The sequence below is a fragment of the Thermobia domestica genome, chromosome 7, assembly GCF_964235325.1.
Source record: "Thermobia domestica chromosome 7, izTheDome1.hap1.1, whole genome shotgun sequence".
NCBI lineage: Eukaryota > Metazoa > Arthropoda > Insecta > Zygentoma > Lepismatidae > Thermobia > Thermobia domestica.
This window is the reverse complement of record NC_137460.1, coordinates 244,055,132-244,127,220: the sequence shown is the minus strand read 5'-3', so window position 1 is coordinate 244,127,220 and position 72,089 is coordinate 244,055,132. Positions and strand designations below refer to the sequence as shown.

At 35.9% G+C, this 72,089-nt stretch overlaps 1 protein-coding gene across 1 annotated transcript; it reads right to left on the bottom strand.

The window, feature by feature from the left end:
• Window positions 1-37,172: 37,172 nt before the first annotated feature.
• Window positions 37,173-67,439, bottom strand: LOC145689033 (nanos homolog 1-like). Its single transcript, XM_081763169.1, has 2 exons — window positions 67,334-67,439; window positions 37,173-37,826 (listed from the first exon to the last, which is right to left on the bottom strand). Exons 1-2 carry the CDS (start codon window positions 67,386-67,388, stop codon window positions 37,369-37,371), a joined length of 513 nt encoding a protein of 170 aa, XP_081619295.1. The 5' UTR covers window positions 67,389-67,439; the 3' UTR covers window positions 37,173-37,368.
• Between the last annotated feature and the right edge of the window lie 4,650 nt (window positions 67,440-72,089).

Sequence of the window (72,089 nt, the reverse complement as noted above, 5' to 3'; positions counted from 1 at the left end):
TTTCCTCTGTTACGAAAATGCAGCTAAGTAGGAAAAAAAAAGCAAAAACACATTCTTCATTGCAGTGACTAATGCAAGACACTCCAAAAAGAAAACCAAGTTGTTTGGTAGGGACTAATCTGAGAGAGAAAGCTATCTGGTTAAGAAATATCGTTTATGGCGTCATCAAAACGTAATTTATAATCTGTATTTGTTCCAGTTTAATATCATCAGACTATAAAATATTGATTCTGTATTTATTGCAGGTTGTCTAAAGAGTATTGACCCTTTGAACGTCGAAATTGAGAATACGTTTACTATTATTTGAAAATAGCATTGCGAATCACATACACCATTTTGTTCGATGCCTTTCTGCCATATTACAGATATAATATAATTTCGTTGTTATAGAAATTATTGGCAAGTGATTTTGCAAAAGACCTCTTTTGAAACTAACAACACCATAAAGGAGTACTGCGAGACCAAAATAAATGATAGCCTAACGGTGTTTGATACGGGTTATGCCGTGGATGAATTAAATTCTGCGAGCCTAGTTTCTGCACTATCTCTGAGGGTCGTTGTAGATATATGCAATATGGTGTTGCCAACGTGACGTACGACACCTTTTATGTTGACTAATACTGGCCGTATCTTTTATATTGTCAGCTTCACTTGCGCTACTTAGCGACAGTATTTGTCCGAATTTATCGTTCTGCCCGGTGACTGTAGCTCGTGATGATAATACCCTGTCAATCCCACCACATGCATAACAATGGAACTTCTCACTTCGACCACGAACTTTTTCACACATCGTTGTAGTAGCTTATTCGCTTTTTACCACTCGTGGTCAACAACTTTTGGAATGACACGAGTTCGTTACATTTCAGTATATATTCGCAGATTGGAATTTGATCGAGTAAATGCTTTTGAGTCAGATCAGGTAGCACCCACACGTCGGAGCTTCTCTTTGTAGCCAACAATCTCCAAATCCCATTGTTATGGTGTTGTACTGTTTCAAGATGATGTTTAGATTCTTCGTGATGTCATAACTACTCACATGCTAGTCTTGCTTCACTTTTGTTATAATATAATCCACATTTGGTGTGGTTGTCGCTTACTACTTCATCTTGGGCATCGAAATTTCCAGATCGTCAAAAACTGAACCATATTTTGACTCTTGCTTTTGGTAACATAACTTGTCTATAAATAGTAAAATTTCTTTATGTGCATGCGCAGTTCTTGCGCTGTTATCGAAACAAAATTGTAAAATGTAGTAGAATTTTGCAGAAAATTCATTTATCTTCACGGTACAATACTTTACGCCAGATCTATGAGAATTCCACTATTTTTTGCCAAGCTACTAGCTTCAACTGTCGGTTGTCAAATGACGTTAGGTTTGACCCGCTGCGACTCATATACCCTGAGATTGGGACATCTTCTATCTTGTATCCAAAACGCTCAACATTCTCTAGACAACACAATAGAACAAGAATACAATTGAAGAAAAGAAGTCGATGTTTATTATTTCTTTTCCTTAACACAAAGTTTGTATTTACTAAATTTAAAATGTGTAATTTAATGAAGAAAACATAGAAATGCAGCTACGAAAATTCCTGATGACTTTTCTTTTCGACGCACTTTTCTATATTTGTTCATTGAAAATTATATAATATTTTTTACTTGAAATTGGTTTAAATAACTTTCCACTGAAATTTAATTATTTTCTATTAAATTTTTAGCACTTTTCGAGTAAGATTAGTTTTCAGTGAAAAGAAGTTATGTAGAAAATCTAGTACATTCTCCAACGAAACTTTTAAAAATGTTTTTTATGATTCATTCGAAACTTTGCACTGAGGTATAATTTGTTAAATTAATAAAATGTTCTGATGATACTGAACATACATAAGTAAATATATAAACAGTATTAATTTATTCGACTGTCTTTATAAATAAATCATAGGAAATAAAGATATGTGGAAAAAGTAGGTTTTCCCATTTTCGGCTAAGAAACCAGAGTTGATTCTATTTCCGTTTACAGGTTCTGGAATTTGTCGAATTCTATACATTGTAAAATTGTTTTCTTCCGGTGCTTTACTGAATTTGACTTTGAAAAACTCCTGAAACTTGCATTTACTATTGAAGACAATAAGAAGTAAGCGATTAAGTCATATTGCATCGTATTTAACTAATCCGATGCAGTATTTTGCCGTTTTATTTTGAAACTATTTATTTATTTATTTATTTATGACTTCTTTTACGTGGCGAAGTTAAGGGTCTGCAGCCTTCTCCGAGCACTTAACCACGTGCATACATTCTTTTTTTTTTTTTTTTTTTTTTTTTAAAAAAAAGCACCAATATATAGAAAATATTAACAATTGTTTCCTTCGTTAGCAGTTAGCAGAGCAGTTACGAAGAGCATATATGAAAGTTTGTAAGTTCGCAAACTCGACCCGGGAGAATGTTTCTTAAGGCCATCGGGAAGGTTGGGCTCGTACGCAGTACCGATAAAAATATCTTCGGTAACTGAACGTGCCGGTGAAAAACTTCAGAGCTTGTTAAAGATTTGATTATTAGAAGGCGATAGAGACGTCAGCAGCGAGGCTGTCTGTCCCGTTTCTATTAACGTGACCATTCACACACGAACTACAAAAAAAGAAAATTGTTATAACAAAGTCAAATTGAAATAAAAATAAAAAGTAGGATATACAAGAATAAATATATATAATAAATTACGAGAATAATAATAAAAAGTGAAATGAAAATGTAGCAGCAGTAAATGGAATTTTAAAGTACTAAAAAATCTTAGAGAGCGTGAGCTTTTCGAAGCGTGCACAAATGCCAGAACATACCGAACAAAATCAACATCATTTCCCAGTGCACGGTCAAGTGTAGCTGGCAGTCTGTTACGCTCTCGGAAACCTGAGTATTCGGGATATTCGAGAAGGATGTGTCGAATACTCAGTGGGACAATACACTCTTCACAATAGGAATGGCTCAAATCACGCAGAAAATAACTATACGTCAGATGAAAGTGTCACTTATTAAAGAGTACTGCAAATAAATAAATTAAACATTTACTGTTTAAAACACTCTCATGCTCATGGGTTACTCTCAGCCAAACACAAGACATGTAAAGAAATTAGTTTCTAAACCACTGTTGTGCATGCAACAGTTCATATTTCATTTGAAATTCGACCCACAGTAAGCATCTTCAGGATACCAAGATGATTTGTAAGCTATGTTTGTTGTCATTGCTACAATATGCCTCTCAAGTACCTTATTTACGTTCAGGCTCTTAATTTCAATCATGTTGCCATGTGGATGATACGCTATTCACAGAACCAGCTAATACGAGAGTGTCATGTGGCATATACAGCCGTGCATGTACTACCACTCGACGATAGTGTTGACGAAGCTAGTGCAGGGGCTACACGGATCTGCTACCTAAATAATGCTAAAGTACCGAAACTCTACATTGAAAAAAATAATAGTCATCAAATTTGATTAGTAGTTTCATAAGAATAATTGGTTTCGGAAATTTGGATTTTTAATGTCATGTTCGAAAATGTTTTAAAAGAAATCCATTTTACAGCAGAGCCATTGACAACTTCTACAGTATGATGACTGTTAAGGTAGAAGGGAGGTCTCATCAAGTTATGTGGTTGAAAATGGACTAAAACAAACTTTCGTTGTATATCTTCATAGGTTTAATTAGACCTATGAATATCACCAAATAAAGAATTCCGCTTATATGTGTATATTCATAGTCATCAGTACTTTTATGAACTGTAATGATTTCTACCTCAATCTGTGAGAAAGTTTCAAAGGTCTGTGGAAAACAGATGTGCAACGTTCCAATGAATTTATGGAGCTCTTCCGGCAAAGTTTCTGTAAATTGTTAAGTAAAATTAATACAATATTTTCGGTGAAATATCCAGAATTTCAGGTTTAATATTTATAATTATTCCGGTAAAATTACTACAAAACTTGGGCAAAATATTTTCTTTTGGTGAAATTATTGAAATTGTTTCAGTGAAGTATATGAAAGTCAGGTGAAATGGATGGAATTATTTCGGTGAAATATCTAAAGATGAAGTGAAATATATGAAAATACTAAAATTACTAAAAATTTCCGGCAGAGTATCCACATTCTGGGAATTCATTAAAAGTCAGGGAGGTAAAAATGTATCAGGGAAATAGTACATTGGTCAGGGAAAGATCGATTTAGGTCCATTGTTCAATTATTGAATTTATGAAGTAGTAACTGTTAATTACTTTAGTGTTACTGGATGCAAAAAGTGATAATGATATTGAGGGAGACAGTGTTCTCTGAAATATTGTTGAAACTAATTTTCTCAGGAAACACTAACTGCGTCCTAGCATATTTCCTTTATATATCCAGCACATTAAAAGTGTATCATGTATAGAATATCGCGGTACATGCATTGTTAATTTAAGAATAGGTAGTAGTGAGAAGGTAGGTTTTGAAATTGAGAGGGTCTTGTTTTAAGGTTCTTCCAACATGTCTTTTGTAACGCCGAATAATTAAAAGTACCAGATTAAATTAACTAACTTCTGTTAATTCTAAAATTCGTTATTTTATTTTCCAGATTTCAAGAGCAACCAAGGACTGGTATGGCTAAGCACTATACATTCAGTAAACAGTGGTTAGGTGCTCAACTGTATCCAAAATTTGCTAGATGGTTGGATGTGGTTCCAGGAGACCCATCTTGTGCATATTGTAAAGTATGCTGTAAGTACTTTAAAATAATGTGGGGAAAACTTCTGTTGAGTTTCATGCAAAGGGAACAAAACACCAAAGGAATGTGTCACTTAAGTCTTCACAGCCAAGCATTTCATTTTAAAGCAAACAAGAAAGTAACGTGTGTTCTGTCCCTTCACCATCAACTAGTTTATGTACTGTGAGCGCAGTGACTTTGGTATCATAGTTTTAAACCTATTCCAATATTACAGCGGACACATATACAGGCATTCACCGTGAATAATGATTATGTCACATCAATAGAGATCATATAAGGAATGCAGGTTGTCCTTGGTAATATATCCTTAAGCTCATGTGATGGAAGTTTTTCAGCTTTTAGGAGGTTGTTTGCTTACAGCAAAATTGCTCAGAATTTCATTTAATAAAACTAAAGCATCTTATGTCATGAATCCTGGATTAGCCCCTTACTTTCGAAAGTGCTTGGAAGAAGACTTGAAGAATTGTTGTGACTATGTGGTGTGCTTCGATGAATCTTTAAACAAGTTTGTGCAACATGGTCTGATGGATATGGTAATTCGTTTCTGGAATGTAAAGCAACAAAGGTTCTCTACCCGTTATTGAAACAGCATTTTCTCAGATCGATTAACTGCAGCCCATCTGCTGGAAGCATTTACTGAAGGCCTTTCGGTGTCATTAGAAAACATGTTGCAGGTTTCAATGGACGGCCCCAATGTAAACCTAAGTTTTTTTTAAGGAAACTTCAGAACAGACTGAAAGTTGATAATCCAGATGGAAAGTTACTTCAAGATATTGGTGTTTGTGGACTACATATCGCTAACGGTGCCATAAAAATAGGTCGTCGAAAAGCAAATTGGGATATTATTCAAGTACTGAAAGCCATGTATATTTTTTTAAAAAGACAGTCCAGCACGCTGGGCAAAATACACGAAAGTTACTGGTAGTTTAGATTTTCCTTTCAAGTTCACTTGTGTCTGATGGCTTGGAAATTGACTTTGTATTGATCAAGCATTGAAAATATGGAATTATATTGAAAAGTTCATTACTGAAGTAAGTGTACCAAGTAATAGAAAGTATCAATACAAGTATATCTGGGAAGTGGTAAAGGATTCTCTTTGAGAAGTAAGATTAGCTGCACTTAGGGGTGTGATTACAGAGGTTGAACCCTTTTTGAAGAGATTCCAAAGTCAGAAACCTCTAGTGCCTTTCCTATCCACATAGCTTGAGGAAGTTGTGAGAAATCTTATGATGAGTTTTGTGAAGCTACAAAAGTACACTGAAGCAAGTACTCCTTATAAACTTTTGACTTTAAACATTACAGATATCAGTAACCTAATTCTAGTCCAGTAATTAGACATTAGGTATAGTACCAGGAAGTTATTAAAGAAAGCCCGTTGTTGTGAAAAGGACAAGTTGCAATTTAAAAGTGAATTTCGGAAATTTCTTGTGAGTACGATAGAGAAGGTGAAAGAAAGAAACTCTTTGAAATCGCATCTTACTCGAGGATTATCATGCTTTGGTCCTAAAATCATTTTATAGCCTAGCCTGAGACTCAAAAGATTAGACGCTGTTCTAGAAGAATTGCATGGAACCAAGAGGATATCTCGAGAAGTTGTTGAGAACGCGAAGAAACAGTATCTCCAGCTCACAGTGAAAACTCAGACTGAAGGTTTTAAGGAACACTTCAATGATTTCATAACCAAGGAGAGAGATAGTATTGGACTTGATTTTTTTATTTTTTATTTTTTAAGGAAATGAGAAGGACTTCCTGGTCTGTTATGAAACTGTGTTTTATCTTCTCTCACGGAAATGCATTTGTTCAAAGTAGCTTTTCAATAAACAAAAATCTCACTGCTGAGAAGTTACAAAGAGAATCTCTGGTGGCTTGACGGATTATATATGATTCTGTAATGAGAATAGGTGGGTCTTACATTGCGGATTCAACAAGCGGATATTCAGATCAATGAGAAGAAGACTTCGTTAGAAAGAACGAAAACAAATTTTAAATGGGTTACACTTAAAAGCTGTACCTGCAAAGCTGTGTGTTACATAATGATTTCGTTTGTGATCAGTAAAATTATATATAAACTGTTTATTGCTATAAGCAATACTATAGTGCTGTGTAATTGGTATTATAACTTTTTTTCTTATCTTAAGTACTCTGTATACTGCATACTTTCGTTTGTAACTTTACATTCTTTTAGTTTAAAGAAAATTGAAGAAAGAAAGAAACGGAAGTCTAGAGAGAACAAAGCCAGCTATAGGGAAAGCGGAAGTTGGGGTTTCTTTCTTTTTTCTGTATTCTTAAATTATTCAGTGGTCAGGGAAATCTGGAACTTTGGTCATGGAAATTCAGGGAAAAGTGAGGGATTTTTTCGCCAAATTGTGTGGATAGCCTGTCCGACGAAATATCTAAAATTCAATTGAAATTCGTGGAATATTCCGTTCAAAATGAAACATCCCTTGCCAGTTATTTCACCATAATAATTCCGGTATATTTTTGAGACCGGAAGTATCTACTTCGGACCATAAACAAAATGCTAATATAGATTGCCATATATACGTGAAAGCAGTTGAATCATCAGTTTAGAACATTACTCAAAGTGCCAGACATTTCCTACTATTTATATCAAAATTTAGACAAGATTATTGTAAAATAGTAAATTTAGATACTACTTGCTAAATCTTAACGTTTTATAATTTGTTGATGTGGCAAACGATGAGGGAAGAGGGAAATTCCCTCTGAGTTACATTCCTTCAACGTGACATTTTAAAATTTGTCAACACTTTAGAATTTACATAATTTCTATAGTTCGTTATTCTAACTCGTTAGCTGGATCTTTCTTCTATAATACACTACAAGATGTATCACTCGTCTCGATTGTTTTACCCAAAATACTTGCAAATCCAGTCTTCTATTATTAACAATAAATAAATAAATACAAATTGAGTGTACGCTGTGCATTCGTCTATTTTTTTTAGTAAAATAGTGCCAGGATGTAGCGTTGTCACCTATGGAATATAATTCAGTAGATTTCTCCCCGATCCAGTTTATCTTACTACCGGATCGGCAGTAATATTTTTAAATCAAAACCAAAATAATAATTTCATTTAACAAATAGGATTGTAAGACCTAAAATTTATGGAAAGAAAATGAATTTGTAAATAATAGAAACATTGGATTGCAAAAGGGCGAAAAGTGACGCATTACAGTCTAAAATGTAAAACTTTTAACACTTTAAATTAGAAATAAACCACTGAAATATACTACACTCTCAGCACTCAAACTTTATTTATTTTACATTATCATCATTAGTAGGATGTGAAAACCTTTCGTACATTTTGTGACAAACTATTTTAGAAGGAGTATTATAGTTAAAATCAAAACGCCCATGTTGGGTAATGATTTCAAATTTTTGTTTACTTGGCCTGCACTCTCTTATACAGATACTTCTGTTCAAGTTATATTACTATGTTTGACCTTGTGACTAAATCTATGCTGTTCTAGTACATGTTAAACTGAATTTGCAATATCAAGTAAATAAACAGATAAAGTAGTGTAAGTATTAAAAAAAAAAAAAAAAAAAAAAAAAAAAAAAAACTTTAACGCTTTGAGTAATCCGGCACTTTCACTAGTTAGCCACCCCTCTGAGCAAGAAATAGTCAGGTTAGTATAACAAAACAGTGACAATTAATATATATATGTAAACATATTTTAAAATTACTTGTATACACGACTCCAAAAGTGCATTACCACCTGCATTTCTCGTTTTCCTGCAATAGCAGGCAACCCAAAAAGCTCGGCGGTTGGGTTGGTTCCGAATTCGAAAGGCGTTGGACCAAACCTCAATTTTGTAACAAATATATCAGTGTTGCAAACTCCAAATAAGAGAATAAAACAAATTGTTAAAAATGACAATTTTATAATCGTGACGGAGTTTGATGAGATCAAAAGTTACAAAATGATCTTACTTAAGCAGTTCAAACAAGATGAATGGCAAGAAAGAGATATCAGAGGAAAGCATTTCTCTCCTCCCCACCCAAAAAAAGGAATCTCATAAAATGAAAAAGTTACATAATGTAAAGTTTTAATATAAAAACCCCACTCTAAATGGTGAAAGATAACACCTGAAAGGCAAGAACAACTGAACGAAAGTCAATGAAATTGTGCACAGATATTGCAGACGTAAAAGGAGGGAATACGAGTTTCGTATTTTAATGCAGAAAACGGTTGGGTGGGGCACGGACCCGTCCCAAACTTTCATCACAAAAAATCAAATGTGCTAATAACAGTATGTCAGATGTGTGTAAAAGACATCAAGTATTGAAATTAAACTTCTTGTATCGATAATACGCAAAAAATAAAGGAATATCGGTTTTTCTATGTTCTGCGGGAAAACGGCATTAGTGGGCAAAGACTCCCAACAACTAATTTGAAAATTGACGCCCGAAAGGCAAAAAGAAGTGAACCGAATTGAATGAAATTCTGCACAGATATTGTATGCATAAAATGAGGGAATACGGGTTTCGTATTTTCCTGGAAAAAAGGTTGGGTGGGGCACGGAACCCTCAGAGCTTTTCATCAAAATATCAAAAGTGCTAGTAACAGTATGTCAGATTTGTGTAAAGGAAAATACGAATTGAAACGAATCTTTATGTACGGGCAATACGCAGAAAATAAATGAATAAGGGTTATTTTCTGCAGAAAAACGGTTTTAAGGGGCAAAAGCTCTGACCCAAAATTATGAAAGTTGACGCCGGAAAGGCAAACAAAAGTGAACCGAAGTGAATAAAATTGTCCATGGATATTGTAGACATAATATGAGGGAATATAGGTTTGGTATTTTGCTGGAAAAAAGGGTTGGGTGCCGCACGGCCCCCCCTAACCTTTGATCATGAAATATGGAAAGTGCTAATAACAGTATGTCAGATGTGTGTAAAGGACATGAAGAAGTGCAACACAACTTTGTGTATGGACAATACCCAAAAAGTAAACGAATACGTTTTTTTTTTTAAATTCTGCGCGAAAACAGTTTTAGGGAGCAGAAGCTTCCACTCTAAATTTTGAAAGTTTACGCCCGAAAGGCAAAAGGAATTCAAAAGAAGTTAATAAAATTTGCACACATTTTGTAGACATAAAATAAGGGAATACGGGTTTCGTATTTTCCTGGAGAAAACGGTTGGATTGGGCACCAACCCCTCCAAACCTTTGACCACAAAAAATGAAAAGTGTTGGTAACAGTAAGACAGGTGTGTGTAAAGTACATGAAGAATTGCACCAAACCTGTTTGTATGGATAATACGCAAAAAATAAAGAAATACGGGTTCTTTTATGTTCTGCGAAAAACGGTTTTAGGGACAAAAGCTCCGACCCAAAATTTGCAAATTTGACTCCCGAAAGACAAAAAGAAGTGAACCGAAGTGAGTGAAATTGTGCACAGATATTGCAGACGTAAAATGAGGGAATACGGTTTCCTATTTTCCAGGAAAGAGGGTTGGATGGGGCACGAAAACCTCCAATCACTTGATAATGAAATATCAAAAGTGCTAGTAACAGTATGTCAGATGTATGCAAACAACATTAAAAATTGCAACATAACTTTGTGTATTAACAATACGCAAAAAATAAAGCAATACGTTTTTTTTTGGTTCTGGGAGAAAACGGTTTCCGGGGCAAAAGCCCCACCGAAGTGAATGAAATTGTGCACAGATATTGCAGAATAAAATGAGGATACGAGGTTCGTACTTTCCTGGAAAAACGGTAGTGTGGGGCACGGACCCTTCCAAACCTTTGATCACGAAATATCAAAAGTGGCAGTAACAGTATGTCAGATGTGTGTAAAGGACATGAAGAATTGGGACATAACTTTGTGTATGGACAACACGCAGAAAGTAAATGAATACGGATTTTTTATGTTCTGCGGGAGAACGGTTTTAGCGGGCAGAAACTCTTAAACAAAATTTTGAAAGTTGACTTCCGAAAGGCGAAAAGAAGTGAACCAAAGTGAATGAAATTGTACGCAGATATTGTAGACATAAAATGAGGAAATATGGGTTTCGTATTTTCCTGGAGAAAACGGTTGGGTAGGGCACTGACCCCTCAAAACCTATGATCACGAAATACCAAAACTGCTACTAACAGTATCTCAGATGTGTATAAAGGACATGAAGAATTTGGACGAAGCTTTGTGTATGAACAATAGGCAAAAAGTAAACGAATACGTTTTTTATTTTCAAGGGAAAAATAGTTTTTGGGTCACAAGCCCTCGGTCAAAATTTTGGAATTTGACCCCCAAAAGGCAAGAAGAAGTGGACCGAAGTGAATGATATGTGCACTAATATTGTAGAGGTAAGATGAGGGAATACGTGTTGCGTATTTTCCTGAAAGGGAAAAAACTATTGAGTGAACCGAGTCGTTGAGTGGCGGTATCAGTGGACCGAACCGAATGAAATTGTATGTAGATATTGAATATGTAAAATATGGCCTTCCGTGTTTCACAAGTGTCGTGTCTCCATTCGATTTCTTCATTCTTCAAATTTGGCAGATCAAGTAACAGCAAGCGCAAACAGTATAGCGTATTTTATAGTATTTCAAGAGGCACCTTTAACCCTTGCAATGTTTTCCACATAAACAAAAACACATGTCGATTTATTTCCATATTGCTGTTGATTTGTCAAATTTGAAGCAAACCGGATAGGGACACTTGAGAAACACGATAGGACTTATTTTACATATGGTCTATATAATATCTACACACAAGTTTGATTTGCTTGGGTCCACTTCTTCCTGCTCTATTATGGTAATATTTCCCTTTTTTTCGGATGGGGCTTAGGCCCCAACACGGTTCTTTCGCAAAAATTAAAACATGTTTCATATATTGTTTTAAAAATATCCTTTACGAAGTTTCGTTGCAATTCTCCATATTCTTTAGGGACTTCTGACGTATGCTTATTTGCACTTTTGATATTCCGTAATCAACAGTTTATAAGATCTGTGCCTCACTCAACCGCTTTTCTTCGGAAAATACGAAACCCAATTATCTCATTTTACACCTACACTATATGCACACAATTTCATTCAATTCGGTGCATTTCTTCTCGCATTTTGGGAGTTAAATTTCAAATTTTTTGTGGGGGCATTTGCCCCCTAAAACCGTTTTTCCGTAGAAAATAAAAGAAAAGCCGGATTCATTTTTTTGCGTATTGTCCCTACACAATGTGTTGTTCCAATTCTTCATGTCTTTCAAGCACTTCTGACACACTCTTATTAGCAGTTTTGATATTTCGCAATCAAAGTTCTGGAGGTGTCTGTGTCCAACCTAAACGATTTTCTTTTTCTCTGGAAAATAAGAAAAACGTATTCCCTCATTTTATGTCTACAATATCTGTACACAATTTCATTCACTTCGATTCACTTCCTCTTGCCTTCCGGGCCTTAACTTCTTTTTTTGGAGGGGTCCGTTCCCCACTTAACCGTTTTCTCCAGGAAAATACGAAACACGTGTTCCCTCATTTTATGTCTGCAATATGTGTGTAAAATTTCGTTTACTTCGGTTTCCTTGGTTTTTGCTTTTTGGGCGTCAACTTCCAAAATTATGGGTGGGGGCTTTTGTCCCTTAAAACCATTTTTTCCGCAGAAAATAAGAAACCCGTATTCGTTTATTTCATGTGTACTATCTACCTTTAAAATTTTATCGAAATCGGAGTGTTACGCTTGGGAAGTGTTACTTGTTAGTAATAATATTTCTTTAAAATTTTACGAACAAATAGAGGGAATTAAAGCGAAAGATTGGGATCAATTGGAACTTTCGGCTTCTACCAACGTTGAAACAAATGACAGTACAAGTATTTGGATGCAAGGTAGACATGAAATTTGAAATTGAGATTTAACTATATTTCTGTCATGATTTTAATGCACACTGCAATGTTCTTAAATGCTAATTAAGTCAGGATTTTACATCCAAATTAAGTTGCAACATAATAATTCTTGTTAGAAAACCCGAATCGGCAATGTGAGTTTAAGATTAGCCGGTACTTTAGATAGCTTGAGAAAAAGGTTGAAGAGTGTGACCTAAGTGTGTGGCCAAGTGGGTTGCGAGGCGATTTAATATATTGAATGTCTTCTACTTGGCAACATCCACCTCAACAGTTTCATTTTATTTGAAAACAAAACATTTTTATCATGAGTTACATTTAAGGATGCGCACGATACGAATCGAGACAGGATTTTCCTGACAAAATCCAAGTCGAGACACGGCTCTTCCAATAGAGAAATATACATTTTTCGAGTCGAGACATCACTTTTACAACACATTTTCGAGACGAGACAGCCACAAATCTTGTCTCGTGCGCATCCCTAGTTACATTAGCGCACACCACATGAGTGACAAATTATATTATGATAGAATATACTATGAGCTTTAATAAAAAAGTGTAGACACTCGATAATTATAACGTAGTAAGATTTCAATAGATTCAGGGTTGATCGTGCCGTGTGTGAAGTTTTAAAATTTGAATTGGTTTCAATAGGCGTGGATCCAAGGGAATTTTATAGGGGTTACAACCCCCAATGACGCTCAGGTATACACTGGATAAAATGGGTTTCAATGCTACTTTATTTACACTGGGTAAAATTGGAAATTATGGTTTAGTTCATCCCTTGATCATATCCTGGTTCTGCGATGTTAATGTCTGGTCAGAACTTGCTGTTCTAGAAGCCTCAAGTTCATACGCGATAAAATAGTATTTCTGCATTATGCACCCTTTTAAACTATTTTCAATATCTGTATGTATCTTCAGACGAACCCTACTCGAAAAGTTTGCTTTATTGAATATTGTATTTCTGACGATGCTTCCATTATCAAATACTGTATGTAGTTTAATTAACCTAGAATTGAATACTCCAAAACAGTTGAAAACTTTCTCATTGTTTTAACTTTTCTTGAGTTGATTTTAAGCTTAACGTCCCTTTCAGCAGCGAAGCTATATGATACGTGGACCTACTGATTAACGTCGAATTTGAATCACATGAACTCCCAACGGGAATCGAATCTGGGTCTTCCATGCGTTTACTTTACTCGAAATTTGCACTCGAACGCTCTCAAGTGGATTTAAGAGGGTGCACTTGCTAACCATGAATTTTTCAATGAATTTATTTTTTAGTAATTATATTAATTTTACTTTTCAAAAGGTGTAAGCATTTCGCTTTTTTTTTAAAAAAAAAAAAACTTGAATGATACGTAGTCAGTGTTGAACACAGGTTTCATTTTTATACTTGACAATAGTAATTTGCATAGTCTCCTCTCTTCTACCTCTAGACACAGAAATATTGCTTTTAATAACTGCCAAATTACGATTTTTATCAATAAAGAGTAGCTGTCCTACTAGGGTGGTCCTTATTTATATGGGGAAAAATAAATTTAGGAATTTCCGTGGACGAGCCCTCTAAAATGGTTCCATATGGGACTAAATTGAGCAAAGAGAAAAACTAGATCCATTGAATAATTTTAAATGGTGCCTCAAGCGACCTAAAGTTTTGAATCCGATTACAATACGTAGTATATGGAGAAAAACTGGAAGAATCTTTTGCAATTTAGAAACAGTTTAAGGAAATGGGAAGATATCTCGAATAATGGAACTAGAAAAACAGACCAATCTAATCCGGTATAGCATTATCATGGCGGCCATCTTGAATTCAGGTAAAAAGTTTTACACAGGAATAGGGTCACAGGACATATCGTTTTGAGGTAGCGTTTTACCAGAAGCACAAATCTGGCATTATTTTCAGGATACCTATAATCATGTAAGAGTCATTACACATGAAAAACGAAATGCTTCTTATTGTAGTTATAGGCAACATATTTGTAAGAATTTTGAATTTTTTTACGTAAAGTGAAACAAACTGCTAGAAAAACCTAAATCTTTGTTTCACTATGAACTAAAAATAAGTTTTCATCATGATGACTCATAGTCCATTATGAGGAAGGAGAAAAATTATAACTTGGAAAAAGTTTTCAATCTTATTTGCTACACAGTTCACTTCGGACACATCTAAGAAAAGATTATCTGTGGACCTTCACTATCCGCAAAAGAAACTGTTTCTGTTCCTCATTTTTCGTAAGAACGTTGTTGTAATCTTTTATTAGTTTCACTTCTCTTTCTGCTGCATCGTTTTGTTACGTGAATGAATTATTTGACCATGAAATCTTATCACACTCAAGAAACCCTTTAGGTATTTTTAATCTCTCGATGAATATTTGTATTTATTTTCACAAAACGACTGATTTCTCTTTTCACAAGAATTTTTATCGTATTTTCTACTGAATCAAACCTCTTTGCTGTTTCACGGTTTCCCCTTACAGTTTTCATTCTTTCAACCATTTTTTTCATAATGCTAAGTACATATAAAAAACTGCATGTTCCTTCGCCAAGTACCAGAGACGGCGAGAAAATTTAGAGAGTGAATTCAGCATCTCTTTGTCTATAACTGTACAAACAGTTCAAAAGTTGCAGGTCTTGTAATGGTGAATGGGATGCTCAATTACATTTAAACCAAGCTTGCACATATAGTCGTATCAGAAAAATGCATACTCTCCGAAGGCCCGTTTCTATTTGCTTCGTTAAACAAAATTGTTAGCGAAAGAAAAATGTTTTTAAACAGTAGATTGCTTTTCCCTTCCACCCTGCATGGTGAGTTGTTTCAGGCAAACGAAAGACAACGCCTCGAGGAGGTATACCACCCAAGAATATGATGACCAGTCCTAAAAATTCCTTGTAGTCTTCCTGTGGTATCCTGTTTCTACAAGTTTGATACCAAAATTTAAAACTTCATTTCTTCCATCGGAAATATTGTTCCTTACAAAGTACGAACTACAAATTAAATCATAACTATATTCAAAGTGAAACTAAACAAGAATTAATGGAATATGTTTTTGATGGACGCCAAAACTTTGGGTCTAATTCAAAACCCCCACAGTCAAGAAATGTCAAAACGCCCACACGATCGGTCATAACTCCCGCAGAAATGGACAAATCTCCGAAACGCACGAACGATCAAAATCCCCACAGCCAAAACTCCAACACTCAAGAAATGTCAAAACGCCCACACAATCGGCCATAACTCCCACACAAATGGACAAAATAGCCACACATAGCAACAGTCATAATCCCCACATAAATGGACAAAACTCCCACACAAATGGTCAAATCTCCCACATGCAGAAATTGTTACAACTGCCACACAAATGGACAAAAACCCCACACAATCGGACAATTCCCCCTCACTCTGAAATGTTCGGGATTGCACGTCTTTGTTGCGGCTCTTTATGACGCCAACTTTAGTATTTCTTTCGTTAGAAAACAGTGCAAGAAGAATAGTTGCAACATCAGTTTAAATGGAATAAAAAATGTTATTAAAAATACAAGGGCAAGACATGCAACCAGGATCATTTCAGAGTGTGGAAGATTTGTCCGATTGTGTGGGTTTTTTGTCCATTTGTGTGGGGTTTTTGTCCATTTATATGGGGATTGTGACCGTTGCTATGTATGGGAGTTTTGTCCATTTGTGTGGGAGTTCTGACCGTTGGTGTTTATGACCGACTACCAGTGTGGGGGTTTTGGCTGTGGAAGTTATGACCGTTCGTGCATTTGGGAGATTTGTCCGTTTGTGTGGGAGTTATGACCAATTGTGTGGGCGTTTTGGCATTTCTTGAGTGTGGGGGTTATGGCTGTGGGAGTTTTGACCTGTTCCCAAAACTTTAGCTTAGGTTACATTAGCAAACGATTCAATTAGGTTACATTGAATGGCATTACCGTACTTCTTATCTTGAGTACCGTTCTGTATATTATGAATTTCTAAAGTTCTTTGGTTCATATTTTGAGAATTTCTGCCAGCTATGAAGTTATCAATTTCGAGAAAAATTAGATATACTGTTTGCCTGATTAAATGCTGTACGATTACCATTTCTGTTTCTTCTGGAATTGGGTTCGGTTCTATAACCGGAATAATTGAATCTATCATTACTTCTTACATTAGGACTACACTCTTCACGCACATTGATATTTTGGATTGGAATATGATTGGCTTGGTTTCGGTTATTACTAGTTTGGTTTCGAGCTAGTATTATTTTACACCATTGATTGATTTTCAAAATTTTGCACCATTATAATTAGATGATTGAAATTAATGCATTGTACAGAAATCAGTATTTGCTGCAACCTAAAAGATAACAATACCCGGATTGATGCTATAATTCGAGATGGCTTTTGGTATAGATTAATTAACTTCGACTCATTATATACGGAAATTACAAAATCAGTAAGATTCTTATCAATTCTTGGATCATAACGTCTGTTTCGAACCAAAGTGTAAGCAGTCGAACTTACATCATCATCATCAATTCCTGGAGGAAAGTTAGTGCAACTTATTTTCGACCACTCGTTCTGAGAAACGCTTAAATAGAGGAACGTCCTGTACAGCTGCAAACCAAACACAACACTTACCAAATACACATTTTAAAACTAATTCATAAATGTGGTGTCTACAAGGAAGGTATAGAAGATTTTTTTGGAGCTTCTGCTTTAGCAGAATGCAAGAACCGTTGACCTCGTCCTTTCTGTCTTTGAAACAAAAGAAACTCTCTATCTCTTTTGATTTCAATTATACCTATAGCATTAGTGTGTGCTATATCAAATAAATTAGGCAAGATATTTGAGAAGACTACTTCTTTCTGCCTTTGCACTTCACTCGACGTTTCATTGTTCTTCTGTAATGCTCACCATTTCTCATACAATATAATAAGTTTGTCAACACTGCGTTGGGCATCCTTTACCGAGATCTTTGCCTTTTGCCAAAATACCTCAGTTTCTTTAACAGCTAATCGTGCACTTTCCCTCACTGTCAGATTTACCGTTCTCAAGTTGTAGTAAAAGACACTCAACACTTGCTTGTTTGATGGTAATTTACTTCCCAAAATCTGTTCATTGGCACTACCAATTAAATAAATTCCTTTTCGACATATAATATGGTTGTATCCGCAGCTTGCATTTTTTCATTAAAACATACTAAAAAAAATTGAAATATTCAAATGTTAACCCTGACATTTGAACTAAAATAACATTTGGGGGGATTTAAACAAGTTTCATTCCCGAAATCATTTCATAGGTAATAATTCTTTCACGACTAAAGCTATCTTTACAATACTGCCAGATTTGTGTTTCTGGTAAAACGCTACCTCAAAACGATTTATCACATGACCCTCTTCCAATTTAAAAATTTTGATCTGAATCCAAGATGGCGGACTTCAAGATAGCCGCCATGCCAATACTATACAAAATTAGGTGTGTCTCTTTTTCTAGTCCCATTATCCAGGGAATTTTCACATTCCCTTAAAGGTTTCTAAATTACAAGAGTTTTATATTCCAGATTTTCCCCATGTGCTATGTATTGTAATCGGATTCAAAACTTTAGGTCGCTTGAGGCACCATTTAATATTATTCACTGGAGCTAACTTTTCTCCTGGCTTAATTTAGTCCCATATGGAACCATTTTAGGGGGCTCGTCCAAAGAAATTCGGAAATCAAAAATTAAGGACCACCCCACGTGCTACTAACTCTGCTATCGATTTCCTACTAAGCAGGGATAAAGCGAATCTGAAAGGGTAGGGGGACGGTTGGTAGCGTCACGCCGTCCTCCATCTTTGCCCATTGTAATTTCTTAGGAACTGGGGGGACGCCATACACATTTTTTTGGAGATGGCGTCCCCCCGCGTTCCCAAGCACTTTTACCCCTGCTGCTAAGTATTCATTCCTGTGAGGACTAACGAAAAAATATTATGTGGTACTACTACTACTACTACTACTACTACTACTACTACTACTACTACTACTACTACTACTACTAATAATAATAATAATAATAATAATAATAATAATAATAATAATAATAAAGGATCTGAATGATAAAGATATTTTTTTCAACTTTCTATCCTGTGGGCTTCCGTGAATCTGGATATATTGTTTTTATAAGGAATAAAGAAGCTTCAAACAACCTTCTGTATAATAAAAAAAAGTCTTATCAGTTGTTTTACGAAGGTGTCTGCTTTTTTTTAAACACAATGTTACAAGGCACAGAGCCACGCCTGCGGGCATTTTGCTTCGAAGGTAGCTTCAGTACTAAAAATCAAGACTTTCATTCTGTCGTTGGCACGTGTCGAATCAGCTTGTTTGCTGTGCGATGTTTTGCCTTCGGGCGATCGACTAGATAGATAGAAGAGTCAAGGAAGAAAGAAATGAAACGATATGCTTATTTCATGGCGATATTCTTGCTTCTTGGCATTAAGTGTTTGAAAACCAAAACTGTTCTGAATATCCATTTTGTTATTTCCATAATAAGAATAAAAGAAAATGTTAATTCTCATATATAGTAGGGGTAAAACTGAGGGGAAATGTCGGGGAACGTCGCCCCTTCACTTCCAGAAAATATATGTGGCATCCTTCCACTTTCTAAAAATTTACAATGGCAAAGATAGGTACGGGGAGCGGCGTGACTCATGCCTCCCCCTACCTTTTCAGATCCACTTTTACCCCTGGTATATAGAAAGAAATAAAGAAAAAAAATATATTTCACACAAATAACAAAATAAGATATTATACTTAACTTCGCCTTGACCTTGTGTGTTTCAAAATTGTTCAGAATGTTTTCCTAACTCCAATAGAAAAATGATGGAATAAAAAGAATTGTTAATTCCAACTAAAAAAGAAAAAAAATATAATTTCACTTATTAAACAAAAAGAACAAGATAAAATATTTCAGTCTGTCTTTGCAATTCCAAATGCTTAGAACTATTTTTTCCCTTCTGCTCGTGAATACTTCAAACTAATATTAGTCTTGAACAAAACAGTCTTCAATAAACATAAAAATCTTATAATTTTAAACCTAATAGTGTGTCCACGAACCATTATTATCTATCACCGTATTCATTCGAGGAGGCATGGAATCAATTTGTGACGAAGGAAGACAGGAATGGAAAAGGAAGGAGGTCAACTGGGACCTGTATGTTAGGTGCCATCCCGGCATTTGCCTGGTATGAATGAGGAAAACCGAAGAAAATCCTGACTCAGAATGGCTGGACTGAAAAAGCTGTTACACCTTTACGACCAACTGTTCCCATACACATAATGAATGAAACCTCTTATTTCTCAGCATTTTCAATCAACAGTCTTCTTGGAGCGTTTTACATGAGATCTGATTCTTGATTATTTAATGGAAGATGAAGATGTCTGGATCATTGTCCATCTGAAAATAAAATTTTTCGTTTGGTGTGGGCAGCATAATATTCAACTTCAAAGTCTTTCTTATTCCTGTCACCTAAGGGTCTCTTTCCTGCTACCTAAGGGTTTTGTTTTACTACTTACTTCAAAACTAAGGACGATTTTTTCTTAATCTCATAAAGAATTTGTGATCCAAACTTCCCCCTTAACAAAGAGAAATAATGAAACCTGTTAAGTTAAACGCGTGAAACAATATTGGTGAAAATTTCACGAGCAGCAATTACGCAATAGATGATTAGGATATTTAAAACACAACTTATACGACAGTAGAGATGCTACAACTATAAGATCTTTTGATTGCAATGCATGACGAGTAAACGACACGCTATAATACTGAAAACTGATACACATGCTATTTACTGATGTGTGTGTTATTGTGCGCACAAAGTAATGTTGCTGAGGAAAAGACACAAGACGACATCGTCCAATAGAAATCATTAAACCTTTTTGAAAACGAAATTGAATTTCCATGATACTTCACGAGACGAGAGAGACCCCCTTCGTGAACAACAGTAGCAAAAATCACGAAGTTTACGTCGTTGTTGATAATGGTACCGGTATGTATACGTTTCGAATATAAATAACCCTCACAACTATACTGATGTAATCGCAGTTTTCATTCTTGATATCTGAGCATTTGAGATTAAGAAATAAACGCTTATACCTTGTTCTGAGAGATAATATGTTTAACCCTGTAGCTGTAAGAGGTTCTAAAAACAAAGATAGTTAAAGAAAAATGTACTGTTTCTGGGTGTAACTGGGTAACATTTACTGTTGTCTGGGTTTAACAAACGGTTCTGCGGACTGAAAATATTTTAACAACCGGTTCTAGCGATCCGGCTGAATAGCACCACTGGACCGTGGGGAATTTCCTCGTAATAGTTAGAGTGCTTATTTTCGGCACGGGAGACCCGGCATCGATTCCTGGTGGAAGATTATGTGGTTCAGATTCCACGTTAAGATATAGGTCCACGTCTTCTACAGGGATGAATTCAGGGGGTAGCCCGCGGGGGAATCTCCCCCCCCGAAAAAAAAATCATTCCCCCCCGGAGAAACAAAAAATTTCAGTCACAAAATGTAGAAAGTACTTCACCCAATTATTTGCTTTTCTTTCCGTGCATGTGCAGGCGAAATCTGATCTCTCATATACATATAAATGACGCAGATCCATTCTATATAAATATTAAACAGGTAACATCTAAGATAGAATACCAAATAGTCAATAGAACTTGTATTTCTTAACACTATGACCGAGTTTGGCAGAACATGTAATTGTTAACTGTTGAAGAAAGGTTTGTATTTTAGTAGGTAGGAAGATCTTTCGATCATTCCATATGATCTTCGATGTCAGCAGACTTCAGTTCTTGAAAATGTACAGTTCTTGCATTATTTGAAATAGGACGCCTAAATCCCATTTCTCGCATCAGAAGTAATAGACGTAAATGTGTTTTACGATTGTTAAAGTAAACACACCTTTCTCTAATTGAAAATAAGTCAGTTAAAGGGTGAGATACAGAGGGCGTCATTTAGAGTGATCAGGGAGGAACAGTTATCCCTCCTGGGTTAGAGATTTATATAGAATTTATCAATATAATAATAGTATAGAAGTGAAATATTGCTATTGAAGGTGATGAAGATCATGCTCATTGCCGTGGCATTTGGAAGGGGCAAGCGGGACGATGGCCCCGGGCACTGAAGTAAGGGACGCAAAATACGAGAGGGGAAAAAGAAATAAATAAGGAAAGAAAAAAGAGGAATGTAACATATGTGCACATATATAAAATGAAAGGAAAAAATTAATAAAAAGTGCTGTAAATCAAGGAAAAGCAGGGTTTACTTTTTAAAAATTTTCTCACCTTTCGCGGCTGGTTTGTCGACCTCACTCATATATACGGGGGTGCCGTTGTATACTCTCGCCCAAGCGCTGATTTTCTACGACACGGCACTAATCCTACTGAAGATTTCGTAAACTAAACTATTGCAATGCAGAAACCAAGGTTAATATGCTTGATTTAGAATCAGAAGTGTGAGAAAGAATGATAACTCTTTGTTAAGATATTCCTATGTATGTTTGTTTTAGGACAAAATATATTTGAGTTAATTTAAATCTTTTTAAAAACTTCTACACTAGTAACAAACAGTAACTACTGAATATAGGAAATAATAACAAAAATAGCTACTGTAAATACCAGTTAAAGTTTAGTCTAAAATATTTTTGCCAGTCTTTAATGTTTTAGATAAAATTAAAAGATTGTTTTTTTTTTAAATTATAATCTCACATTGAATATTTATCAGCAATTAGTCTCAATATTAGGTAAGATGTGCATCTGAATGGAATTCTTAAATATACTGCTTTCTTGCAAAAATACAGAAAAACAACCATCCCCCCCCCCGAAGAGTTGACATTCCCCCCCGGGTGAAAATGTCTGAATTCAACACTGGTCTTCAAGTGCCTCGCTCTGAATAGAATAGTAAACTCCAAATCAATCCACCACCCAACCAATCGACGTCGGAACCGGGAGCACCTTTCCGTCACAATGAGAGTATGGTGGCTCAATGATAGAGCGCTCACTTTTGGTTTCAAGGTCATAGGCTCGATTCCAGCCTATACTATGTAAGTTTATGTTGAACAGCTTTGTGTCAATTTGTTTCTAAGAGTTCTTTATTGCCTTCCACTTCATTCCTCAGTTCCTTTCATTAATTATTTAGTTCACTTATCATCTGTTTCCTTTAGCCTCCAGGATATAATTGTGCGATGTTAAAATTCCCATTTCATTTCAAAGTATTAGACCAATAATGCAATCTTGAATTTCCGAAATCACTTTTCATTGTTCATATTTCAATTACCTGTGAGTAGATCATTAGTATTTAGTTATCTAAATTAATTATAATAGGTAATCTGGCACTTGTAAACTACTATGAATGAATTATTTGTTTTGTTTTCCTTCTCTGTCTAAAAGCACTAAACTTAGTATCGAAAAGAACATTGTTTTTCAGCAGATACTGGATTTGTTTTGGGATAGCTGCTTACAGACCTCACGTGAAAGCAGCAAGTCTCTCGGAGAAGTAAACTCACGTGAACAGGGTTGGGAATATTTTCCCCTCTTGCCCGCCTGACTTATTTCTTTCGTGACTGTACGTTGTAATCCCTTCCCCTCTTTTGCACACTGTGTGAAATTTAACTTGTATACTGTAGTGAGTTACAGAAATGATAATGCTATTTTTAATAAATGACATCAAATAAGATTGACGATTGTCACAATATATTCAAGATAACAAATATTCATTTAACAGTCGTCGTACGTAGTTGTCTGCACTGAAATTCCCATAATGTGCTTTCTTCTTTACTAATATGAGCTCCGAGCTTCGTGACTAAGTGGTTAGCATACGCGCCTTTGGCGTGAGAGACCCCGGCGAGAACTCAAGTGGTTCGGATTTCACGATTAATCAGTAAGTCCCGTCTCATATAGCCTCGCTGCTGAAAGGACGTTAAACTCAAAATCACATAAACTAATATGAGCTACTTGGCAATGGTACTGGGTTATTTCATAACTTCTTCGAGAAGATCTTTGTAGGAATGAAGAATCATCAAGTAGTTAATCTATGTTGAGACATGGTACTCCGAAGATAAGATTTCCTTCTTCATAGAATCGAAAATAATCTTTCTGGTGTCACTGAAGTCATAGGAACAATAAGGTAAAGCATTGTTAGCTTATTAAATTCCGAAAACAAATAATGAGTTATCTTTTTGGTTGAGATTTGAATCAGACAATCAGATCTTGAACACCTTCAATGACGTTCAAAGAATACTTTTGCTTCGGTGAAGCGAGGAGTGTCAGAAGAAATTGAAGAACATGAAACATTGGAACGACACATTCTTTAGGGACAATACCAAACAATAAACGAATACATAAAAACGTATTAGTTAATTTTCTGCGGAAAAACGGTTTTAGGGGCCAAAACCCCCATCCAAAATTTTGAGTGTTGAGGTCCGAAAGGCCAGAGGAAGTGAACCGAAGTGAATAAAATTGTGCACAGATATTGTAGACATAAAATGAGGTAACACGGCTGGATTTTGATATTTGCAATTGTAACAATGGAAATGGAACTTACTACTTGGCTTTTGAGATGCAGGCTGTGAGTTTTTAGAGTAGCTAACTACTGACAAAATTGGTTTATTACAAATATAACTTCTTTAGTCAGTAGAAAGGATGGCGAAGATCACGAATCAAAGCTAGTAACGATGTATTTCAGTGGGTCAGAGTTGGTCACAATGGTTCAGAGTTGTTTATAGTTGGTGGTGGGTCAGAGTGGGTTATGTTGGGTGAATGGCTTACGTTGGGTGGTGAGTCATTGTGGGTGACGGTCGGTCGTGGGTCACGATATGTGGTGGGCCAGTATGTTGTGGGTCAAGGTTTCATTGATCCACGCCATCTCTGGTTAACATTGTACTAAAGAGGAAAGGCTCCGAAGGTGCTTTCGGCGATTTTCTCAAATTTTGCACATATAGATAGTACCCCACCAGAAAGAAATAAATCTCGAAACGGTTCACAGTACCATCTCACAGAACTCAACATAGAGGGATTTGTTTGATTGGCTAAATGAAGACCTCAAAAATTTATTCTTCTACAAGCGAGATTTTCTTCATCCTTTCCGTAGCGAAGTCAGAAAAATACGCGGCTAGTAAACTTAAGGTTCAATGTTCGCGCCCAACTCGGGGTACTTGCTTTATTTTCTAGTGTTCTTACTAGGGATGGTCACAAAGTTCCGGTTCCGGCGGAATCGGTTCCGCGAGGAACCGCTTCTCGTAGATCCGTTTTTCAGAACTGATTCCAGACCTGGATCCGAAAACCCGTTTCCAGAACCAGATCTTCTAGAACCGGATCCGTTCAGACCCGGAACCGGTTCTGGCCATCCCTATTTTTTACACTCACCTGAATATAAACGAATCAGGTATATAGACGATTTAACATATTTTGGGGTAGTATTTTTGTGGTTTCGTCGAGTCTCTGCCGCTAGTGGTATAATTTTCAAAACAAAAGTGGGGCACCACGGATCATAGCTGCGGCATCACCAACTTTTGGCGAAAGGTCGTCAGTTGCGTATCGGTGGTCCACTGACGCTTACGGCATGGGGGCTTGTATCTGAAAACTAAGAGAACAAAGAAGCATGGTATCCATGAAGCCCGCCCTAAAAGTCTGAAACGATGAAACAGATGTCAAAACTGAAAAACACGTATTTTATAATTTCAAAGGTACCCCGTATCGAGGTAAAAGGATTGCGCCAAGGTCCCCAGGAGGGGCGCAACTCAAAATTTGAAGATGGCAAGGGGAATCAAGTAGTATATCATTTAAAAGTATTGCCAAAATTAAAAGAGATGGTAATAGATTCGAATCTTTATGCTAAACTTGTGCAAAATAGCGAGCGTTCAAGATGGTAATAAATCCTTCATTAAAAACTACGTGACCACCTCTAGAAATGTGAAACTGTGAAACTGATATCAGAAGAGGTAAACACTTGTCTTACCAATTCAAAAGTATAATGCACCAAGGTGAAAGAAGAAGTGCTCCATTGTGGGTTTATTACATTATTAATATTAAATTCTACGTTCCATGGTTGTGTCTTTAGTCTAAAGGACAAGGTGATTGTGAATTATGAAATTAATGGTAGAATACAGAAATGGAAGGAACGTTGGTGAATTATACTTTTTGTTCTACGTTGGTGCATTATACTTTGCAATGATAAGACAAGTGTTTACATCTTCTGATATCGGTTTAAAAGTTTCACATTTCTAGAGGTGGCCACGGAATTTTCAATGAATTCATTACCATGTTGAAGACTCGGTATTTTGCTCAAGTTTAGAATAGAGACTCGAGACTCTTAAAATATTCCTTCTTCTAGCAAAACTTTCAAATGATTTACTAAATTCCCCTTGCGATGTTCAAATTTTAAGTTGGACCCATCCTGGGACCATCCGGGGGGCCCTTTGGCATATGTTTTTACCTAGACACGGGGTACCTTTGAAAATACTAAATACGTGTTTTCCGATTTTCATATCTGTTTCACCGTATGAGATTTTTAGGGGTGCCAACGGACCATGCCGTAAGCGTCGGTGGATCACCGATGGAGAACTAACGATTTTTCGTCAAAAATTGACGGCCCCGCAGCGACGATCTGCGATTGCTCCACTTCAGTTTTGAAAATTATAACACCAGCGGCAGAGACCGACTGAACGCCAACGAACGACAAATCTACATCCCCAAAATACGTTAAATCTCCTATATGCGTGCTCTTATATTTATATTTATTCTATATTCCATCTCTTATATTTAGGTGAATCAGAAAAAACACTAAAACAAATACCCCGGGATGGGCGCGAACATTCAACGTTACGATTACTAGTCACGTGTAATTCTGACTTCCTCAGGGAAACGATGATAAAAAGCTTGCTTGCGGTAGGATAAATCATTACGGTCTTCGCCAAACAGACAAACCCCTATATCTCGAGTTCTAGGATGTGGTATCGTGAACTGTTTCAGATGTACTGCTTTCTGGTGGGGTACTATCTATGTGCAAAATTTGAGCATAATTCGGTGCCTCTTCTCTTGAGTACAATTTTAACGAGAGATGGTGTGGGTCAATTAAAATTTGATCCACGACTCGCAATGATCCACCATCATCCATCACCCAAATAACCCATTGACCCACTCTGACCCACCACCAACGATGAACCACTCTGAACCATTGTGACCAACTCCGACCCACCAAAACCCATCGTGATTAACTCTGAACCATGATCCATGTCCTCCTCTCCTTTCACTAAAGAGGCTACACTTGTAATGAAACAAGACTGTGAAATTATCGCTTATCGGAGTTTGAATTCCTACCGCCAATCGCTCAAGCATCGCTCTGTTACAACACCGGTGGATCTGACGTTTACGATATACATTGGTAAAATATTTCTTATCTTCCGAATTAAGATGAATTTAAATTTATCATATATAATTATTTCTTTGTTGGCTTACAGATACATTTCGGTAGAAAAAAGGATGAAATTTGAAAGTCTCAAATCAAGATCAAGTAGATCAACATAAAATATAAAACTAGTTTTCCATATAATTAAGCATGCCGTATTAATTTTAAAATGCACTTGTAATTAAGCTTGGAATGCAAATTTTATGGACATTTTTCTCATAACTTTATGGCTTGATTGCCTTATGCTCTGAACGCTCCATATATTAAAAACCAGCTTCAGCAATTATTATAACAGAAAGCAGTGGGTATAAAATGCGAAGAACTGTAGTTTTCATTTCTTAATTTGTTTCTCAACTAATATCAATCGTTTTCGATTATTTTTACAAACCAACCTACTACCAATTTTCCATATATAGAAAATGCCCCCCGCTCATAAAAGGAAATTTTAAAAAATGCCAGGACACGTTCTGTTTATTTTTAATAAAGAGTTATACTGAATTTCAGCTAACATGAACGGCTTGTGAGATACTCAATTTTTCGCAAAAATTCGGACCCCTACTCCCCCCTAAGGATATATATTATAATGAAAGTGATACGCGTATGATAACTTCCCAGTTGGGATTGGGGCCTGGTTACATACCAAACGTCATTTCATTTGACTGCAATTTGACCGTGATGATCACGCAGACATAGTACTTTCAATTTTTTATATAATAATTCATATATTACAGGTGATTCAAAAATATGTTTTTCCAGTAGTTAGCTCCTCTAAAAGCTCACAGAATGCATCTCAAAATCGACCACCTATTGCTATTGCCACTCTTACAATTACAAATATCAAAATCCAAGAGTACCTGAACATTTTCATTAGAAACAAGAAAAATGGAGATCTTGAAAGTAAAACGTAGACAAGCTCACCAATGTTCAGAAGATGCTGTCTACAATCTACTGAACAGAATGGGTCGGTGGGTCAGTGTGAGTCACAGTCAGTGGCGTTTTGCAGCAAGTCACGTCCTTTTGGCCCACGATCCACTGACCCACTCACAAATCTTGACCCATTTCACCCACTTACTAACCGACCCATTGACCCAGTCCATCTTTGATTTTAACATGTCTTATTTCATTTAAAAGATGAAACATACATCCACACAATTTTTTCATCGATTGCGAAGGTTGGCTTTATATAATAGTTGAAATGGTCATTTCTTCTCACGGTGAGAAATTGATACGATTAAAAAAAACATCTTGAAGTGGGTACAAACTACCTTCCAAAGTTATTAGAATCGCTTTCTCAACCCCGAAAACTATGAATTCCACATATATGTCAGTATTTTTTAGATTTTACTTTTAGCTCTCCCAGGCCATCATCCTGTGAAGATGGGAAGGAATTTGGTTGTAAACTCCATTGTGAGCATCACTATCCACGTCAACGACCGAGAAAATTATGGATGAAACACTAAGATCAGTCGTTTTACATTAATATTACATGTCACACCTCTTACTTCCAAAATTCCATACTACTACAATATTTTTTCTTAGATTGAAAGTAATATGTCCCAAAATTTGGTAAAGGTTGTCCCAGACATTCCGCAGTTAGGTTGGAATATTCATTTATACAGAAAGATTAAAATACTTAGAGCTGTGCGAGCAATGGATTCTATGCTGCCCCTGTAAATTCAAAATCCAGCTGACATGTTCGTTCAGAAGTTTTGCTATTGATCTCTGTTATAACGAAACTATGGACTCTACACTAATAACAGTCGTTTTGAATCATTGGATATGTTACTCCCTTCGACTCTCCTTATTAGATGTGCTAGGGAACCTTACACCTACTGAAAGATGAACTTAAAGGTAATCAGAATTGTTCCCAATGAACTTAGGGACCCCGAAAGATATGGATTCGACACTAACATTGGTCATTTTCAATTACTTCTACATGTCATTTTTCACACACTCCTTCAGGGTGCTAATGGGAGCATAACTTACATGACACCTGGATTGCAACTCTTTATCTAAGCGACCCCCGTAATTATGGATTTGACACTAATATCGGTCTTTTTAATAATTTTGATGTCAGCCCCTTTCATTCCTGGTAGGAGAGCAAACGGATGCTGCCACCACTAGGACTAAATTTGGTCTTAAATGGAATTAAAATTTCTACCAATTAATTTAGCTACCAGTGCTGCATTTAGAACCTCTGCGTACCTACTTTTGCTCTCGCCGCCCCCAATTACTACATATTTCTCCGACCCTTGATCCCTAACTTCAAAATAAAACAATTAGTGCTTAATTAGTGAATTCATCATAGTTAAATACCACTCACTAAATTCTACAGCTACAACTACGTAACAAAAAATAAATAGTGGGAAATACGTTCTGAATTATTTTTAGATTTCTTACGCTTTCATTGAACATATTAGAATAGTAAAAGAAGATTGTTTATGAAATAGTATATTTCCTCTTGATTTTTTAACTTTTTCATACGAAAAAATGAAAATATTATTTAATTTTTAAACATTTCGCTCTTCAAAGATGTTGCTTTCTAGGCACGAGCCTAGTTGGACTAATGGGAAAAGCGGCACAGTTAGCGGCGCTGAAAAATTAGGTTCGAATGTAATATCGGTTGATTTCGATATTTTTATGTCGCTACGTAACCACTCTGGGTGCTAATGGGAGCTTAATTGGACTTGGATTGAAAGTAGAACTATTTACCTAAGTGACCACGAACTATGGATTCGATACTAATATCGATTCTTTTCTAACATTTTTGGTATGTATCCCGACAGTACTCTTTTCCATATTGTAAGAAGTATATTTAAAATTGCTTTAGTCAGATCAGAATTATGTTGACGCACACACACATACATCCACATTTATATATATATATATATATATATATATATATATATATATATATATATATATATATATATATATATAAATTCCGAGTGAGCGAGCGAGCGAGAGAGAGAAAGAGTGAGAGAGAGCTGTCGAACCAGGGCATCACTGCTTCAACATTGCAAAAGCATATATCAGGTATTGAATTAAAAATCTGTGTAAAGACTCTCTGCTGTGGCATGCTTCATAAGGACAATTCCGGTCTGCTCACGTGACCTTTGGTGCTCATGAATTTCTTGCGAACGTTCCGACTTTGGATTCTCTGTTTTTACCATCTTTTTATGCTTCGGATAATTTTTTAAGAACATAAATGTCATGCTGTAATATGAATGTTGAGAAGTAACCTATATATGTCAAATAGCTGCAAACAAATACACTATATAACCTATTTTTTGCTATGGTATTATTTTCTTAATTTGTATTTTACATTCTCATATATAATACCGACCTACTGTGAACACTTATATCAGATGTTATATATTTACCATAATAATTACTATGTTCTGCAATGATTATGTTATATATATACAACTGATGTATTTTAATGTAATTATTTTATATGCATTGCAGAAAATAGAATTTCAAAAAAAGCAAGACCCAGATGTGAATCGAACTCATAACCTTACAATTTGGAATCCAACGGCTTGCCAATTTTTTTAAAATAGAAACTTCCTGAGTTTTTTTCTACTTTCACCACTTTTCAGGACTACTAGACTCGTCAGGGACACGAACACAGATACAGCGAGGACAGTTACGATTCCACCCTTGATCTTCAAACGGATTCGAACCCCCAATGGGTTTAACCTAACGATTGTCAGCCTAACGCCTCAGACCGCTCGGCTACAGCCACCGGCATCCACAGAGTCAACGCACGCACTCTTTGGAACGTGCTTCTAGCGATGTATTCGGCTCTCTACATAATTATGACATTCATATCAGAGTCCTGCAAACCCAGGCCCAAAGACGGCCCAGCCCGCTCGCCCCGGATGGACCTGTATTCTGTGCCAGGCTCCACCCGGCCTGGCCCAATGGAAAATGAGATATGTGTCGTCATAATATTGATGTCCTTCTGTCCTTCTTGAATGGGAAAATCGTTTGAAATGTTACCCAAGGTATACTTTCTATATTCCTATTCTATCTGTCTATTTGTTATCTGTACTTGCTGTGTCCAGCCATGTTTATTATACAATAATACAGCTCATGGACGTAAAAGTCTTATACTACACTCATTAGTGGGTTACGAGTAACAGAGAAGATATGTAAAACTGCTACACTGTATATAATACTAATACTACAACTGCTACTGCTAATACTACTATTACTATTACGATTACGAATGATAGTGCTAATTCCACTATGGCTGTCACTCCTACAAATATTACTACTACCAATACTACTACTTCTACTCATTACTATACCAATACGACAGCGAATACCACTACAGCTATTACTAGTAATACGAAAACAAAACAATGAAAATAAAATCTTCGAGTTTTACGTCTCACACTTATGCCGGCTAGGCTAAAGGAGACGGTGATGATGAGAAATAAATGAAATGGAGGCATAATAACGTAGGAGAAAACGGGAGAACGTCGAGAAAACCCTCCCACACGGTGTTTATCCACCACAAAGTTCACTTGGTACGAGATGGGATCGAACCAGGGACCCCATGCACCAGAGTGAACACTCAACCACTAATCCACCGTTCCAGGAACACCTAATAGACCCTGGCGTCTTGGTGATTTATCATTATATTTTGTTATATTTGTAGTATCAAACTATAAACAATACAGGAACATGTAACACCATTTGCTATTTGCCTTGCTAATTGAACATTACTAGAAATTGCACTGATCTTATGAACGGTTTAGGCCTCCGTGGGCTAATGGTAGCGTACCAAATTTATTTAGTAGGTCAAGTACTTGACTTCATCATACGTTCTTTAGGTAGCTACGGCTCAGGCCATATGGATGATGACGGGATGAATTGGTGGAATGAAAACAGTGGGAGGAAACGGGACCACCCCGAAAACTCCCACGTACACGGTGTTTATCCACCACAAAACTCACATAGCATGAGCAGGGATTGATCCGATGACCTCTAGCACCAGATGTGAGTGCTTTATTTACTGAGCCACCGTTGTCCCTCGTAGATCAAGGATCGCTTCACATTCTATGCAGACCGGCCATAATAACTAGCGTTTCTCTGTTTTTTCTCTCTACTTAGAAGGTAAATTCTGTACCACCAGACATGTCAACTCTGGCGAGAAATCGTAGCAGTTATAGTAGTATCTAGCTGTGGTCGTAGTACTAATAATAGAAGAAGTAATAGTAGTAGAAGTAGTAATATTAGTAATATTACAGTACTTTGCGGTCTTGAATAAAGAGTCAGTTTCCCAAACACATTACGATTAACATAAACTGGCAGTAAGACCGTACAATCACGGCAAAGGCAGGGGTAATGGAGGACATTTAAGAAAAAAATGACATTAATTTCTAATCCGAAATACATGCGCCCGGTTCGGCCCTATAGCATTTGTGTCCGGCCCGGTTCGGTCCGGAATGTGCCGGTCCGGTTAGGGCCCGGTCCCGTTTGATATTACTTGAAACGGGCAGGGCCGGATTGGGTCGGCCCGCAAACATTCTGGGCTGAACCGGGCACACCCGACCCGTGCAAAGCTCTGGTTCATATCCACTGTAAACGCTGTTTTTGTTCTATTTTGACTTTAATTTAGTACTCAGGCGAGAATTATGTTCTATGTCTTAATTTTCAGCATTCTTTCACATATGGAAAGATTTGTTTACGTATCTAAAGTTTTATTACGTATGGAGAGCTAAATTAAAAAAAAAGCATGTGCTGACATTAATACAGTTTCGAAATATTGTATCGAATATTGTTTCGAAATATTAAGTATTTCAATCAATGTTGCTTTTTTCATACAATTAGTAACAAGTCTTATTATATTTAAAAGAAGGAAAACACATCTGCAAAGTTATTCCCGATTGCAAAGGTTGGCTTCGAGGTGCGAACCTGGTTTACTTTTTCACGAACATACCCGAAGTTGGACTTAGAAAATTTTTGCCTCAAAACAGCAATAAAGAACGCCTTTGACCTTTGAGACAAGATGTACCTTTCGGGAGTCAACTTTCAAAATTTTGGGGTGGGTTATTTTGCCCCCCTAAAACCGTCTTTCCGCAGAAAATAAAAAAACGCATTCCTTTATTTTTTGCGTATTGTCCATACAAAATGTTCGTTCCAATTCTTCATGGCCTTTACACACATCTGACATACTGTTATTAGCACTTTTGATTTTTCGTCATCAAATGTTTGGAGGGGTCCCTGCCCCGCCCAATCGTCTCCCCCATTAAAATACGAAACCCATATCCTGATTTTACGTCTGCAATATCTGCGCACAATTTAATTCACTTCGGTGCATTCTTTCTCGTCTTTCGGCCGTCAACTTTCAAAATTTTGGGTGGGGCTCTCGACCCCTAAAACGTTTTCCCGCAGAACATAAAAAAACACGTATTCCTTTATTTTTTGCGTATTTTCCATACAAAAAGTTTCGTAGCAATTGTTTATGTCCTTTACATACATCTGACTTACTGTTACTATCATGTTTTATATTTCGTGATTAAAGGTTTAGAGGGGTGCGTGCCCCATCAAACCGTTTTTTCCAGGAAAATACGAAACCCGTATTCCCTCTATATCTACAATATCTGTGCAAAATTTCATTGACATCGATTCAGTTCTTCTTACCTTTCGGGCGTTAACTTTCAACATTTTGGGTGGGTTCTTTTGCCCCCTAAAACCGTTTTCCCGCAGAACATAAAAACCCGTATTCCTTTATTTTTTGCATATTGTCCATACAACAAGTTTCGTAGCAATTGTTCATGTTCTTTACATACATCTGACTTACCGTTACTAGCATGTTTGATATTTCATGATCAAAGGTTTAGAGGGGTCCGTTCCCCACCCAACCATTTTCTTCATTAAAATACGAAACCCGTATTCTCATTTTACGTCTACAATATCTGTGCAGAATTTCATTCACTTCGGTTCACTTCTTCTCGTCTTTCGGGCGTCAAGTTTCAAAATTTCGGTTGGGACTCTTGCCCCCTAAAACCGTTTTCCCGCAGAACATAAAAAACACTTATTCCTTTATTTTTTGCGTATTGTCCATACACAAAGTTACGTTGCAATTCTTCATGTCCTTTACATACATCTTACATACTGTTACTAGCACTTTTGATATTTCGTGATCAAAAGTTTGGAGAGGTCGGCGCCCCACGTTTTTCCCAGGAAAATACGAAACCCGTATTCCATCATTTTATCTGTACAATATCTGTGCACAATTAGTTCACTTCGGCTCACTTCTTGCCTTTCGGGCATCAACTTTCAAAATGTTGAGTGGGGGCTTTTACACCCTAAACTATTTTTACGCAGAAAATAAAAAATCAGTATTCGTATATTTTTGCATATTATCCATACACTAAGTTTCGTTACAATTCTTTATGTTCTTTACACACATCTGACATACTGTTACTAGAACTTTTGATATTTCGTGATCAAATGTTTGGAGGGGCCGGTGGCCCATCCAACCCTTTTCTCCAGGAAGATACGAAACCTGTATTCCATCATTTTAAGCCTACAAGAACTGTGCAATATTTCATTCACTTCGGTTCACTTCTTCTTACCTTTCGGGCGTCAAATGTCAAAATTTTTCGTGGGGACTTTTGACCTCTAAAACTGTTTTTCCGCAGAAAATAAAAATCCGTATTCCTTTATTTTTTGCGTGTTGTCCATATAAAAAGTTTCGTTACAATTCTTCATGTCCTTTACACAGTTCTGACATAGCGTTACTAGGACCTTTGATATCTCGTGATCAAAGGTTTGGACGGGTCCGTGCTCCACCCAACCGTATTTTTAAAGGAAAATAAGAAACCTGTATTCTCTCATTTTATGTCTATAATATCTGTGCAAAATTTCATTCACTTCGATTCACTTCTTTTTACCTTCCGGGCGTCAGACGTCAAATTTTTTCGTGGGGACTTTTGACCCCTAAAACTGTTTTTCCGCAGAAAATAAAAATCCGTATTCCTTTTTTTTTTGCGTGTTGTCCATAGAAAAAGTTTCCTTACAATTCTTCATGTCCTTTACACAGTTCTGACATAGTGTTACTAGGACTTTTGATATCTCGTGATCAAAGGTTTGGAGGGGTCCGTGCCCCACCCTACCGTTTTTTCTAGGAAAATACGAAGCCTGTATTCCCTCATTTTATGTCTGAAATATCTGTGCAAAATTTTATCTACTTCGGTTCAGTTGTTCTTGCCTTTCGGGAGTCAACTTTCAAAATTTTGGGTGGGGCTTTTATATTAAACATTTACTTTATGTAACTTTTGTTTTTTATGAAATTCTTTTTTGGGGGGAAGGAGAGAAATAATTTTTTCTGATATCTGTCTCTGCCATTCATCTTTTTTGAACTGCTTAAGTAAGATAATTTTGTAACTTTTGATGTCATATAACTCCGTCATGATAATAAAATTGTCATTCTTAACAATTTGTTTTATTTCCTTATTTGCAGTTTGCCACACTGATATATTTGTTACAAAATTGAGATTTGGTCCAACGCCTTTCGAATTCGGAACCAACCCAACTCCCGAGCGTTTTGGGTTGCCTGCTATTGCAGGAAAACGAGAATTGCAAGTGGTAATGCACTTTTGGAGTCGTGTATACAAATTTTTCTTCAAACTTTGCATTAAACTTATACAGATACGAGTTTCAATTAAATACCACATATTTTACACTACGCTATAAACAAAAGCAAATTATTATGTGGTACATACACAAATAAAATACATAATTGAAACTACCTCGAAAGGTACTTTTTTTTTTTTTTTTGTTTTTAAGATATGAATTGATAAATGGAAACAGGATTAATTTTAGACATTCTGTAAATTTTAAACTATTTCATTACATATATTTCTGAAATTATCAAAATGTTTCCAATTCTTATCAAAAGGAAGATTTCACTAACTTCGGTAACAACTAAGCACTTCGTTACTTCTGCTGATTAATTAGTAACATATTATAACTAATTAAGGAACGAAATGATGGTATATGAAAAGCAGCTAACAACAAATTGTAGTTCTACATTTCGCAAATAAAATTGTGACATGTGCCAAACATTTTATATGCATGTTAAACTTGAGGCTACTACTACAAATAAATCAATTAATGATATTCACTTTGAAATATTTGTACTTATACGAAGAGCTCAATTCGGAAAGAGCTCAAGTCAAGCAAATTAGTTTTTCAGAGACGATTTTTTTTGTGTGTTTCTATCATCCTATTTCTGTAAAAGAAAAGTAACATACATAAAACAAGATTGTAATTGCCTAATTTTCTTAAGATAACGGTGAAATTATCATATATAGCGAGTTTTATACGTATTTTTAGGCATGAGTCACAAAATAACTTCAGAGAATAGTGTTGACTAAGGACATTTTGGAAAACAATGCTCGTTACTTCTGCTTACAATTAATTTCATTAATTTAGTTTTGGTATGAGACCCTGTTCAATATAGGGAGATGCTGAAATGCAACTTAATAGAACAAATATCTCAAAATTCACAAAAATTGACTTAGGCTCTTTTGGAATCCACCCCTTCATATATATATATATATATATATATATATATATATATATTGAATATAAAACTTATATTTTACGTTGCTAAAAGCAGTTCAAATGTATATAACACAGTAAATGGCTAAATATCTTTCGGTATCTATAATTTGGTACACCAAACACTTGTAATTGGAAAGATTGTGGGTCTTAGTGAAAAGAAAGATAAAAATGAGGTACGAAATAATTTCCCATGAAGAGAACAACTTTACTAAGTAAAATAATTGAAAATTAAGTAGAAATGTTGTATCTTCATTCTGGCGCAACATTATTAGAAACATAAGATTTGATAGGGATTGCCACTTGACACAAATCTATAGTACTATAAATGTTTCACACGTCCCTTTCTCACTAAGACCGACGTTAATGATCTCCATCTGTTGTGATATTAGTCAAATCGTTTACATAGTATATGTTTTTATTTGGTGGAATATGTGTCATGTTTCGAGGGTGCTTAGTAAAACTGTAAACACATCTTTAGATTTATAATAATTTTTTCTCTTGACTGTTCCCTTTTTTTCCTGTAATTTGGGAAAGAACTCATCAATTTGAGAAGAGTGTGTAACGTGATACCGGAAAGTGAACAAAGAAGCATACAATATTATTGGTGTACATGCATGTAATATTCTTCAAATAATTTTAGTTTACCTTTTTTTTTTCTATTGATAGAGAGTTCCTGTAATGCAAATAATAATAACTTCCAATTTCGTAGTAATATATATTAGAAACTCTTCACGTAATTAAATACAATGATTGCTTTACAATTTACGGGAAGAGCTGGACATCTCTTTCTCTTCCTTGACTCCTGTGACCTCCTTCGCTTTGATGAAGCTGTAGAGGGTGGCAGGCTCAGGCTTGGCCCGGTTCAGTGGACAATCATCTATGGTATGGGCGTTATCTCCAGTTTCACCACAAAGCTTGCAAACATACCTGCGTAGTCTGGGACAGGTGGTTTCACCAAGTTCATTCTTCAGCATGTGACTCTTATAGATGATGGGTGGTTGACCTTTCTCCCGACAGAAACTACATTCCTCGGACACTTCTTCCTGTTCCTCCTCTTTGAGGACGCTTGGAGGATTAGGAGTTGCTGGTTGTGTTTGTGGATGTGGATTCAGAACGGGAATGTCCGCATCCCACGGAACTCTAGGTTCGTCCTCGTCCTCAGGAGTGTATGGCACTTCTACGCCATTCCTGTTGAAATCCTCCCAAATTAAATCTAAAGACAAAACAAAATACAAAAAATAATATTTTTAATAAACTAAAATAAAATATTAATGTAATTGAAATATTTAGCACAAAATGTATGAGTCTGAATTCAACATTATTCATATTAATGAAGACGGATCAAACTCGTGGCTACGGATATATATGTGTTACACCATTTTGCTTCTAGAAATCCCCACATTTTATTTATATTTTTACGTGCATTATATTATACTAGTAGAAGTATAAGTTTTTCGGCAGGAAAAAGCTAGTTTTAATGACTGTGAATACAAAACCTGATATTTGAACGGCTAATGTTTATATGGTTAATACGCGACTTTGGCGCGGGAGATCTGAGTTCGATTCCCGGTGGAAGCTCATGTGCCTCGAATTCACCCTCTTTTATAGTCTCTGTACTAAATGGGATGCTAAATTTCAAATCAATCAACCAAACAACGGAAATGTAAAGACTAACAGTTACTCCCTTCCCCCTCTGTAAAGAGCTGAAACAGGTATTCCTCTGTTCATAATTTACAATTAATATATCGAATTAACATCTCCACCTTGAGCAGATCGTTACAGCTGGAACTTTCTGAATAAGAAGTCGAAAATGTGTATATTGAACATATTAGAAATACCTAAAACACGTTTCAGTTTATTTTAATAAGGAGTTCATTTCCTGAATTTATATTCCCTAACTTCAGATATTCCTGAGATGTTCTATGTTTGGCAAAGAAAATCGAATTCGTCTTTTCTTACCTTCTTAGTATAGATATTTCGTAAGATGCATCCCGAAACTTGTTTATATATATGGTCCCATAGTTATGGAGCTATTGACCTTTAAAGTTCATTTTTTTTTAACGTTTTCGGCAGCCTATAGCTCCGAAAGTAAGCATTTGTGCATCCAAGTTGGTCTATACATTTTGTCTTATCTTGGTGTCAGAAATCACCTCTCAAATGTTGTCGGTGTTGTTTTGAAACACCCTATATATACATATATATATATATATATATATATATATATATATATATATATATATATATATATATATATATAATAGAGTTACCCTGTCTCTAAGGTCCCCTCACATAGGGTAACTCTTATTATTAAAGTTACAACAAAATGTAAGAAGGAAAACCATCTTCAAATATGATGTTTTCAATCTAAAGTGAAGGACTTTTTTTTTTTTTTTTTTTAATCGGACGAAGCGTTTGGGCTTGTACACTCTTTATGCGCCCAATGTTAAATGAAAATGCAACGTTCACATTTATCTGGACCCAAAACATAAGTGAATGAAGTTATTGTCTTTTATGCTTAAATGTCGATGGTCAGCCGCCATTTCAAACATGCCCCCATTTATCATACTCTTACAAAATTTATCCACCTGCCAATAGATGGCAACGTTGCATTTTCATTTAACATTGGGCACATAAAGAGTGTACAGAACAAACGGTTAGTCCAATTAAAAAAAAAGATCCTTCATTTTAGATTGAAAACACCATTTTTGGAGACAGTTTCCCCTCTTACATTTTGTTGTGACTTTGATAATAACAGAGTTACCCTATATGAGGGTACTTTTGAGACAGTATGTGTATAAACTTATTTTCTCTACAATAATTAATACTATATAGTAAAGTAAGTAAGGATGCAATTCCCAAAAATGGAAGAGATATTTCTTTACATAAAAAAAATACAATTATTATAGTGAGACTTAAAAAAAAAAAAACTCGAATAACTTCTCACTCACAAGTAAACCTTACGTTTGGGTGAATCGAGTTGCTGACTGAGACACATATGAGAAAGTAGTACTAAATGTGGTCAGTATTTCAGTGAAGTTGTAGGTGCGAAGCTCCAGGGGTTTAGGAGATACAGCTACCAGAACATCACATGGAAGTACAGAATAGTCTTCATACAGTTAGAGGTAAAAGCCCTGTAAGACCTCTTGTAACGACGAAAGGTGAATAACAAATATATGGGTATATATTAGGACTAGGGGGAAGTCATATAGTAAGGGTATATCTGACGGCGGCCATCTTGAAATCCGCCATTTTGAATTAAGGTTAAGTTTTTAAAATAGGAATAGGGTCATGTGATACATGATTAAAGGTGAAAATTTAATCAGAAGAGCAATGGTGACGTTACTTTTGATTTACGCGCAATTGGTAAAAAGTTACAGGGAAATTAAATATTGTTGCAGCATATGTATTAGTTCTTTACCCCACTGTGTAAATTTTGTGTTAATGATAATAATTAAATAAAAAGCAGGTGGATAAATATTAGGTCTATGGTAAGAGTTGTCTTGATGGCGGCCATGTTCAAATCCGCCATTTTGAATCAGACAATAGTTTTAAACAAAACGCAAAACATTGACACCTTATTAATAGCAAATTTTACCATAAATCCAACGGTATAACCATTTTTGCTTTATCATTAACTACCATTTGTTATCGCATAAACAAGTTGCTAATTTAAGGAAAAATTACCAAAGTGGAATTGAGTCATAATTGAACTTGCGTCTTTCTTCCAGAAAAGTCCTCAATTAGTACAATCAATATGTAGTTCAGAAAAGAGTGCATGACTTGCACAAATGCTCTGCTCACAGTGAGCACACCTGACAAAGGAAATCGAGTTACACTTGACATATTTGTCGTTAACAATTCCGTCACAGCAGTAGCAGTAATTATTATCATTAACACAAAATTTACAAGGTGGGGGTACAGGACTAATACATATGCTGCAACAATATTTAATTTCCCTGTAACTTCTTACCAATTGCGCGTAAATCAAAATTAACGTCACCATTGTTCTTCTTATTAACTTTGCGCCTTAAATGATGTATCACATTACCCTATTCCTATTTTAAAACCTTAACCTTAATTCAAAATGGCGGATTTCAAGATGGCCGCCGTCAGGTATACCCTTACTATATGACTTCCCCCTAGTCCTAATATGTACCCATATATTTGTTATTCACCTTTTGTCGTTACAAGAGGTCTTACAGGGCTTTTACCTCCAACTGTATGAAGACTATTCTGTATTTCCATGTGATGTTCTGGTAGCTGTATCTCCTAAACCCCTGGAGCTTCGCACCTACAACTTCACTGAAATACTGACCACATTTAGTACTACTTTCTCATATGTGTTTCAGTCAGCAACTCGATTCACCCAAACGTAAGGTTTACTTGTCAGAAACAGCAATAAACCATGCGCTAACAAATTTACATGCAATATGAAATCATTGATGACCTCTCAGAACCACACTTGCCAATTATTACAAATCGACCTGGATTATAATCATACAAACAATAACGTAAAAATAGAAACTAGAATACTAAACCAAATATATATAATATTCTTGATTTTCTGAGAAACGTAAATTGGAACGCCGTGTATGAAAAACATGGAATAGAAGACAAAGTTTGCTATTTCTTACTATGTTCAACAATCATTTCCAAAAACAAAGCGTAAACTAGAGGGAAAAGGGCATAGAAGTTAGATGCCACAGGAAATTAAAGAATAAAGTAAACTGAAGCGAAGATTACTAAAAGAAAAAATGTTTCACCTTATAGAAAAATCGAAATAAACAATTTTACTAAATTCTATAAAGCATTAATTAGAAACACTGAACAGACACATTACATCAATATCATTGCTCATTCTAGGAATAAAACCAAGTCTCTCTGGCAAGCTGTCAGAGATCACATATACATAAAAGATAGAAAAGTAAGTAATATTAAAAAGTTATTCATTTGTGATACAATAATAGATGAACCTACACAAATATGTGACGAATTTAATCGACATTTTAAGGAAAGAGCTGACAAGCTAGTAAAAATAAGAGAATCCGATACAGCCATTAAACTGTTAGCAAACGTGATACTGCGTTCTGTTTACAGCATATTTCTTACGTCAATATTAGAAAACGAGGCATTGCATCAAATTAGTCAATCGCAGGAAAGTAAGTCAACAAACGACGAAATACCGACAAAAATAATAAAACCATGTAAAGAGTTATTGACACCGCATATAACATGTTTATTTAATCAATGCTTAATAAATGGTGTATCTCTTGATGTTCTTAAAATAACTCAAGTAAGACCAACATACAAGAAGGGGCACTCCACATCCGTCGAAAATTACAGACCAATCTCGCTGCTACATGCTTTCAGTAAATATTTGAACATCTAATAAAGAGCAGACTATCGGATTTTCTCGTACGCCAGCATATTATAGCGAATGAGCAACACGGCTTTGTGCCCAACAAAGGCACCCAAACTCCTACCTATAGCTTAGCAGACCATATACTAAAAAGAATAAATGAGAAATTTACAATACTCAGTAATTTTTACGATCTGAGTAAGCCGTTTTATGTAATAAACCGTGAGATTCTTCTAGAAACTAGAACATTATGGCATACGTGGAAACTGTCTCAAGTTATTCAAATCTTATTTAGAAAATAGTAAGCAATCAGTCGAAATTATAAAAGATACAGGTGATACCCAAATAAAATATGGAGTGCCACAAGACTCGGTTCTAGGTTCACTCCTGTTTCTGCTATATATAAGGGATCTATCTAGCAATATAGATATCAAAATTATACTCTATGCTGACGATATTTAAATTATTATCAAAAGAAAAGATAAAAACGTTCTTGTTAACAATGTACACTCATGTCCAAAATTATTGTCGCATGTCTATAAATATGTTGTTTTAGGAATATAAATTGATAACGGTATTTCTTATAATGTTTCTATGTGTATAATCCGCAAAGACATGTATGTGGCAAATTTCTTGTCAAAAGAGCAGTAAATAAGAACAATAAAACGAAAATAAAACTTTATTCTCCATTTAGCAAGATTTTGGTTTATTCATTCTAATTTTCGTATTTATAATTCTTTCCCTATGAAATTTACCACAAATATACATTTCCCGATTATACACATAGTATCAGTATTAAGAGTACCATGAAAAATTTTTATCAAATTATATTCTTACAAGAAGACAGTTATAGATATGCGACAATCATTTTGGACATGAGTGTACATGACATAACAAAAAAACTTTGCTTTAGGTTTGATAATAATCAGATGGTCTTAAACAACACGAAAACACAATATATACTTTTCCACTCAGCACATGCTAAAAGTATCAATAAATCTAAAGAACACATCCATACAACTAGTCAACGCAACAAAATTTTTAGGGATTATAATCGATGAGCACTTCAGATGGAGTAGTCAAATTGTAGCAAACTATTGTATACATAAACTAAATTTGAGGCTATATGCTCTACAAGTGCTAAAGGGGTTAATATAAGTTTACTATGGGTCCATATACCCTATCATAAAGTATGGCATTCTAGTTTGGGGTAACGCAATTGAAGGCAAATCTATATATAATATTCGCCTTCCCTCCCACAATTTTTGCGAGGCTCAATTTCGATTTAAATGGCATCAGAAGTGTTACTGTTTATCTCAGCGACCTCAGAAACTATAGACTCGACACTAATATCGGTCATTTTCGATCATTTGTAAATGTCGTTCCCCTCCTTTAAGTTACACCGTCAAAGTGATATGGCAAAAATCATCTCATGTTTGACCTTAATCTAGGTTGAAAATTTGATCGAGATCGGCCCGGTGGTTCAAGAGTGAAGTCACAGTCACTTTCATTTTTTTTACATATATCTCCCCTTCCTCCTCCCCTACGTTGCACCGTCAAAGTTAAATGATGAAAATTATCCCAAGCCCGAACGTCATCTATGTTGAAAACTTGATCGAGATCGGTTGGGTGGTTCAAGAGGTATTAAGTTTTATTTATTTTTATATATTTGTCCCCCTCCCCCATCCCTAAGGTTTACCGTCAAAGTGATATGATAAAAACCACCCCAGGTCCGAACTTCATCCATATTGAAAATTTGATTAAGATCGATCCTGTGTTTAAAGCGTGATGAAGTCACAAAAACGGTCACTTTTATTTTTATTCTTTTTACATATATCTCCCCCTCCCCCTCCCTTAGATTCCACCGTAAAAGTGAAATAACGAAAAGATCCCAGGCCCGAACCTTATCTATGTTGAACGTTTGATCGAGATCGGTCGAGTGGTTCAAGTGTCAAGTTTTATTTATTATCATATATTTCCCCTCCCCTAAGACCTACTGTCAAAATGAAATGATAAAAAGATAACTTCCTAGATTTGAACTTCATATATGTTGAAAATTTGATTGGGATCGATCGGGTGGTTCAAAAGTAATTAATTCACGAACATAGTCACTTTTATTTTTATATTTATTGATTTTTGTATATCTCCCCATCCATCCCCTTTCCTACGTTGCTCCGTCAAAGTGAAACGAAAAAAATCATCCCAATCCCGAACCTCATCTACGTTGAAAATTTGATCGAGATCGGTCGAGCGATTCAAGAGATTAAGAGTCACAAACTTAGTTACTTTCAATTTTATAATATAGATGACTTATTACTAAAATACCGTCAATTAAGTTAGTGTAACAAGGCACAAAGATCTGCTGTCCCAATGGACAGTGTACACTATTATGGTGATATTGATATATAAATGCAGTCTATTAACTACAATTGCATTGTGTGCAGGTTATAACATAATCTTATATTAATAATGCTATTCATAATTATTAGCAGTTTGCATGATATATTGGCACTTCGTATCACTTCATGTTATAGCAAGCTTCCAGAGACTAGATTATAAGTCTGTAGATTACGTTTCTAAAGAACTTTGCAAATTGTAAGATTATAAAATACTGTAAATTGACCAATTTGTAAATTAATAAAATAGACATTTTATGTACAAACGTATTTAGGTATATATTAGGTCCATAAATTACCATATAGCATACATTCAAACTAAAAAAAAACGACATTTTATCGCTGAAAACGAAAACTAGACATACAGTATAAAGGGCCACATTACCTTAATAGCTTAGGGCGCCACCAAACCTAAATCCGGCACTGCTTCCGGTTCAATACTGATTTCCTTAGAGCAAAAGCTAAGATATGTCGAGATGCGACCTCTAGCAATTGATCCACCTTCCCAGGAATAGGTTCCTCCTTCTCCATTAACCCTCTACTCAACCAAAAGTTTGGGATGATTGCAGTCAACTGACCGAATTTCGTCCCACATGATCAACATTTACCACATTTGATTATTATTATTATTATTATTATTATTATTATTATTATTATTATTATTATTATTATTATTATTATTATTATTATTAGCTTTCGATACAACAAGGGAGAATTTCTTCAACACAAACAATAACCTATATCTTTCCGAATGGTCCGAAACTATAGAAGAACTACAGAGTGGCACATAAAAATGTCATATCATTTGTTTCGTTCATTACGCATGTATTTATCATCAAATTATTACAAAATTCGTGCAGAATTAATTGTACGAGCATAGAAAATGTGTTCAATGTGATCACCATTTTGTTTCACAATCTCTTGCAAGGAAACTTTTATGTTTGTCGCAACCTTCCTGCACAAGTCTTCCGAAATTAGACGGCAGAACTGCATGATGAGAGCCCTAAGTTGAGCTACACTCGCAGGCTTCATTGCGAAGACATTATCTTTCAAGTAACCCCACAAGAAGCAATCACATGAATTGATGTCAGGGCTATGCGGGGCCATTGTCTCCCACCTCTGTGACGCTCAGGAAACCAATGTGACATTATCTGCCCATCAAACATGTCATACAGGTAATCAAGAACATTTGCAGTGTGTGGGCGATCTCCGTCTTGCATGAAGCATTGAATTTGTAATGAGAGACCTGTTGCCAAGAGTTCTGGAATAAATCTGTTTTCCAACATGTTCTTATATCGATCTTTGTTTACCATCTCAGTAAAGAAAAATGGTTCGATGCGATGAAATTGCTGCCCATATACTGACCTTTTCTCCACAATTTTCCCTTTTGTGCAGAATGTGAGGAGGTTCACTCGTCCAGAAACGAACATTTTGCTTATTCACTACACCATTTAAATGAAAATATACTTCGTCAGTAAACCACGTGTTGTAAATAATGTGATCCTCTTGCACTAACCATGGAGCGAACTGATGTTTTCGTTGCTTGTCCTCTGCTGTTACTTTATGCATAACTGTTATCTTGTAAGAGAACATGTGAAGATCAGAATGGAGAATCCTTTCTATGGACCAACGAGATATTAGTAACTCAGCAACCGTTCTCCTTGTTGATTTGTTAGGACTTCGTGTCAAAGCAACGTGAAGTGCTTCAATGTTTTCAGGGATGCGGACACTTGGTTTGAGCCCTCGATTTTTCACCACTGAGGTCAGTTGTTTCACTTTGACGATATAATCTCTTAATAGTGCCTATTTTGTACGAAAGTGTACATGAAAACATCTTTGTGTCGGTACAAAACTCCTCGTTTCTGTAAAAAAAAGTTCAACTTCTGTTCAACGTTCAATCTACTCTTATGTGCCATATTGAAAACTGCTCTTTGGCGCCAACTAAATATTGATACTAACTGCTCGTTACATCTACCGGATTTTCCACAAACCGAAGTATACGAATACAAGTTTTCAACCTTCCATCTACCTAGGTATAATATTATATGTGTAATGAAAAAATGGTATGACATTTCGCGTGCCACTCTGTACTATGAAAGCGTCATGAACGCAAAAAAAAAAAAAAAAAAACCCTCTGAATGTGCACTACAATACATAGTGGAGAGTACATCGCTTTGTGCTACTGTGAAAGCTACAGGAATTCTTTCCAGTACGTTGCAAGAGAAATTACAATAAAAAATCATCATCATCATCATAGGTATTCTACCCTTATTGGCAGGTCACTGGCAGCAGCTGAGAAGCTTCCATGCTCTACGGTCCTCCGCTAACCTCTTCGTCTTCACGTATGATCTTTCTGTTTTTACATCATCCATTAATTGTAGTCTCCTTCGCCCCTCCCTCTCTTTCCCGCCACCATACCCTCTAGAACATCCCTCATGATACAATTTCTTCTTAGGCAATGTCCCAACCAGTTTCTTTTCCACTTCTTAACAATATCTAAAAGTGTTCTTTTCTCCCCCACCATTTCTAACACCCACTCATTCTTATTCCGCTTGACCCAAATAATTCTTTCCATCCTTCTCCACACCCACATTTCGAATGCTTCAAGTCGTTTTTCATCACTTTTACGTAATGTCCACGTTTCCGTCTCATACAGTACAACACTCCACACGAAGCATTTTATGAGTCTTTTTCTCAATTCTTTATTCAAGGTCCCACAAAACAGACTTTTCTTCCTCCTAAAGGCTTCTTTCGCCATTCCTATCCTTGCTTTTATTTCACGTTCGCACTTCATGTCACCACTAAGAATGCTACCCAGATATCGAAAACTACTCACTTGTTTTATTTTCTCCCCTCCCTCTTTTATATTTGACACAGACCTCTTCGTTCCAATCACCATGGCTTTTGTCTTTCTAACATTTATTTTCATCCCATATTCTTCAAAGCCCTTTCTCATTTTTTCTAACATTTTATTGATTTTCTTTTCAGATTCTGCAACAAGCGCCATATCGTCAGCAGATTTTATGCATCTAATCATTCTACCTCCTACCGAAATGCCGTCATATAGGCTCTTTTTTACTATTTCTTCTAGATACATATAAAATAGTTTTGGCGAGAGGCAGCATCCTTGTCGAACTGCCCTTCCAATTCCACTCTCTTCCGTCAGTTCTTCCCCTATACTAACACTTACTTGTTGGTTCATGTATAAGCTTTTTATGAGTCTTCTATCTTTCCATTCCAACCCTATCTTCGTTAGAACTCCCAACAATTCCCAATTCACGCGGTCAAAAGCCTTTTCTAAATCAATAAATAGAATATACACCTCTTTTCCTTTTTCTATAAATCTTTCACCGATCGCCCGTAATTATCCAATTGCATCTCTTGTGTTCTTGCCTCTTCTGAACCCGAACTACTGCTCCTCAACTTCTTCATTTGTTCTTCCATACGACCTTGTGTTCAGTATTCGGAGGAGAATTTTAGCTGCATGAGATATGAGACTAATAGTTCTATAATCCTTACATCTCTTTGGGTTCGATTTCTTAGCCATCGGTATCATAATCGTCTTCAGAAAGTATTTTGGCCATTCTCGTGTTTCATATATTTCATTGCATAGTCGGAACAATTCTTACTTTCCCTTGTCTTCTATATTTTTAATGAATTCGATTGGTATGTTATCTATTCCGGTTGCCTTTTTATTCCTTATCTCTGATATAGCCTTTTCAAACTCATCCCGAAGAATACTAAATACTTTATCATTCTCGCCTACTTCATTTTCTACTTCAACATTTAGGCTACACGGTATATCCCTACTACCATATAAGTCTTCAATGTATTCTTTCCACCTTGCTAAGACTTCATTTCTCTCGCTGACTACCTTCCCATTCTTATATTCTACTGCCATAGTAATACCCCCTTGTTTCCTCCGAAATTGCATAGATTTTACCTCCTTGTACATTTCCTGATCTTTCCCAAGACACAATAAATAATAATAATAATAATAATAATATTATTATTATTATTGAAAGAAAACGTAAAAAAAAAAAGTAGTAGTAGTAAACGAAGATAAAAAAGCTAATGTAATAGTTGAAGAGGAGTCGCTAAAATTAATTCTCTTTAACGAGGACGATTACGAAAGATCACTTACTGATTGAAATCCAGATTATTTTCCAATAGAGTAACTTCCAATAAACCTTTTGTTATTGTTAATTATTCCATATCGGACTCCCGAAGAAAACTCATCGAAACAACTTATTGACCGTGCCAATAGCGACTACTCTCAATCATGACTCCGTTTTCTTTCATTTAGAAATAGGAAAGAAAGAGAAGAAAGTAGAAGGGTAAAAGAAGGAGGTAGGTAAAGAAGAAAGAAAAGAGATAGGGTATTTTAATGAGAAACAGATTACTGGATAATTCCGGAAATATAGTAAAAGGTCGGGAAAGTCGTTGAAAGATGAATCATTCTAAATGTTATTAACAACTAATCAATTTTGGAATGCTTCGGAATAGACACATGTTCCCTCATACTACCCAGACCTAGCTCCAGGCACCACGATCATGGGGTTGCCCAGACCTAGACCTGGAAATGAGAAAAGTGAAATTTAATTCTTTGTAAAGTTATTCCAACCGGTGATTGATAACTATCCAGCATCTGAACTCTGTCCTCTAGGATCGACCACACATATGAATTAGCCGAGGAAAAAAAAAATCACACTTATCAACTCAATATAAATTTATGTATCGCATCAATAAAAGTCTCAACTTCCTGGAAGAAAGATGTCGTATTTAGGCTTATCCTGCTATTTTTGCTTCACTCCTCGAGCCGATTTAAACCATTAGTGACGGTCCTTCATGACCTAGGTTATTTACCTTAACACATATATTAAAACATGACACATATATTACAGATGTTAATATGACAAATGATATCACTAAAATTACTTATATTAAATCTATCATGCATTCACACGCTCACTCACTCAGGACAGTGTATATATGTTTAAAGGAAACCAACTAACTACAAAGGTACAAATAGTTTATTACATTCATAGTGAAAAAAAAAGGACAAAACAAATAATTATGAAGAAAATATTAAACGCACAAGTTCTTGGTTATATATTAATAGAGTACATAGTGTTATATTTTAGTAATTTTTTATATATTCAATCATATTGACAAATGAAAAAGAAAGAAAAAAATAATTACACGTATCATATCTTAGGCATGCTAAAGCAAAATGATGATTTGCGACATACGCAAAAGAAAAAAAAACTTATTTCACTTAAAAAAAAAAATTGGACAAAGAGGAAAGAAAAAAAAAACCTTTTGGTGTATTAGAACTTATATGAGTCTCTACCTCACGTCGAGATATTAAAATATTAATAATTTCGAGCGTCCAAATCACAACTCACGCACTAGTCGTAGTGTCCAAAACGTTTCGCTCCATTTAACTTAATTTGTGGTCATTTATATATATCTCTATATGTATATATATATATCTATTGGTTTACAAAACCATTCGTCGTCTATATTTGGTTTGTAACTGGTAACAGTTTATATCTGCAATCGCACACTGCTACGTCTATACCCATCTAGGGATTTCGAGAAAATAGCTTTCACTAGAGGAAGTTTCTCCTCTTAGACGGTCTATTTCCAAATTTATTAATCGAATAATTTCAAGTTATTTATCCAACACTGGGACACTTCACGAGACCTTTCATTAGGATCACTTTCGTATATGTTTATATATGGTTCGGATTAAAAAAAATGATCTTCCACAGGTGTACGGAGTATGATGGTTCAAATTGAGGATAAAAAAAAACTGGTCAAGTCACAGGATACACATGTAGGTGAGAAGGATTCAAGGAGCACTTTCCACAATGGTTTTAGGTTAATTGTCCAGGGATAATATTTGTTATGATGGGGGTTACGTTTAGACCTGCCGATATTTTTTCAATGCATGCCATTATATAATTACAGAGGTTATCACTTACATTGATTCAGAAGAAAAGGAAAATTACTTAAGTGCACGGCGGTATTCTTAACAAAATCTACGTTCTTAAATTCGTCGGAAGACTTCTGGTAAACTATAGCAACCAATACACGTCTAGGGGGACAGACACGAGCGCTCTTACATATATTCATAATACATTTAATATCATACTTTTACTTTAACATCATATTCACATACTAATTACACATACATTTCGAAGTATTGATTTCTCTCTCTCTATATATATATATTTATAATAAATGCGCACACATTTAAATTAATCATCCCCAACAATAAAATTTTACAAGGTTGCAACATTGTCCAAGAAAACAAATGACTTCCAACATTACATTTGGAAACAAATTAAATTTTATCTGATACCGCGCGTCTATAAATTTTTAACTTTTATATAATCAATTCGTGTTTAAATCATGAAGGAAAAGAAAAAAAAAACTTTGTGAGGCAGGCACGTAACACAGAGCATTTCTAGATATAACTAGGTAAATCAAAATACAATTTCTGGGCCCATGTTAACTACAAAGTAATTGAAAACCAAAACAGAAAGGAAAGTGACCAACGGATTAAAAAAAAACTTAAGAGGAACGACGGTGAAAGAACGTAATCGAAGTGTCGTCAAATACTAAGTCTTTGTTCATTTCAGCGATAGGTCAAAATGTGATGGAGGACCCAATCATTATCTACTCCATTCATGAATCGTGTCTTGCAACGTCTCAGCTGGTAATTTCAGATCAGAGTTGTACGTTAAATAAATCGTAAGTAACAAGTTCAAAATCTTGGGGGGGGGGGGAAGGTTGAAAAAATAAAAAAAACTTGAAGAAATGAAGACAGAGAGAGAGATAGAGAAGAAGGAAGACGAAGAATAGGGGCGCCAAAGACTTAAGTGAGAAATAACTAACGCTACAAAGTTAGAAGTCGAATTTCGCTCTCAACAAAATCCATAGCCAAAATATTCTTAACATGCCAAAAAGGGTGGTCTACTCAAATACGTAGACTCAAGGGGCGCCCTGCTGCCAAGGATGCAAGTTCTGTGTCCATCAGATCCCAATCCCACAAGAGTTGGCTTGTAAGATTGAAATCCGATCCCCGTATCCGGCCCAGACCAGCAGGATAAAAGGAGAGGGGGAAAGGGACCAGGTAACTGCGTCCCCAATTTTGAAATCTCTAAGTAAAAAAAAAATATTCGACCCCTTAGAAAACTAAGAAGGTTCGAGGACAGTAATGAAACTAGAATAGAAGTATTAGCTAAGATATCCCTAACTAATGATTTGCCGAAATAAAAAAAAAATTAAATAAACTGAATTTTGGATCGGTGATTTCTATTCCAAACCTCACCGATAGCTACCCCGCGCAGACACGCCACAGTCTGGGATGTCGTTAATTTCCCTCGTCTAATTAAACTAAGAAAAGAAATGAAAATACTTAAAGGGACTAGGGGTCGACATCCGGGTACGCGAAAATAAATTTCAATAACTAATTGTTTTGATACTGTACCCAGTCAGAGCTGTCGCCTCCATGAACATTGTAAGCTAGCCTGAGTAGGTAACGTGAAGAAAAAAAAATCTCACGGAGCAGGATATTCTATTTTAAAAAACCGACCAGAAAATATAATTCACTACAGCCCTGTTGTATAACTACTACTGTCTTTTCATAATTTATTATTCAATATGTCTAGTCTGCGATTATATGATGCTACCCCTTCTATCAGATGGTATTACTATGGTTGATTATTACTATAACACATTAAACTACAAAGTATTACCGTAGTCCGATTATATATCGCCCTCCGGTCCGCGTGATATTATGGTGCAGGGGTCAGAACCTGAGATGTTTGTAGTTACACGTATCTATTCAATATCTATATATCAACACGCGGCGAAGTATTCACTGGGCTACTATATATTTAACTATATGGGTGTCCTATATTCTATATTCATTTACTACAATATTCATATACTTATTAATATTCATATTCACATTAATATTCATTTGCCACGACGCTATATTCTACAAACACCCTGTTTCCTCTATCTACGCCCAGCCTATTTACACATTTCATCATAATACTTTAAAATCTATAATCACTACAAACATTTTCCCATTCCGATCACCGCACGACAACCTCACTCGAACCCAAGACTCTTTTACCACACACACAATACTATGTAATACTTGGTAGCTTTATTAAGAACGAAAGAAAAAAAAATCCTATGTATGTTCACTGAAAATAGAATTATCTGCGATAATGTCTAATGTTTATAAAATTCTGCATCAACAATGAAATTCTACAGCCACGAAGAAAAATGGACATTTAATATATTTTCAAAGCGAAGAACTAGCATCATATCGCCCGACTTCTGTTAAAAATTTACGTATTGTTTATTTATTTAAATATTTAGATTTCTAGACTATGCAGAATGTTGAAACTTTCAGAATATATTAATTTTAGGTCACTTGACCTAACTGTACATTCATATGGGCTGTGAATTATACCTTCTAGGTTTTATTTCGGAAAGAAAGGTCAATTTCATGAAAACTAAATCACTAAGCACCTCGACGGAAGAATGGCGGTTAGTACTGACTTTTGACACTAGGGCTAGCGACGATATAATGAACCCTTGAACAACTGAATGTGACCTTGTACACGGAATTATTATACTATATTACGTTCACTTAATGACGGAGTAATAAAAATTTATCGCATAGTAAATACTACACTGTCCAACACACTCTTTCATCACTTAATTATCACTATCACTGATACTACATTACAAATATACACATACTACTCGAACTACAAGACACATCATGCCACATTCATACTACACACTACATTAATACATGTTATACTAATAAATATACACAGAAATCATTCAGATTTTACCATGTTAAATCGGCTCTATGAAAGGTAACGAAAGGAAAGAAATGAACAGGGCCAACTGGCCCTTATATTTACTAAATCACATTCTTGAAATCAACCTGTTTAATCGATGCCCTGAGGGGACATATCGGAGTATTAGCTAACAATAGGACCCCTGCCCTGAAGGGGCAGGAACCCGGAACAAACTGAATGTTCAACTCATCCCGCTGGAAGCCGTACTCCCAATTTGGGAGTCAGATAGGAGCCCTTACTGAAATTTACACGTGCATTGTGATTACTGGACTGACTACCACAAAATTAAATACCGCCATGTATGTAATTAAAAAAAAAATCACTCACTAACTACATAAACAAATCTATAATGGACAGGTCTTGTAACCCTCAATTAGTAGGAAAATTGGGAGGTAGAAATATGATGGGAAACACTGATCTTCTGAACCGGTTTTGGGAAAAGAAAGACGGAAATCACACTACTGTTGAATCCTGTCCATAGCGATCCGCAGATGAAAACATGGCGTCACTGTTGCACTTACTATTTCAGCTTTTTTTTAGTCCAGTTTTGACTATGAAATTTAATAGTTTTTTTTGGCTCCTAGAGACTTCCAACGATTTTAGGTTAAAAAACTCCCAAATATTACCTTGTTTGCAGTTTTCTCACTCCGTTGCGACCTTTTAAGCTCGACGATCGAAATCTGGCTGTTGTCAGCAAGATTTTCCGGCTTGGAATGGAATAATTGCGCCCTAATATCATAGCGTGGGTTTATCATCCAATCAAAACTAAGCATTTTGGCGGTGGGGCTTTGAAACGAATAAAATTTGGTAAAATCTGGATTAAACTAGATTTTAGAAGGACCTAGGTATCTAAAAGAGAGGTGAAGGGTGGTCCTGAAAATTCTGTCGAATTTTAGATTGGTTATTTGATCTGGAAAGTTCCGTCCAATAGTGGATCTATATTTTCGGATAGCACTGACACCGTAAGAATTGTAATAATCCATTTACATATACATATGCAAGACTTATAACTAATTTAAAATATAAATAAAGATATTGATTCCCAAAACTATCATTCCCAATGAATTTTTTACAGTTTTTCCATGTTAATTTGAAATAGAATAACAAATAAAATTACGAATTATATGAACAGCCAGAAATTTTTTGTTAAACGTCAAGTACAGTCGGTGCAAAAAATTTCGGGCACCCTCCTATTAAAAACATAATTTCATTAGACTGTAATGGCATATTACATTATTATTATTAATAATAATAATAATAAAAACGAATGCTCCACAACCTTTACCGAATAGGGGGAAGTATTTGCTTGCAGATCAGTATTTTTCTGAAAATTTGATGAATGCAATGCTGTCCATTTGCCGTTGCAAAGTTCAGATTCTCTGCTACAGAAAAATAACGTCTCAGATCCCCAATCTACCATCTCTTCAGTTGTTGATGTGCCTTTTGTCAATGTTTCGCCGTCGCCTTCTTTACCATCAAATACTGGAACTTCCAAGAAGTATGAAAGAATAAACATAAGAAAGGAACACTAAGATTTTGATAATACATCTACTAAAGAAGTTTTGAAATCTTAGGAAGGGAAGAAGAAAACCGCAGTGACCGACAAGAGAAGAAAAAATTCTAAAGATATTCGTCTGTCGAAAAAAAGGTAAAAGTTATTGTACGAGTTTAGAAGAAAAGTTTGATGAACTTATGAACAAGGAAACAGATCTTCTATATACTCTTAGTACGTTAGAAGAAAACAATCTTGCTTGCCCTCCTGCAAACGCGAACTGTATAATTTGTAGAAAATTTGATAAGAATGATGATTTGTAGCATCGCTGTAGAGAGTGTGGTTGTTGGGTTCATGATGATTGCAATGGATGTGATTCTCCTACATTTGTAATTGGTATTTTGAAAAGTAGCCAATAAGACTGAGAAGGAAGAGAGAGATAAGCTTAGGCGAAACTTATGAGCTTTTAAAAGAAACCTTTTAAATATAAAAGTGTAGAAACCATAAGCTGGCTAACACGTGTCTACGTTAGTCTGTTGGATTTCATTACACAGTATTACAACTACTGTATATTTTATGTTTGAAATAAAGAAAATAGCTATATGAGAATAAAAATACATAAATTTTATTATTTTAGGCTAGTAAAATATTGATAATTATTTAACAAACGTATTCTTACATGTGCTAACAATGTACGGTTTTCTGCAATTATTTGTTAAGTCGAAAAAGAAAAACAAGTAGATTACTATACCTATCAGAAAGATTTTGTTTTATGTTCATATTTGGGGAGAAAATTAAAATTTCCCTTAGATAACCACCATTTCACCCATGTTTTAAAACGGATAGGAGAGAAGAAAACGCTTCTAGCCAGCAGTCTTCGTGGGAAGGCCAATTGACTTAGACACATCTTGCGAAGAAATTGTCTTCTTCATACCGCCATAGAAGGAAAGATGGGGAAAAAAGCGAGGAATAGGAAGAAGAAAAACATAATTGATCGATGATTTGAAACAGAAAAGAAAAGAAAATATTGGGAGGTAAAAGAGGAAGTTAAAATTCGATTAACGTGGAAGAAATATTTCCAGGACTAAGCCTAAATAATAATAATAATAATAATAATAATAATAATAATAATAATAATAATAATAATAATAATAATAATAATAATAATAAACTCATTAATCCAAGCACCTGCCAAAAGGCAGAATACTTAATTATTATTATTACTATTATTATATTCATAACTGCAAAAGTAACATAATCCATGGATTATTAGTTCCTGGTTTAATAGTATTTGATTGAATATTTTGAGTATGTATTTTGCACCGAAAGAGCTTTTTCGATTATCGTGTTAGTCTTGTCGTGTGTGCTTATGCCATCTGGCGGGAATTTCGAGTGCAGCTGATGGTCTCCCTCTCTAGGCGCTGATAGTTGTGCTGGAATGTGCCCTGGGAAGAATTAAAAATCTACTGTTCCGCTACTGTGGTTATGTGTGGCATTATTGTAGTCTTGTTGCTGTTGTTAAATGAATTAGAGTTATCATATATGGATCAATCGATGCGAAGTGATCGAAAAAAAAGAAAAACTGCCGCTCGACCTTTTCAAAAAAAAAAAAATATTTTTTTCATGAATGTTTAACCTATATCAGGGTACTTCAAACCCACAATGAATGATTTTTTACAATATTACATGGCGACGCAGCGGCTGCCGCCATTTTGCGTTATTTCAATTTTAGGCGTTTGCGTTGTTTTGAATATCTCAGCATGTCTTTGTCCTACCAAATTGAAAATTGCTGGACGTCTCCAACTCATACAGAGCTAAAACTTTGATCTCTTAATATTTTTGCCTAAAACCTTGAAGGGGGTGAAACCAGGGCCTACAGTAGCAACATTTTTGGACATTGAAAACATGTTTGGGAAGAGGAAACAAGTACGTAGAGGTCTGAATTTGTGTGTGCATGTAATCAGGGGTCATAAGTTAATACACAAAAATTTACAGACCTGTAGCTGCTTCCATAGGTCTGAAAAATCGTAAAGTTGGGGAATTATGCCAATTTGGCATGTTTCACTGTCCAATATCTTCAATGGGCCTGGATGAAAAAGTCTGAAATTTTGGATATAGTTAGTTCTTTAGTATACCATAACACACAACAAAGCGCATTTTGTGTTTTTGAGCAGAAGGGGGTCAAAGTATTAAGTAATAACGTCATACTCTAGGAGGTGTTTTGTTCATAAATTCAACTGAAAATTCGTTGTCGTGAAGTAAAATAAAGTAGAATGAATGGTTAGTCCAGTCAAGGCTCTCAAGCTCGTTTCTTTCCTCTAGTTGTAACACTGTCTTTATCACCCCCATAGCAGCAGAAGGCGAGGAAAGTCAAAATGCATACTTGACAAAAAAAAAAAAAGTCCGTAAGTACTCCTTGCTCTTTCTGCTTGTTGTATTAATGATATTCAATCATGTTTATTCTTATTTTAATTGTCAATTTACGCAAGAGACTGTTGTCCTTTCGTTTGATCTACATTCCGCTGTCAGTGTTTACAGCAAGTAAGTGTTGATAGTAAGTGTTCATAGTTTGATTAGTTAATAATTAGAAAATTCAACGGATTAAAATCGCTGTTTCCTTTAATAACTGAATATATCATTTTCTTGAATTGTTATATAGAGTTCTTGTTCAGGAAATATTAAAAAAAAAAAAAAAAAGTTAAATATACGTTTGTTCAATTTAAATTGGTCGGAAGTCTCGAGTAAAATTTTACAAAATTTCTATTCTACTAATAATGTTGAGATACAATAACTAATTTTTACTAGCTACTATATTTGAAGATTACGCATCCTTCTCCATATTCAGTTAATATCAAATATCACTAAAATTAAGTCGGGAAGAACTGGTTTTAGCGTTTTCCTCTGCCATCTATACGGATGGGCCACTTTTGGAAGCTTTAGTCTAAAGGAAAAAAATGGATCGAAAGTAATCAAAATCCAAAGTGGCGTAACCCCACAAAAAGGAAAATTTCCAGGCTGCACTGTTCCCTTTTCTTTCAGTCTTACTTCCTAAACTCCTACTAGGTCAATTCTAAACTTCTCTAACATATTTATGATGAATTTTAACGTGCCTTAGAAAGACTTCTTATATTCTATGTTCCAAATCTCATCGCTAGTTTACTTGGCTATGGTCCTGCTAAGTTATCAATCTTGGTCCGAGGCTTCTGTTAATGTTTGAGAAAATGCCTCTTCTACAGGATGAGATTGTTAGCCTTACGCCAAACCCCCAAGTTGTAGAATGACTCGTTTTTGTCTTTCCGCGACTCCTTACTCCATATTGTAATGACTTATGGGTAGAGTGGGGATCCTTACAATATATTCGCGGCTAAAATCTGTCTAGACGCTCTCTTGATCCTAGCCTGAGGATGAGGTTTCTTCAACTCTAGTTAAATATCCCATGTATTGTGAGAATTAAGTTCCGTGTTGTATAAGTTCATTATATAAAAATTAGATTTAATGTAAGTAAGCTAAGTAATATTTACAGCCGTCGGCGTGGCCCTGTGGTCTAGCTCTTTGGAGGCCATACAGTGTAAGGAAAAATGGCCTATTCAACTCTCCTGCAGGCGAGATAATGTAAGGGACAATAACCAATCCAGCTTCTTTGGAAGCGATATAGTGTAAGGAGGAATGGCCTATTCAATCCTGTTGAAGAATAGATACGAGGAGAAATGGCATATTCAGCTCTCTTGGAGGCTAGATAGTGCAAGGAGAAACGGCATATTCAGCTCTCTAGGAGGCGAGATAGTGTAAGGGGTAATGGCCTATCCAGCTATCTTGGAGTCGAGATATTGTAAGAAGTTATGGCCTATCCAGCTGTCTTGGATGCGAGATATTGTAAGAAGGAATGGCCTATCCAGCTGTCTTGGAGGCAAGATAGTGTGAGAGTGAATGGTTTATGGTGCGCACACAACACTAGCTCTGGATTCAAGCAAGTTAGTGGTAAAGCGCTTGCTTCTTATGTGAGGAATTCTCGCTTCAAGAACAAGGCATGTGTGTTTGTGATGGATAATATTTTTTTCTTGCGTTTTCCCGAGATTGTCCCGTTTCCCCACATTTTCATTCCACCAATTCTTTCATAATCATTGACTACAGTTGTCAGCCAATAGCCTTACAGTGAATGAAAAAAAAAACATGGTGAGTTAAACGACCAGAGTATTCCCTGGATTGTGTGTGTCTGATGGACACAACGTATCTGTATTTTTCTCATGATTCTCCTACATTCTCATTCTAACAATTCCTTGATATCCATTTTCTTTCATTGATGGTGAACAGTAACTCAGTGGCAAACTGCTTAGCTATGGTGTATGGGGTCCCTGGTTTGATCACTACTCTATTCAAGTGAGTTTTGTGGTAGACATGAAACATGTGGAAGGATTTTCTCGAGGTCCTGCAGTGTTCTTCCACTTTCTTTATTCCATCATTTAGTTTATTATCATAATTATCAGTCCTTTAGCCTAGAACCATAGTAGCAGGACGTAAAAGTTTAAAAAAAAACAACTTTAATTTCACGCTCACCTTTTGTTGTTTAACGTAAAGAAAATGGTTTATAAAAGATTTCAATTTATTTCATTTCATTTCTTAAGAAATGAATAGTCTTTTCTGAATCACAGTAAAAATGACAGTAGATAGCGAGAAACAACTTTTTGATGTGGAATCACTTCCCCAACATAAAAGTCCGGTCAGCATTGTTTTATCTGTTGAAACCAAAAGTAGTACTTCTACCATAGTTTTATAATTTGAAACAGAATTCGCTTTCCTTCCTTTCAGGTGCTTTGCTTGCTGTTATTTCCACGGTATTTTGCTCTTGGTTGCATACAACAGCTTACCTGCCAAAATTGATTTTTTTTCTTGATTAGGATCACGCAAGTGGGGCTATGAGATACCCTTGTTACTCCGTCCGTCTGTTACTCCACACGGTAACTATTGAATAAAAGAAATAGATAGCTAGACCAATTCTACAGGCCAAGCTCGTTAATGGGATCCATTCGTTAACATCACTTACACTTGACCGTGCATTGGGCTATAATATCGATATTGTTAAGCGTGTACTTGCTTTTATAATGTTTCTAATGTTGCTCATGTTCTCTGAGCTTTTCTATCGATTGCTCTTCTATTTATATTTTTTCTTAGTTCATATTGTTGTATAATAATTATTTTATCTCTCCTTCTAGGTTTTTCTTTTTTTGCAGCATATTTTTTTGTTTCTCACCCTAGTAGCAAGAAAGCTTTCGGCCAGTTGGCTTTTGGCTTTCTACACTTGTGCTTGAAACGCATGCTTTCATACAATCTGCCTTTTGCTGTACTTGCAAGCAATGCTTTAGACTCTTCACAGAGCTTCACAGCATCACTGGCCGTTCATTGGATATTGACTTGGCTTGTAAAACGCTTGCGTCACAAGCGTCAATGGAACACTGACTGCAAGGTTGCCCAGATGTAACTTCGTTACTGTAATCATGCATGCTGCATGCTTACACGGTTTCCAATCAAGCTGGATACAAGCTTGGCCAAGTTGCAATTCAAACTTACAGCAAGCGCTTTAAAGCTGTCTCTGCTACTAGAGTATATTTTGCGATTATCTTTTTACCTTTTACTTTTGGCAGCTGTGTTTGTGAAGTCGTATTAATCGTGACGGGGACACACAACCTCGGTGCTGACGCCACATTAAAGCTCAATCAATCAATGGTGACAGTGACCTTAACGATAGCTCTCCATATTGCATTTTCTACTATTGAAACAAGGGTCTAACTCCCACATAGCGCCGTTAGATTCAAACATCCTCCAGCGATCGACATCTACCGAACGAAATTAACAGTTCTAGCGTGTGATCCTTTTTACTGACTACCAAAGTTTATTTCATTTCTCCTTTTTTTTTAAAAAAAAATACAAACAGCGTGTATCGTGAGGACTCATTCGATCTTCACCGAAATCGATCTGCGGAGAGAGACTGACTTGATTGATAGGTATGTGAAACGTTTTTCCTCTATATACGATTGTTTTATTATTTAAGATGCCGTCATCGCTGAGAAATTGACTTAAATGTGTAGCGCCCCCCCCCCCTTCACGCGAATAATTAGTTTTGGGAGAAAGACGGAAGCGGAAGAAATGTTCCGACTTACACATGAAGTTTTCTAAATAATACCAAAATCAAGAAATGTTAAAAATACACCCTCCATTCCTAAAGAAACCGAACTTTTGAAAACAAATAGTACCACTAGTGCCATCTGTTGTAATATTTTACCGGTAGATGGCGTAGTCCCTCATTGACAACTGGTATAAATGTCATGACATTTGGATGCACGGCAACAAAGCGTGAACAAAGTTATTGCGTTTCAACTGTCAGTGTGTTGTGTACATCGGTCGGAAAATGAGTTTCAAACAACGAGCTGCAATTGAGTTTTGTGTTAAACTGGGTAAAACTTTTAGTGAAACGCACCAAATGCTACAAAATGCATATGGTGATGAGTGTCTATCCCGTACGCAAGTTTACGAGTGGTTCAGGCAATTCAAATCGGGTAGAGAGACGCTGGATGATGACGAAAGATCAGGCCGTCCCAGAACCGGATTATCGGAAGAAAACATCGAAAAAGTGCGTGAATTCATCAAACATAACAAAAAATCGTCGGTGAGAGTTATTGAAATGGAATTAGGCATTCCTCAAACAACCGCATACCGCATTTTGACCGAAGTTTTGGTCCTTAAGAAGGTTAATTCGCGGTTTGTACCACACAAACTCACCGAAGACCAAAAAGTTGATCGAATTGCGCATTGCAAAGACATCGTTAAAAGTGCTCGGCAGGATCGAAACTTCTTGAAATCGATTGTAACTGGTGACGAGACGTGGTGTTTTGAATATGAGCCCGAAACAAAGCGGCAAAGTGTTGAATGGAGAGCGCCGGATGAAGGAACACCCAAAAAAAGTCGCTTGGTGAAGTCAAAAGTTGAGGTGATGCTGATTTGTTTTTACGATTCAAAAGGAATTATCCACAAAGAATTTGTTCAGCCCGGCCAGACAGTCACTGGAGAGTTTTACTTGGGCGTCATGAAGCGTTTGCTGGCAAGAATTCGTCGTATTCGGCCCGAATATCGCGAAATCGGCAGTTGGACTCTTTTGGACGATAATGCACCATCACATCGTTCGCGACTTGTAACTGAATTTTTGGTCAAAAATCACATTATTCGGTTGCATCATCCGCCCTATTCACCAGATCTCGCTCCGTGCGATTTCTATCTGTTCCCGAAACTGCATTTGGCGATGAAAAGAAAGTGGCACGCATCGATTGATGCCATTGAGAAGGCGACGACCGCCGTCCTAAAGAACATTCCAATAAAGGACATGGAGAAGTCGTTTGACAACTTGTTGGAGCGTGCAAATATGTGTATCGATGCAGAAGGGGAATACATTGATTAATAAAAATGATTTGTTCCAAAATGTACATTGCTTTTTTGTTTTTTTAAAACGTTCGGTTTCTTTTGGAATGGAGGGTGTACTCTATTTTGATATATCTCCATCAATTTGCTTAGTTTATTAATGTTCCTCTTAGAATGTTCCTGAATGGTCATAATGTGTTAAAGTCACTCATGTGGTCGTTTGATACTTAAAGAAATCAATAATATAGATTTCAATAATTTCGTAGAAAGTCACCCATGCCGTATATTTAACATAACCTTCCAGCATTCGCCTGGTTAGACTGGAGACAAAATTTATTGTCAGGATTGAAATTTGACCGTTGGATTAAAATTTTATCTCCCTAACCGAAGGGTTGAAATTTGACTATTCGATTGTGACCATTAGATGCAAAGTAGCTACTGTCTATTTTTCCTGTGTGCGTGTTCCACTGTGAGATGCCCGTTGAGAGGACACCCATCTTGGAAACAAACCTAATAAAATGAAATCTTTCAGTTTAACGTCCAACGATTATGCACTTTAAGCTAAGGGAGACGGATGATTTAGTGAAGTGAATGATGGTGGGAGAATTTGTAGAATGAGAATGTAGGAGGAAACGGTAGTACAGAGAGAAAACCCACGGACACTATATTGTCCACTACAAACTTACTTGGCCTGGGATCGAAGCAGAGACCCCACGCAAGAGGTAAACACTCTACTACTGAGCCACCGTGCCCCCCCCCCCTTCGAAAACAAACCACACAATGGTTCGCTATCATTGAATTACGTGAAGGTCCAAGAAACGCTATTTTATGCACTTTCAAACTCAGTGTTTAGTGTGTGGAGCACAGAAATAACTGATAGAATGTGCGAACTAATGGAACTATTAATACTAAAATTTGATTTGATAAAATAAATCAACATTTCGAAAAATACTACATGAACAGAAAATGAAATCTTTCAGTTTTACGTTTTTGTGATATGCCTTTTAGCGACAAGCAACATATGATCACTGGAAGTTAGTGAATGTGAAATAATAAGTGGAATGGCAATGCGGAAGGATACAGAACACTAAAAGAAAAACAAGAACAGGATGCTGTCTGGCATAAAAGCGCGTGACCGGGAATCAAACATAGAACTCCCCGCCCAAAGGTGAGCGCTCTATCACTGAGCCACATAGACAGAAACTGTCACGCCAAAAAGAAAAAAAAGAAAAAAATTGACTACACAGAACGCAGGGAGCATGGCGGCTCAATACTATAGCGTTCATCTCATGTGCGAGGGATTTTTGGTTCGGTTCGAGACCATATGAGTTTGTGGTGGACAACCCCGTGTCCGTGAGTTTTTTCACGGTTCTTCCGTTTCCTCCTGCATTCTTGTTTCATCAATTGTTTTATAAATAATCTGCTTAAAAAGCATAATCATTGGTCACAAAACTACATCCATTTCAACGAAAATTAAAGCACAAATAAACACGGAAATTCAAGAAGAAATTTCAGCAACAAAATACAGAAAATATTGTATAATTATTTAGATCAAAATACTGGGCAGAAGAATTAGGAAGGCTTAGAAGAATTTACAGGACAAGAAGAAAATGTTATCGAAGATCAGTAGATAACATACAGAGGCGGATCTAGGCCAGGGCCGGGGGTCCTACGCTCCCAGCTTTTTCAGTGACAAAATTTAAGCTATTATTTATATTATTTGAAAGTTTATGTATACGAATCATAGTCCGTGAACTGGCTGGCTCTCAGTTTTTATCTTCTAGATCCGCCACTGGTAACATATTGAAAAAGCAAGAGGTTAGAATTATATCATTTCGCCAAAGATAAATTTAATTTGCAACCCATAGATACAGAAAAAAAATCTTAACAAGAGAATAGCAAAAGATCCATTCGAACTCCCATATCAAACAAAAAATAAAAATGCTAATTACATTAACAGCCGTCGAAAGTCAGTTGAGAATGCTCCAAGAGCATTGTCAGAACGAACTTTAAAAAGAATGAAGAGATGGAGCGGGAAGGATACCTGTGATTGCTCCTACATTTAAAACTAAATCTTTCCGTCCGCACCTTCTTCTGTTTTCTCGCAAAAATTAATAAAATGTCATCTCTCTAAGACTTACATTGCTCCTTAAATCTCCCGAAATCGGGACTATTTTGGGCAATATCTTGGAAACGGTAAGTCAGAGAGAGATTATATTGGTGTTAAATCAATACCTAAAAGTAATGTAAACATTTTCGTATCGATGTTAACTGGTGGCCACCGGTTACTATTTGGTATCAAAATATTTACCATCATCAACACTAATATCATCTTTTTATAACTTCTAGTTCCCGAAATAACGCTCCTTAAATCTCCGGAAATCAGTAATTTTTTCGTCAATATCTCGGGGACGGTCAGAGTGACGCGAAAAATTCCACCACTTTCTCAAATACTTTTTGATGCTCTATCAAATTTAGGGCTGAAAATTGAAAGATTCGCAAATAACACACACAAAATTCAGTTACGAACTTTGTAAGTTCGTTAATAAATAATAAAATAATTAAAGCTTTAGTTTCGATCAGAAATAATGAAATTAAAACATATAAATATTGACAATCATATTTTCTTTCTTTTTTTTAAAAAAATGCTACGTATATATATACAGAACCCCGGCGTAAGGCAAAGAAACAAACACAAGAAATTCGTGTACGAATGTAAGGACTGAAAGCAATGTTGTCCAGGAAACGAGACGAAAAATACTCGTTTCGTTAATTTATGCCCTGCCTTTTCTTTGCTATTTTTAGAGTTCTTTCGCGTCTCAAGGAGTACACGAGGGATGTAACACCATTGAGACCAAATCTAAAATGAAATCTTTCAGTTTAACGTCCTTCGATTATACCCTTTAGGTTAAGGGAGACGATGATGAAGGTAGGTAAATGATGATGAAAGAACTGGTGGAATGAGAAAGTAGAAGGAAACGAGAGTACCCCGAGAAAATCCATACACGATCTTGTTCATCATAAACTTACTTGGTCCGGGATCGAACCAACGATCCTACCCACCAGAGGTAAACGCTCTATCACTGAGCCACCGTGTCTCCCATGATTAATGGAGGTCAATGGTTATTAACTAACTTGTGGAGTATGGGTGTGGTAAGAAACGGGAGAACTTTGTAGTGGAGAGCATCGTTGCTGTGGGCTTTCTCGAATACCCTGGCCTGGGATCGAACGTACAAGCCCTTGCACCAGAGATGAGCACTCTCTCATTAAATCATCGTCCTCCGACAAACTAAATTTAATGGCGTATAGTGGCAGTAAATAAATATCCATATATGTAGGACTCGGGGAGGTTAAATTTGCCCTGGCATTCTTGAGTCATAAATTTCCATTGGATAAACTCATACCTAGGGTATAGTTGGCCTCATTTTACAATGTACACACATGTCCAAAATTATTGTCGCATGTCTATAAATATGTTGTTTTAGGAATATAATTTGATAACGAATTTGCCCGGTATTTCTTATAATGTTAATATGTGTATAATCGGCAAAGACATGTTATGTGGTAAATTTAATGTCAAAAGAGCAGTAAATAAGAACAATAAAACGAAAATAAAACTTTCTTGTATCTTTAGCAACATTTTGTTTTACTCATTCTAATTTTCGTATTTCTTTTCCTATTAAACTTACCACAAATATACATTTTCCGATTACACACACAGTATTAAAAATACGCTGCAAAATCATTATCAAATTATATTCTTACAAGAAGACAGTTATAGATATGTGACAATCATTTTGGACATGAGTGTACATTTACATGTGGACGCGTATAGCCCTGACATGACTAAACCCTGTATTCGGTTATGTAATAAACAGGTAATTAGTACTTCCGGAAACCATAATTCCGGATTGTAATAAGCAATTACAAACTTAACGAGAGAATACAATAAAAATCTTAACACAAATAATTGCGAAATATTTTAAGTAATGTCAAAATTATAATTGGAAGGGGCGTGTCCAGTCAATGAGTTTTTAGTCAGTGCATCTATTTTCTTTGCCGGTGTTTCACACTTCCTGAGGCCGGATGTAGTAACTTGTAAATACCTCCATAATTGCTTCACGATGTTGTTTTAAACTTTAAAAATGTTGTAGTCTAATCGGAATCAAAACCTTAACTTAGCGCTGCCCATCCCCGAAGTGCTTCAGCGCAATTCCCACAAATTTAACCTTGCCCTAAAGTGTGCGAAAATGTTTGCCAAGGTTCGTCCTGCAAGAAGAAATAAATTTTAAAAAATGAAATTTGACATCATTTCGTGTCAAATGAAGAGAAGGCTACTTCACTTGTTACCCTGTGGTATCATTTTAAACAAAAATCAGTCGTTATTCAATTACGCTTCGTGCCACAATTTTGCTCTTCAAATCAAAAGAGAGTACATTCTTTGCTGTGACAATTATTTTAAAAAGGTTATTCACCTTAAATTATCCTTTACAAAATGTTAGTGTATTTAAAAGCACCTCATCAATGCGCACTTCATTCTTTCTGTGGGCACCCCTGCCTGAAGCACATGCACAGAAATAGATTAAGTGAAATATGTAGTGTTACGTCCCACGTTTACTACACTGCATGGCTGATTATTTATTAAAATAAATTATTGTGAAATAATTAATCAGTGAAATGAAGATGGGAGGAAACAGGAAAACCTTGAGAAAATTATCGAACACGATGTTGTGCCCAACAAAAGCGAGCACTCTATCAGTGAGCCATTGTCTTTCCTCACATCCAGCAAAGACATGCATGGTAACCTATAGGTCCTATAGGAGTATACATTAGGTATATATAAACAAGATAACTATAAAAAAAATTAAGTTTTCCATGGCAGTTCATGGAAACCCCTGACAAAAAATGGCGAACATGAAACTCAGTGAGGCGTGGTGAACAGATTTAATATTTATGACTATTTATTGTAGGTTTTTGTTGACTAACCCTCCACTAGTTTTATTATTGTTATTATTTAAGTCGCTTCGCAATTGCCCTTAAGATATAGGCCCACCGCAAAGTCGATATTTGGCCACGCAGAATGAAGGTCAGTATGGCGGATATGAGACACGTGGTACCTTTCTATAAATAATAAATTTAATATAAAATCACTATGAAAACACTTACCAAGATAGCTTTTTGGCTTGCTACTAGGCGTCGGATATCCACCGTAGTCGGACATGGTATAACCAATACTTTATATCTTTTCACTAAAGAAATTTCACAATATTGAATTTCCAGCTCGTCGCGACGCCTTAGTAAGCTAACTGAGCGTCGACAAGAAATTGTGAAGTGACCTCATCAATGACCAATAGAAAACAGTCTTCTGATATGTCACCCCTACTGCTATTGGTGGATGCTAGTAAACAACTGTAATGCATGAAGAATCAAGGGGCGTCTTACACAGCGTCACTGATCTTGTTTACGACACCGATTATTTACATCTTCACATCCGGACATCGGTATGTGGGAATACTTTCATACATCTACACAATACAAATATCTAATTTCATGAACAAAGATATCAATGCAAAGAAAATATTCTGACGTATGACTAGTAAAATCATTTCCTATCTAAGACAATGAACTACTTGGATTATTTTCATTTAAAGATTTCAAACATGGTTCCGACTTATCTTTTTTAAATTTTCTTTTCTTAAAGGATGTAGAATGTCTGTTCACGAACCTTTAAGACGTATGACGAGATCTACGTTACCTGTGTTGCTAATAACGTAAGCACAGACTCTTTAACCATGTCACGATAAGGTCAATGGAAGTAAATGATTATGAAGGAATTAGTGGAGAATATGGAGGAAACTGGGAGGACCACGACAAAACACACGAAAATGATGTTATCTAGCAAAAACACACATGGCTTGTGATCGAAGCGAGGATTTCTTGAAGCAGAAATGAGCGTTCTATCACTCAGCCACTGAGTCCCCAACACCAAGGTTATGAAGGAACTAATATTAACGTGGAGTCCGGTGCATTTTGGGTGTACAGACTATCATGCAAAATCCACACAGTACAGGCCATTCCTCCTTACACTCTCTCGCCTCCAAGAAGACTGGATAGGGCATTTTTCCTTACACTATCTCGCCACCAAAACAGCTGGATAATCCATTCCTCTTACATTATCTCGGCTCTAAGAGAGCTGGATAGGCCCTTCACGCTCATACCATCTCGCGTCCAAGAGCTGGATAGGCCATTTTTCTGTACGATATCTTGCATCCAACAGAGCTGGATAGGCCATTTTCCCTTACACTATCTCGCCTCCAAGAGAGATGGATAGGCCATTCCCCATTACAATGAGGTAGGCTTAAACCTGATCTGGTTGTTATAAAGGATAATAAGCATTTTATATGCTATATTACTGTAAGAAATGAGGAACCATGAACGGAGGAGAAAGCTATAGTAGAAAAGAATACCAAGTAGGAAGTTTCAAAAGGGTATTTCAATTATGAATATCACGTCGAAGTCATTTCGATTATTATGGTCTGAAGGTCTCGTACTCCTAAATCCCTAAATAAAATTTTACGTCGATTCAACGTGCCAAAATTTTTACAAAGGCACATGATTGTGTAATTAAATATTTAGTAGAGATACTCAATTGCAACTATTTTAACTGGTCAATTTGGTTTATATTTTATTTATTTGTGACTTTATGTTGTAGATAAAATTTTTGTTTATATATATTTTGTTTATATATATATACAGTGGCAGGTTCAGAATACTACCGTTTTATCTAAGTGTAAAGCAGGATTGAAGCCCATTTTGTCCAGTGTATACTTGAGCGTCAAGGGGGGCTGTAGCCCCCCTTGGATCTGTCACTATATATATATATATATATATATATATATATATATATATATATATATATATTATTTAGTGTTTAGCTTGGCAAGTTTTTAGAAATTACTACAAAAATCAAGAATTAAAAAATAAATATAAAAGGAAGAAGAAGAGAAAAAATTAAGAACAAGAGAGGAAGGAAACAGGAGAATAAATGAATAAAGAAATTAATCAAAATAATAAATCTGAATATATATATATGATTTTATGTATTTTGACTATGGTAAGGTCGGCCGAATAGGGTCAGGAGAAAGAAAAAGAAGAATTATGATACATCAATTTCTTGTTTTTTCTTGTTTTATGTACACACACCCTTCCTTCACATTTCTCAATTCGTTTGGTCTTCTTATTCGTAATTCTTGAAACGTTATTTTTAAAATTATAAAAGTTGAGCATGAGCCTATTCACCCAATCTCTGTCGGGTGAAAAGGGTCAATGAGTAGGGTGAAAGGGTTCATTAAAAACCTGTTAAAATGCATACAAATATTAACATGTTCACTCAAGATACACATAATAACATTTCTACATTGCACACTGACGGACTGACGACCCAATATAGGAGCCTAGAACTATTCATTGTTAAGAAAATTGTACTATATTTTTATAAACTCGGATATAAGTCTAAAAGGCGCATAAATTTTAAATTTTGAAAAACGTAGCTGATACAAATTGTGCATTGTATTAGTTGCTCAAGATAAACATTAGTTTTGTGCTGACACATAAGATAGAAGGCGATAACTATTTATTGTTGTAAAGAAAAAAAAAGATTAATGTTTTAATAAAGCCTGACACGCGTTATTTCACTACGAGTGTTGAAAAATGCAATAAGTCTCTGGTAGATTTTACGTGAGTACACTTTCGTCACATAGAAATTTCAAGCTTAGATGTGCCTACACTTGCCACAAATAAAAGACTTTTTACCTTCAGCTTCGACGCAGGCTTCATGATACCATTTTGTACCTTTACCTTGACATCTGATCCAAGAACCCGAATCTTGTGAACGAGGATCGTAGTATGACACAAAGCAAAATTTTCACTCTCTATTTTCTTCCGATTGCTTAGAACTTTGTGTTTCAACATTTTCTAAAAGATCTTCATCATCAGACAATGAAAATGTTCGATTGATTGCATATTTCCCAGGCGGATCTTTTTTCTGTTCTTTGCGGCGGTTTCTTTGTTCAAACCACCACTTCTAGCAATCCTTCTAGTTTGCGCAAGGATATCTGAGGATTGCGCTTTCGAAACAGTTGTAACCACTCAATACCAGCTAGCCGATATACACGTGAAAAGTTGTGCTTCAACCCGTTACTTTCTGCAAATAAGTACGCAGCACGTCGTACGTCATTACGATCTAACCCAAAACCACACCCAGACAGCTTCAGAATTCTGGATACTAGTTCCTTCTCTTGCTCTTTTGGAAACGCTGTTTTCCCTCAACGTTGTTTTATACTTTTCAATGGATCACGTACATGTTGTAGCCTTCTCTGGAGACAAGTGTGTGACACATTAAACAAATCTACCGCATGTATTTGGCTCCTTCGTTCTTTATATGCCTTTATTGCCAGTTGCATCTGTTCTTCTACCCATTGATGTTGCGTTTTTCGCCGATATCTTCCCATCTGGAAAGAAAAAAGAATATAAAATAAAATTAATCAGTAACATTAAATTTTTTACGGTTAAGTTAGTAACTACGGTAAGTTAAAGTACACTTAAGTACATTTAGTAACTACGGTAACTTTAGTAACATTGATATACTCGAACTGGCGAAAAAATTACGTGAAACCAAGAATGATCTTCTAAATTCCTCTTATAATATATTTTGTTATCGAAAATGTGTGACGCTTTTCGCCCACATTTTACTGACCCTAATCACCCATATCCGTAACAAATTGTTTTATAGTATTGGCAACACTGTCATGCACCTCATCGCATGACTCCACTACCTCAGATCACACATACTATGAAGTAACTACATATAGCACGTGAGAGAAGCAACATAAAACAGTTACCTTCGAAATTTAAATTAACTAAATTTTCCATGTACTTACCTTTTAGAGAGTAATTTGATCCCACTTTTCTTCCTGAATGTACTTCCAGACTGCTTCTTTCCTTTGTTTTATAAGACTAGTTCCGCCTTATGCAGAGTCGTTTTGACGTAAAATTAGCGTCATACTAAAGACCTGACTACTGTTGGAAACTTGTGTTAGTCAAACTCTTTAGTATTACACTAATCACGCGTCAAAACGACTCTGCATAAGGCCAGTCAATGCTTAAAGTGAGCCGGTATGAGGCGGTTATGCATCCGAAAGTTACAAACTCGGCCGGTATGGCATACCGGTAGTAATTACTGATTTGAATTGTAATTGGCGTATAGAAAAAAACAGCTTTTACATAGCAATAAGTACGATGTTAGCCTTGAGTCAACAAATATGTTTGTAGTATCAAAGATTTCGTTGCTGCTGCTTCGAAAGTAAATAACAGTCACCTATCACCCTATTCAATATCAGAATTTGTGCTCTTGATTTTTTCAACATTTGTGCGAGCAATTCCACCACCACACCTGAAAAAAATCTAACTACCGTACCGCCCACTTAAACTGTTCAACCTGGATCTGTCTTTGACATTGGCAGGACCCTTTTTTATATTCAAAAATATTCTTTTAAACATTGTATTTACAATTATAAGAAAATTAGTGTTAACCACGAGAGGAGAAAAGATCAGAAAAAGCTTTTGAAAATGGAAATCAGATGGAAAGAATCATTAAACACTAGATATTAGAGACGAGACGAGAGTACGTACAAAACCTAGAAAACGATACGAGAAAGTATATGGACATATATGTGTTTTCTTGTTTTAATCCACTTAAAGGCCGCGTCGTATCATTATGTTATTGTAAATGCGACGTTTAAGTAAACGTACCATCCGTGTTCTTCCACATTTAGATCGTCGATAAGGTCAAGCAAAATCTTAGGAAAGCATACCACCTCTGCTTTTTTCCCACTTCGTAATCACTATTGTTCATTATTGCTTC

What these genes read in the sequence shown, in the direction of transcription:
- LOC145689033 (XM_081763169.1), bottom strand. Translation starts at nt 67,388, where the DNA reads ATGTCCGACTACGGTGGATATCCGACGCCTAGTAGCAAGCCAAAAAGC. An exon ending in CAAGCCAAAAAGCTATCTTG is followed by an intron (nt 37,827 to 67,333) that starts GTAAGTGTTTTC and finishes TTTTGTCTTTAG; the next exon opens with ATTTAATTTGGGAGGATTTC.